Source organism: Epinephelus fuscoguttatus, linkage group LG15, assembly GCF_011397635.1.
Source record: "Epinephelus fuscoguttatus linkage group LG15, E.fuscoguttatus.final_Chr_v1".
Lineage (NCBI taxonomy): Eukaryota > Metazoa > Chordata > Actinopteri > Perciformes > Serranidae > Epinephelus > Epinephelus fuscoguttatus.
The window spans coordinates 41,191,269-41,253,396 of record NC_064766.1 but is presented as its reverse complement, the minus strand read 5'-3'; the positions used below and the strand labels follow the sequence as shown (position 1 = coordinate 41,253,396).

The window sequence follows — 62,128 nt, the reverse complement described above, 5'->3', positions numbered from 1 at the left end:
CTGAGGAGTCTCTGGAGACAAGATCCACCCCATCCCAGTAAAACGCCCAAGCCGTGACAAGGATGCAAGGGCCCATTCCTTGTCCTCCTGGGTGACGGGTCTTTTGATGCCAGCTGAGATAGGAGGAAAGGGTGACAGCATTATTTATGGGGACTGAGACTCTTTTACATGATTAGTAGTGAATATGGCCAAGCTGGCTGTACTACTTCTGCAAGTGCATGTTAACATGATTTGATTCCCATAATTGATATTCACATGATACAATGGCATAGCTTTAAGACAATTATCTAAACCATGCAATCAAATAATGATCATTTACTTATTAAATACTCACCCCGTGTTGTGGAAGGCGTCACCTCAGACACTCTCTTGGCAACGATGTCTATTGTGGGTGTCTTCGCCCTCTTCCAGAAGCACTCAACATCGGTGCGGGATACATTTTTCTCCACCCAGATCAGCAAGGCAGCCATATGATGGCCCTTGTCTTTACCGATGGGGCATTCACAGGAGCTGAACCTAACTGCCTGATTCTCAACATGAACCTGCACGTACACAATTTCATCCCTATGATTCATCCTCACCCTACAGAGGAGGATTAGTGGCCACATGAGAAATTTTGCAGAATTAACATTTATTTTCTCATGTGGCCACTAATCCTCCTCTTTACAAGGACACAGAGTGAGTTTATGAACCTAACAACACTTCTGTAGCATATCATTCTCTCAGCTAACCTAACTCCACTAAGGGCTCATTTATGCTCAACGTTAAATACGGATCTGGATACGAACGGAGCCTTCAATCCGTGCTCTGCGTTCATGTCATCCGTATCAATGCTACACTTACACTAGCAACATCACTGGACTATGTGTTTTTGATTGGTTTTTAATTCGACTGTGAAATGGCACAACGTCAAAACAACAATTAGGATATTATCGTGAACGACATCACACTCCTACTTGCTAGCAAACTTACTACTAACCGCTAACTCACCTCAACCTTGTAAACTTTCCGTAACACTTCATAAGACAGCCCGCGTTTTAGAGCGTACCTCTCGCCCACTTCCCAGGGAGTTAGGGTATAACTCCCTGGGAAGTATGTGGTAAGTGACCGCAAGTTATACGCTAACTCTCGGGAAAGTGGGCGAGAGGTACGCTCTAAAACGCGGGCTGTCTTATGAAGTGTTACCAAACTTTCTTTTTCATAGATGCACTGACACACAAGGCACTCTATTTGAGTTAAAAGAATTTAATCCTTTCTTAACTCTGAGAGAAGTCTCACTAAAGAAAGACGTGATGGTGAAAAGATTTACAAGTTCCGCCATTGTTTACCGATCATAACTGAGCAACGAACGCCCGCACCAGCTTGGACCCGGAATTCATGCGTGACGTCAGACTTAACGCCCGGATAGAGCTGATCTCAAACAAGCGCCCAGTTTCCATAAACAAATGCTTCTTTCCTGGTCCTTAATTTACAAGCACAATTTCTCACCCCACAGATACTACATTTGGAATAATAGAGACATTTTATACCAACATAAATCTTTATTTTTGGAAAACTGGTTTGTCCATGGAATTTACTTAGTTAAGCAGCTTTTTAATTCTAAAGGTGTTTTAATGTCTTACTCTGAACTTCTAGACAAATACAGTATTCCCATACCACCAAAGGAATATGCTCAGGTTTTTGATGCAATCCCATCTGGTGTCATAACGCTTCTTAAAAACTCTGTAGCTTCTGAACTGACCTTATTGAGTTTAGATCCTGCTGATACTAGTGTGGGTCAAATCTGTTTTTCCACTAAGAAAAGAAACAACAACTGTGATATACGTGCTCTATTTCAAAAAAACATGGTCTCTGTCCCAAATGTGGTCTCTTACTGGAATAGCTTCACTCCAGACCTGAACTGGAAGAAAATATGGTGTCTTCCATCCAAATATCTGATCTTAAACAAGGTCAAAGAAGTGTCTCTTAAAATGATTCATCGGTTTTACCCCTGCAAGTTGTTTTTACGAAGATACAAAAAAGACATTGACGTGGACTGCTCATTCTGCCAACAAACCGAAGCAGATCTGTGTCACTTGTTCTGGTCCTGCTCTTTCTCTGATGTTTTCTGGCAAGACGTCTGTACATTCATTTCCCAAAACGTTGACTCTGATTTTTCTCTTACATGTGTAAATGTATTGTTTGGATTTTTTTCATACAGTGCTAAAAAAACAAATCAATATTATATCATCAATCTAATCCTGTTACTTGCAAAATACCATATCCACAAATCTAAATTCTCTAACCACAAACCATCTTTTTTAATATTTGAGAAGGAATTGAAACAATACATTACCACAATCCATCGATCTAAAAACAACAAAGCCATCAAAACTACTGATCTATGTACCCTGTATAATATCTGTGTGAATTACTTTGTCTTTTTTGTCTACAATCTGTACCCCTGGCATCGTTGTGTGTTTTATGTTCATGTCCTGTGTGCACTATTGTAATGACTAACTTTTGAATAAAGTTTTCCAAAAAAAAAAAAAAAAATCTCAAACAAGCAGGTGGCCCGATGGCTTGTGGGTCTTGTAGTCTGACACTCCTGATCTCCACTGGAGTTTTGAATTCGTTCTTGGCACCATAGATTATCATAAATGTACATACATGATAAACAAATGGCTCCTCTGATGTCTTAAAGGAAAATAGCAGTCTTCCTATCACTTTGGGGTTTTCTAGAAGTGTTTAATACAGTGAGACCCTGAATAGAAATTTCTGTCTGTGATGATTAGTTTTTTTCTCATATTCACACATTTAGTTCATTGTTTTGTTTTTAAAAATACGTGGACAACACCTCAGAAAAACACGTGTAAAATGTTTATTTTCTTTGATATTGTTATCAACTTTAAATTTGGATTAAGTGATGCTTCGTGCTATGATCCCATGGTGTTTTACCTGTGTATTACCTTCCAGTTCTGGTCGTCTAAAGAATCTCTCGTCAAGAAAATATTCAGGTGAGGACATGGGCGCCACCAGGGATTTTGGGCCCCATGAAAAGAATTTTTACTGGGCCTCTGATACAACCGGCCGAGAGCCTAGCAAAAATTGTTGATGCTATTTAACATAAAACGATGCATTTTGATGGTATTTTTGACTATCATTCCCATATTTGTGAAAAAAGAAGGTCTAATTTATCTCCAGAACTGTAGACTCACAGGTGGTGGCCTTGGATTTGGGGTGAAAAAATACATATATGAGGCTATATGGTCGTTAATCTATTTAATCTTCTGATTTCCAGAATATGTAAACATTTCTCTGATTGGTTTGAGAGCAGTCACCCAGTCTGCTGCACACACCACAAATTTTCTCCTCTGTTCCTACTGCAATTCTTCTATTTCAGTGATAGCTGAATTTTAACAAACAAAAAAATTATTGTTACCAGTACATTGTAAGTAAAATATATTTGTGATAATTATTTTTTGTCAGTATTATAATTTTATTAGGGGCCCCTCTTAATCATGGGCCCCTAGAATCCTTCTCCTTTCTCCCCACTTTTCGGCGCCCCAGGGCGAGGGTCAAAAAACAAAACAAAATAAAACAAAACTTCTATTTCAGTGTGTTGAAACTTGTATGACTCAATGACAGAAGCACTTACAGTGAAAAAACTGAGTGTTACCTTTCAAATGAGAAAACACATGTACATGCACCAAAAACAGAACAGGAAGAGCTGTCAGTTTACTTTGGACTTGGAAAGACAGTTTCAGTGAGTTTTCCAAGAACGGTAATTAACAGTCAAATTTAACCTCCATGTTCTTGGATATATGATATTTGTCTTTCAGATTTTGTTCATATGGTTCATGTATGTCCTTGATATTTTCACTACTTTTAAATATTTTTTGCAGTTTTTGAACTAATTTACTGTTTGGTCTAAATTCTAGCTCAAAATATGTTTGACCATAAAAGATCACGTTTGATGATTTGAAAGGTCCTAAAAGAGAAGTTAGCTGCAGAGGGCTAAAGTGCTTAACAACACATCAAAGGTAACAGACAGGACGTGAGTCTGTCTTTATCAGATATGTTTTATTGTTAGCATTTAATCATTTCTCCAACATTCTGTATGAGTCATCACTACAGAACAGTCACATGCAGTTCTGTGCACAACAATATAAAAGGCCACAGGATCCAATAGTAGTCAATAAAATCACAAGCAGAAAAACAACAACAAGCTGATATCCCCATTTAAAAGTCTGCATTGAAAATGTACACTTATACTATAGTTATAGTCAATATTCTAAGACTTTTATGGACAACAGAATATCCTTAAACAAATACATGTTCACTGTTCAGGTTTGCTGAGTTCATAGAGCTGCAGATATTAAACTCTGACTCACTGGTTTCAGGAGGTTAATGGCTCCAGCACTGAATGTAATCACACTTAAACACTTTCCACCACACATGGTAAATCTGTATTTTTGGTGAACAGCACATGGAAACAAGTTCTGCAGAAATACATTTGTACAAAAGAAAACTGTAAGAAGTCGCCTCTTTGTCTCAGGCACATTTATGCTTGAGCTTTTCTTGGTCATTTACATCTTCAGGAGTTTCCCTCCTCTTTCTACTTTAGCCATGATGTCTGCTTTTTCTCTGACTCCCCCCTGGGCCTTGATCAGAATCACTCACAATCCCGTCTTGTTCTTTATTTATACATGTCAGAATGGTCTGAGGAGTTCCTCTCCTCTTTCTACTTTAGCCATGAGCTGTGCTTTTTCTCTCATGTCCATCAGGGACTGAACTCGTTGCTTCCAGCCTGGCTTGGCCTCAGATTTCTCTCCCTCAATAAGCATGTCAATGTACTCTGAAGTGGAGAGAAGGTTTGGCTTCAGTGCTATCTCTTTAAGTCTGTTTAGACACCAAGCAGACGTCTCCATACATTTCCCCACCTGTTTGTGCACATTATCATATGCAGCCCTCAGTTTTCCAATCAGTACCTCAACAGGTGCCTTTGCCTTGTTGGCCTGTAGGTACTTTTCTTTCAGCTCTGTCACTGTTAGTTTTTCTTTAACCTCCTCATACTCCCATTTGTACTTCTGATTAAAATGTACATTCCAGTTACATTTGCCTGGACACTGAGTACATTTTCCATCTGGTCCCATTGCAGGACACCTTCTAATACCCGCATCACTGGGTATTGTACAGGGATAGTGACAGGTGAAATGACACTGCTGACAGTTGGTGATGTAATTTCCAGAACCAGAAATGTCTTCTTGAACAGGCTTTGTGACAGTGACTTCAAACTCAAAGTTCTCATTTCTTCTGATCTCTGCCTCGTGCTCTTTCAGTTTGTCAGTTGTCTCTTTTAACTCTTCGAGCTTAGCTAACCCAACTCTAATAATTTCAACTCCCTGCTCTAGCCTCTGTCTTTCTCTGAGGACCTCTTTTGTCATGGTCAAGCTTTTGGTGTCCATGACATTTAAAGCAGCAAAGAACCTCTTCATGCTTTTTGTCCCCATGTCCCAAAACATCTTATCGAAGCTTCCATCTTCGTCATCCTCACTCATGCTGTCTGCTGCAGATGATTTGTTGTCTGCAAACAACGCTGAATTATTGAATTTGAAGTGAAGTGGCTGCCCCTCTTTTGTTTGAGGACACGGGACACCTGAGGCTTTGACTGCCTCAAGAACTGGTGGTTTCTGGACCTCTGCAAACGTCACCAGAACTCTGATGTTTTCTGCAATATCTTTGCCAAAGATTGAGAGCACAGAATCAAACACATATCTCAGTGATGGTGTGAGTCGGGCCAAAGCAGCCCGAGCTACTAAACACACAGCATCAATGTGACTGACCCCAAGCTTAGCAGAGAAGAGATTACGGAGCTGTTCTGTGATCTCTCTGTCTCTTTCTATGCTTCTTCCATCTCCAAACCCTGGAGTGTCAACAATGGTCAGTGAGTGCTCTATTTTAAACCCCTCCTGGTGGTTGAGTTTGTACACAGTGACGTCAGATGTCTGGCTGTGAGCTTGTGATGTTGACTCACCCTCATCAACTAACTTAAACCGATATGAATCCTCCCATTCAACACCCAGAATGTAATTGATCATCCCACTGATGAGAGTTGACTTTCCAACTCCAGTGGCTCCCAGAACCATAATGGTGCGATTGGGTTTACTGGACCATTTCCCGAAACTGAAACACTTGCACCCAGCGACATTGATTTGTTCTTCTTTCAGGGGAACTTTATAAACAGGCAGAGACTCTGTCTGGGGTTTTAGGAGTTTGCTTTTTTCTTTAACAGCATCAGCAAGACGTTTAATCTCCCTTAACTTTGGTTCAACTTGAGGTTTTCCATAAGAGCTGCAGGGCCTTTTGCTTGTACTTTTGAGGAAGTCTGTGAGGGGTGTAGCTTTTGTTGTGCAGACAGTAACAGTGATGCTTTCTTTGCTTCCTCCAGCTCCACCACAATCACATCTGACCCTGACAACATATTCTGTCTCTGGATGAAGACCTGAAATGATCACCCTCTCAGCTCCTGCCATCTTTTGGCTCCATTGGAGATCTTCCTCTTTCAGACTGTTGTCTTTGTTGGCGTACTCCACGATGTAGCTCAAAATGTGGACATTCTGTCCAACCTCAGCAGGTTTCTCCCAGCTGACTGATATCTCACTTGAGTATTGTTCAACTTGAGGTTTCCCAGGAGGGCTGCAGGGTAAGGTTTTAATGGAACCACTGACTTCATTGGCTGGTCCAACACCTGCTGAGGTCACTGCTCTGCACCTGAACATGTACTCTGTGTTAGGACTCAGATCGCTCACTGTGACTTCTTCAGCTTCTGATGCTGTCTTCTGTTTCCATCCATCGTCTCCACTGACACAGTACTCAACAGAGTAGGAGGTGATGTTCTCTGCTCCAAACTTTGGTGGAGAAATCTTCAGTGTCACACTCTTGTGGTTTGTTTCAGTGACTGTCACTGTTTCAGGCTTTGAAGGCGGCTCAAAGTTCTCACTGACTGAAAAGCCGTCTTCATAAAGGTAGATGCTTGAACCTTTCTGTGTCTCATTTGTTGAACCAACTGTCAAGAACTTAATGTTCTTGTTCTCCTTGTTGGCCTCTGCAAAGTCACTGAAGAGCTTTGTTTTATGCCTCATTGCATCGAAAACTTCTTTTGAGGTGTACCATTGTTCCCTCTCTACATCACGAGTATGTGGATCTCGAGGTTCGTCTGGTTTGGGTGTCTCTGTTAAGTAGTTTGATAAAGCTGAGAGGAAGGGTTCGGCACTTCCCAGTGAGGTGAAAACAAAACACACTGCATGCTCTGCACTGAGAATTTGTTTGTACAGGTCTGTTTGAGATGGAACGATCTTGGTGTTTTTCATCATGTTGGTGAAAGACTTTAATGTGTAGATTTCTCTCTCTTTACAGTCCATCCACTCGTTCAGGTCTTTGCTGCTGAAAGGAGAAGAATGTCTCTTCTTCAGGATCTCTGCGAGCTCAGCTTCCTCTTCTCCTCCTCCTCGGATTGCTGGAAGTTTCTTTGCCAAGGTTCGTTGGAATTCCAGCTTGAACTCTGAGCACATTTCTTTAAAGGTTTTAATCTTCTTGCTGATCTGTGGGAACTGCTGTGCAGTGGTGGTTCTCAGTGCATCATTGCACCTCATTTCCAGCTCACTGAAGTCCTCCAGGACACTCTGTGATTCATGAACTAATCTTATACTTATCTGACGCACGAGTTTTGCAGCAGAAGAATCTAAACTCGTCAGTGGCAACAGCCAGACCTTCACTGGTACGGCATTTTCTCCGTTGGCTCCCAACAATTTTGGCAGACTTTGGTAGACCTCTACCGCATCCTGAAAGGATGTAGGAGGCTTCTGAAGGGAAAAGTCTCCAAAGAATCTGCAGGAGAATTTCTCAACATTTTCTCTGTCCTTGTCTTCCACTTTCAGTGAACCTTCACCCTCTATTGCAAGGCAAGGAATCTTCTTGATCATCACCTTCAAGTTGCCCTCAATGTCTTGATGATCTTCCTTTTCGGACACTTCACGGTCAAAGACAAAGAAGGCTTGTGCCCCATAAAGAATAGCTGTGACTACATGTGTTGCTAATCCTTTATCAAAGACATATGGATGCTTCACATTGTCACTTCCAAGATGATTCATGGACAGTTCCTGAACCTTTGTGGTAGCTTTGTACTTCAGTGTTACTCTGGCCTGATTTTTGGAGGTCTTACTATTGTTCAGGTATTTGGCCGATCCTCCAACCTCCACCAGTCCACTTAAGAAACTCGCCTTCAGGGATGCTTCAACATTTAGTGCTGATGATTTATCTGCAATTGATTCAGATGCAACTATCTCAAAATCATTATAGCTCTGTGGTCTTTCTCCAATATGATTTCTCAGGTCATCACGGTCCCACAGTGTCATTCCTAAAAAGGAAGAAGCAAAAATCAAGTTCAGCTTCCAGAACCAGCCTGACAGGAGAATTTGTTACTACATCCTACAACACAGATAATGCCAGCCTTACACCAAACAATTTTTCCAGGACTTTACTCTGTCAGACCAATTTCCAGTGATGGAATAAAACCATGAGTTTTTCCTCAGTTGGCGTGCGTGTTCGTGATCTTGATCATTTGGTGTAAGGTGGTGATAAAACTCAGTACGAGCTGTCTGAAGTCAAATCTTTTTCTGGCCTTGACATTCCATCAAAATTAAACATGTTTAATATTATTGTAAGTTTTTAATCTTGGCTCATGGAAATAGTGAAGTTCAATGACACGAACACTGTCAACAACCCAGTGTTAATTTCACTGACGACAACTTTTCATCAACAAACTTTTTTCCATCACGAAAAAGGAGACAATGACAAGGAAAAAATACGTCATGATAATAAAAACTAAGATGAAGTCTATGTTTCATTTTGTTGATGAGATGAGACATGACGAAAATGTTAGTGTAACAACCAATTACTGCGCTCTCTGCTGCACCAAACAGGAAGCAGCAAACTGGGTACACCATAAAAATGGAGGGGACTCCAGGGAGGTGATGGAACATAAACAAGTCTGGGTTCTCTTGGACTGTGGAAAAGGAGAACAAACTGGTGGAGTTGTGGAGTGAACTTGAGTGTTACGTCCCCCGGCCGCCTGTGTATTTATTATGTGTATGTGGGCATTATGATCTTTGTGTTTATTATGTGTATGTGTTTATGTCTATGTAGGCTATGGATTTAATCATAATGTTTAGTGGAGAGTTAGAGCTCTCCTTTTTCCAGAGATCGTGTGTTTTATGTTAACAGGTGTGCAGGTGATTCGCTAAACCATCGTGACGTTGCTCCGGCTGGATTGGCTGAGCAAGGGGCTCGGCCTTCAGTGTCAACGGTCGCCTATTGGATAACGTGCGTGACGTCACCGCTGCCGGATTGGCTGAGCAAGGGCCGGGAGACCACTCTCTGACATGGCAGCAGCGCATCGTTTCTTTGATCGTGTTATAAGTATTTTCTTGTGTGTGACCACAGTGTGTATGTACATATTTAGCTTGCCTTGCTAAATATTGTATTTTCGTGTTAAGACCAGCGCCTTAGGGCCAACTGAGTCATTTGTATATATTGTAAATAGCCACGATCTCATATTATTGTTTGCACGGAGCGTAGGGTTGAACTGCTATCTCTGTTGGATCTGTTTTCTCCTGTTTTTCTTTAGCCTAGGGAGTTAGGCCTAGTATTGTATTTTTGTTTCTTTTGTTGTCGTTAGGAATTAGTTATATCGCCGGTCGGTAGACAGGTTGCTTTTTGTTTGTTGTTTTGGCCTGGGTTCACCCTGACGCAATTGCTCCATTTGTGTGCCATATTATACCGTGTGTTTTTGAAGTGTTTAGCAATAAATTGCTCACCTGTACATTTATACTCGTGTTCCTGTGTGTCCTTATGTTAGCACCCACACCCCTAGACCGGGGCGTAATAATGAGTCAGTGTTAAATTCAGCGTGTATCCGGTCCACCAACCAGCACTAAGTTTAATGAGAAATCTTCCTCTAATTTCCACGGTCTCCTCCCACTAAACTAACCCAGCAACGGGGCTGCAACTAACCATTATTTTCATTGTCGACTAACCTGTCGATTATTTCTTCGATTAGTCGACTAATCATTTTATCGAAAAATGTGTTAAAATGTTGAAAAATGTCGGTCTGTCTCTGGCCCTGTAGTTTGATCCAGCCAGCAAAAGAGGATCATCTCATCAGTTTGTTTGAGGAACAGCTGTGTTTGTATGACACAAACTGTAAATGACTTCAAAAGGTAAATTAAGTCCTGTCAATCAGTTTGAAGCTGAGGTTAAAATGACTTCCTGTTAGACTTTATTTTGGTGGTCCCCTTTTCCTTTTGATCTTATGGGACTTTTATTTTGACGCCTTCTGCTGCCAGAAACAGGATATTGAAGCAGAAACGTTTAAGAACAAAGCAGGGAAGACGTGTAACTTTGCTCTGCAATTATCAAGCTCTTGTTCCCTGTATAGTTAGGCGCCCGGCTGGAATGGGAACAAGTTACTGTGTCATTTAACGCTTCATGATTTTTGTGTGGTGACGTGTTTTAATTGACTCGACAGTAAGCGAATGTTTAAATTTAAATGTATCGCTGTTGCAGCAGTCATTTTAAAAATAGCTGTGGGCTAATCAAATATTGGTAACATTGCTGTGATACTGGCTTTCTTGTTTCATGTGTGTTTAAAGGTTGATATTGTAATTTATACTCATATATGTATTTGATACAGTATCTATGGATTATGGTTATGTTTGCACATGGGTAGGAGCTCATGTAATTTATTTGTGGGTGCTTTGTAGCTCTTACGATGTTTTCTGGAGAAAAGGTGTTTTGAAGAAAAGATTTAAAGAGGCAACAGACAGCATCTTTTCCTGAATATATCATGATGAAAATAATGTGGGTTGCACAGGGTAGTGTCCACAGTAAAATCAGACTATCAGTGTTTACATAGGTTACTTAGTGGCTCTGCAATCTTTGCAATAAGCTTCTGCTGCCGGTGCCGAAATTTTGCATAAAAAATCTGCTTTACGGCAGGAAACGCGTCATGTATTGTGAAACTGGTCGGTCAGCCAATCAGGGACTGGAGCTGGTCCTTATGAGGAGTTGGGCATGAGATAGTTGAGTCACGAGCACAATGGCAGACGGACAAAGTTTGGAGACAAGTGAAAAACAGCCTAGCAAAAGAAAAGGAGCTCCTCTGTGTGAGGAGGCAAAGAAGAGCAAAAAGGAGAGTAAACAAGAGTAAACCTCAGTCAGGCGTTCAAGAGATGGAGGGAGCTCCGTGACCAAAGAGGCTTCAAAACCCATGTCCAGCTAGCTTTCTTTCTAATGGATCAGTAAGTAACACGGCTAAATGTTAGCTAGACCAGAGAGGACTGGACTGTACTGGCTGCTAGTTCATTCCTAGCTGGCCAGCATCGCAAATCGCCGCAACCAGGGAGCGGGTAGCGAGTGTTGGTCGGCTGACATCCTGGTTGCCATTCTACGGCAGCCCTCGGACAGTGATACCCCCCTCCCTTCCTTCTGTTCTCTTCTCACGGAGGCAGCTATCCACGGACATCGCCCAGCTAAGTTACGCCCAGCTAAGTGAACACTGGACTTTGTTTCCCATTCAATTTGAGCTCCAACCGCCGCATGGTTTCCATACGGTAGCGTTTATTCTAGAATGGGGACTGTTTACATGTGCATATTGGTATAATTCCACTGTGTCTGCTGTTGTTTGTACTGGTACTGTACATATTGGTATCATTTACTGTGAGCTGTTTGTACTGGTACTGTACATATTGGTGTCATTTACTGTGAGCTGTTTGTACTGGTACTGTACATATTGGTATCATTTACTGTGAGCTGTTTGTACTGGTACTGTACATATTGGTGTCATTTACTGTGAGCTGTTTGTACTGGTACTGTACATATTGGTATCATTTACTGTGAGCTGTTTGTACTGGTACTGTACATATTGGTGTCATTCACTGTGAGCTGTTTGTACTGGTACTGTACATATTGGTGTCATTTACTGTGAGCTGTTTGTACTGGTACTGTACATATTGGTGTCATTCACTGTGAGCTGTTTGTACTGGTACTGTACATATTGGTATCATTTACTGTGAGCTGTTTGTACTGGTACTGTACATATTGGTGTCATTTACTGTGAGCTGTTTGTACTGGTACTGTACATATTGGTGTCATTCACTGTGAGCTGTTTGTACTGGTACTGTACATATTGGTGTCATTTACTGTGAGCTGTTTGTACTGGTACTGTACATATTGGTGTCATTTACTGTGAGCTGTTTGTACTGGTACTGTACATATTGGTATCATTTACTGTGAGCTGTTTGTACTGGTACTGTACATTCTGCTATAATTATTTGCATTACTATTTGTTTGTTCTTCAGATAAATCTGATAATTGTTGCTTGGTCTCTTTACTCATTTATTTAGTAGAGTGTCCACCAGGGGTCGCGTTAACCGGATATTCTCGGTCATTGACCGGTTTTTTACAACAATGACCGGAAAATCTGAAGGCCGTCGGTCATTTGACCGGTTGCAATTACCACCCCTGGCCACTTGGCGGCGGAGTGTACAGTCAGTGGTTTAAGTGGCTGCCGTTTTCACACTGCAGAGAAAAAGTCATTCATCTGCTTCATGTAGCGTTGTTGACATAACGGCCTGGACACACCAGATGTGTTAGTGCCGCAGAAGTCCTGCGAGTATACTCGCTGTTCTAGAGAGAATCTGCCTCAACTATGTGGCATGATATATATCAGGGTTATCAAGACGCAGGTAGTGTTTCTGTCAGTAGTAGTCACTTAAACTTTATGCACTACTACAAAGGTTACAGTACGCGTCATCTAACGTTGTTATTTGGCTCTTCTGTATTTTCTGTTTCATAACTGAATATTTAAATATTTATGAGACAAGGTTTTGTTATTTATTTTTGGGTTATTTAAGTGGTACACTGATCAAGTAATAAAAAGAAGAGTCCGTAAAATAATCAATAAATTAGTCGTTAGATTAGTCGACTAACTGAAAAAATAATCGTCAGATTAATTGATAAATAAAATATCATTTGGTGCAGTCATTTGTTTAATTTGCACTCCCCCATGTTGTCCAGGGTACAGTGACAGCTAGCTAGCAGACAATGGATCCTCTGCCCTGAGTGTCCCGGCCAGAAACTAAATATGAGTGTTGCTGGTTCCTGATCTGTGTGATGTTAATGCAGGAAACATTTGGTTAATTATTTAAAAAAATAAAAAAGATGTTCCCAGTTATTTAGCATTTTTAAGACTGTTGGCTTGGCTGATCTAAAGATCTGAGATGATGAATACTGAATTTTGGTTGTGTTGCATTAAGCATCTTTACATGTGAATCCTCACCAGGGACGAGTGAGTCTTTGCGGCAGTCGTACAACATCCCGAGGCTGAAAGGCCGACCGAGCGCCGCCACCTCCATCGTCCCGCTGGCCTCAGAGTCCATCGCTCAGTCTGAACTGGACACTTCTCTGACTCCTCCTCTGTTTGTCTGCCAGATGTTTAAAGAACATTTGGTAATACGTCCAACCACCCTCACATTTTCACTTTAATTTGACCTTTGTCACTCACTGACGCTCACATCATTTTACAGACTTCCATTTAAAATGACCATATACTTATACACATATGACCATACAGACATACATCCATAGAACACACTGGCCCTGACAATAATCCCCTGACAAATAAAACAAAGGTATTAAGATTATTTCTTTAAATATTTTTGGCATTTGGTGTTTTTCAATGACATTCTTCTCAATTTCTCTTTATGGCACTTTTTTTTCAGCATCAGTTTTTTAATGATACTACCTTTTTTTTCATTTTCTGTCACACTTTGTCGTGAAGAAAAAAGACAGAAAAGAGAAATAAAGAGCAAAAGTGAAGACTGTCAATGAAAACATTTGAATGCAAAACAGAAATCAAAATAAAATAAAATCATTTAAATGCTTGTGTTTGAATTTTCAGTTATGTTTTTTTCAGTGACAGTGTTTCCTTGTTCAGTGCCAAATTTTATTTTTCAATGTCAAATTTTACTTTTTAAAATGTCAAATTTTATTTTTCAATGTCAGTTTTTTCTTTTCCATGTCAAATTTTAATTTTCCAATGTAAAACTTAACTTAAATTTTCCTTTTTTAAAATCAAATTTTGTTTTTCAATTTCAATTTTTAATTGCTCAAAGTCAAACTTTACTTTTTCAACATCAAATTTTATTTTTCAATGTCAGGTTTTACTTTTTCAATGTCAGAATCTACTTTTTCTGTCCATGCTTCTTTAATTTGTCCGTGCCCAGTTTCATTTTTGTATGTCAAATTTTGCTTTTTAAAAGCCAAATTTTACTTTTGAATGTCAAATTTTAATTTCTCATAGTCAAATGTTATTATTAAATGTCAAGTTTTACTTTTTCAGTGCCAAAATGTACTGTCAAATCTGTTACTTGGTTGATTTCACTTGTGTTTTTAACACTGCTGTTTCTTGTGTCTTGATTTGTTTTGCTGTGTCTACATGGGCGTCATTCTGCCTCTGAAAGGTCATGTTGACTGCTGAATTTTTATTTAACCTTTGACCTTTAAACCTCTGATAAATCACCACAGTAACACTTCATGTGATTGGCTGCAGTCAGGATCTAAACCTGTGATATGCTTCCCTCTGGCGGCTGATACAACACACTGCTTCAGCTGGTCCAACAGTTTCATATCACACACAGGAGGGTGTTTCCTCTCAGAGTCATTTCACTGTCAGGTGACACAGAACAAACTCAAAGTCCTTTGGTCCAAAGCTCTTTTGTATGTTGTTGTCAGCTTAATGTCAGAGAGGTGATTTTTCTGTTAGATTTCAGTTGATCAGTTACTTAGTTTAAGTTTCTGTTACTGGTTTGTTTTTTACTGTGTCAACAACTACATTCATTCATTCATTCATTCATCTTCTAACCGCTTCATCCTCTTGAGGGTCGCGGAGGGGCTGGAGCCTATCCCAGCTACATCGAGCGAGAGGCAGGGTACACCCTGGACAGGTCGCCAGACTATCACAGGGCTGACACATAGAGACAGACAACCATTCACACTCACGGACAATTTAGAGTCACCAATTAACCTGCATGTCTTTGGACTGTGGGAGGAAGCCGGAGCGCCTGGAGGAAACCCTCGCTGACACAGGGAGAACATGCAAACTCCACACAGAAGGGCTCCCACGCCCGGGATCGAACCGGCGACCCTCTTGCTGTGAGGCGAGAGTGCTAACCACCACACCACCGTGCCGCCCGCTCAACAACTACATATGTGGGATAAAAAAGTCAAGCAGTAAACCAGAACAACAGGAAGCAGGTTGGAACAAGTGGGTCAGTGAGCTAAAGCTGAGGCTGTTATTTGCTACAGAAGCATTGTGTGTTCACACATGCATTTTCTACTTCCTTTGATTGACTCTGAACTTTAGGAACTGAGACTGTTAATCCAAAGGAACAGAAACAGAAAGAAAGTGGGTCAGTTAGCTCAAGCTAATGCTAGCTGGGACTGATGTCACTGTCCAGGGGCGTAGGTTTGATTTGAGCTTAGGTAGGGACCATGCGAGCGCCCGCAGGGCACTAGCAGAAAAGATTTTCAGCACTAATTTGCGTGCGCACTGTTTTGAGCTACAGATCATGATCTTGATGACTGTTTCTTCAATCAGCTTCCTGAACTGATGCATTTGGCCTACAGATGATATATAACAGTATAACAGCTGTAGGCGGCTCTATGCTTTATAATATTATCCACACATTACAACACCATTATTCCACAGTCATATCTATTAATTCTCCGATTTTTGTAGTTTACAGATTAGTTTCAGAATTTTCATAAAACAATAAAACAGATGCATAGAGTAGCCTAACAAGCAGCCCACTATTCTCTGGTCCCTCAGACCCTCCACTCATCAAAAAAGGGAAATGATTGACAAAATCAAACTACTTGCAGACAGAAACACTCCTTTCTGTGTAGCCTATGTAATATGAACATAATTACGTTGGACTAGTTATTCTGCAGTCACAGACATCAAATGCATAAACAAACCAGACGTCTACCAGACGCAATTCAGTGGGCGAGTGAACCTAGTCATTTGCTTAAACCTTACTTAGAAGTGTGCAACAGTTATTTCTAACGTTACAAACCAAAACTGATTTATTACTAGCTAAAGGCAACTGTTATGACAACATGCAGGAATTAAGTAGTTAGAAACAAAAACTGTGCTGTCAATATTTCAGTTCTAACATCTATAAATTGCATCAAAATAATTTACTCTCATAGGATTAGTGTCTTAGCGAGCTAACTTTAGCTAACCAGAGTTAATCTGATTGTTTTAGTCTCACAGAGACAAATTGACTTCACACTGAGTTCAGGTGCAACGGCTGTGAGCGCTGTAGACCAAACCTGCAAAGGAGCAGGCTTTGTTCACATAATCACCAGCAGCAACAAATGTTTGTAATTAATCTTGATTAATGAGATTATTTCCCTTTAAACCAGAAAGCTCACCTGTCTGACACGTTTGGCTTCAGTACATTTGCAGGATGAAGTTGTGTCTGGAGGCCCAAGTCCCAACAATGAAGACTGACTCACACCAGTTGAGTTATAACAGCAGCAGGACGGAGACTCTACTGACTGACAAAGACACAAAGAGAACAGGCTGTTAGCATGTGGGCCAACCGATGTGTTTGGCACATAATGTTACGTTTGTCCAGGTAGCGTTGGCTGGGGATGCTGGAGTGTAAACTTCCATAAATACAATAAACCCTTTTATGTTAGTAAACAGTAAGATCTTTATTTTTTGGGCTGCAAAGTTGTGTTGTCTTGTTATCGACAGTAAAGGAAGATGATGTGAGTGGTGCGTTCAGAAACACTCATTGTGAGTGTGGGAGCGCACTCTGACACAAACTGGAGCGTTGATAAATTGGGAGCGCTGTCTGAATGTAGCGTTGGGTTATCCAGAGCAGCGCACTCTCAGAGTGGCAGAGCGCACTCTGGACACTCTGTCTGTGGAGACGGAGCAGCAGAGCGCCGAGCGCAGTGAATGTGTGATTAACTTAACTGTTTGTTAACTGTTCCACTCTACCCTCTGAGCCACAGACGGTATGTTACGTGGGACTGTCGGCGTCAAGCTGATTATATTTGTGGAACTATTTTTGCAACAAATAAAGACTTCTATATTAAATACAACGCAGCTTCTGAGGTGTGTTTACCTTTATGGTGACTGAACCTGTTGCATGTGGCAGAGGTGTGCCACGCTATGACTGGGCCATTTGTCATGCATGACGGTATCGTTGCACAAGATGAGGAGCTACTTGTCAGAATGTTCTTCCTTCATCCTGTGCTCTTGGGCCAAGTAGTGTAATTACCTTTAATAAGTAACTAGATAAAGAACACTGTCTGTAGGAACAAAGATAAGAGGGTTGGAAGGTCATACTTCTGATACAGGCACTGATATCTTCTGTCTGATATTCAGGCTTCCTCTTGGTCACATCATTAGCAGAAATGGGTAGAATTTTGCTTTATTTTATGCAGATTATACACAGTTATATCTCCCTGTCAACTACAGTGAGTGGATTCGTAGTAAGTTGGTGATATTAAGTATTGTCTTTCTAACTTTTTCCAGATTAACATGGAAAAGACAAATTTTTTTTTTTTACTCTGTTGGTATTTGCTTTGATTTGTTGAACGTCTGCTGCACACTACTGAAGAGCTGCTCAACTGATTTCGGAGAAAGTTGTTCATGCCTTCATTTCATCCCTGCTGTATTACTAACTCTCAGTGTCCTGTATGAACTGTAAATTCTGTTTTTTCATCCATCTCTCAGTTCGAGCAGTCACCAACGGCTGGCCGCACCCAAAATATGAGCGCAGCTCGGATCAAAGTTCAACACTTTTAAGCTTTGGTGTGACCTCACTTTGCTCTGCCACCTCACAGCACACACACAATCATGAAGAGCCTTAATGGAACCAGTAAACATGGTAATTAACTGACACAGTGATGTGGATTTGTCATTTACACACTGAAACACACACATCCAATCATATGTGCTCATCATGGTTTTAACTGTCTATCCCTTCAAAATAAGAGCGCAGTGTGATTGAAGGGAACTTGAGCAAAGAGAAACAAATCCTCAGTGTGTTCACAGAAAGTTAGCTGGATCACATGAACAGGATCATTTAGCTGACTGAGGTCATGTCTGAAGAACAGAGCTCTGTAGCCTACTGATCAGGAGAAATAAAACCACGACAGGTGTACTTACAGTAGAAAGGTGTGCGATCCTCTGAGGCTGTTCTGTGGTCTCTGCCTTTATATCATCTGTGAGGGACAAACTCCACCTGCTCTCTGCTCACTGACAGGAGGAGGTGCAGAAGAGAAGCAGGCTGATTTCTCAGAAACGGTGTGACCTGCAGACTGACGTTTGAAATGTGCAGGAGGGAAAAACAAGACAGAAAGTCTGCAGCCATGCTAACAGCTCTGTGAGGCTGCACTCTCTGAGCTAATGTTAGCATGCCAACATGCTCACATTGACAGTGCTAACATGCTAATGGATAGCTGGTATAACGTTTACCATGTTCACAATATTACTTTAGCATGTTACAATGCTAACTTTCTCACAGTAACTCTAACATACTAATGGTTAGCAGGTGTGATGTTTAGTCTTACTTTAGCCTGCTAAACATTGAGAATGCTAACATTCTCACAATGAAAATGCTAACATGCTAATGGCTAGCTGGTGTAATGTTTACCATGTTTACAGTCTTACTTTAGCATTTAAGCATGCTAACATGGTAATGTTTACCATGTTCCCTTTAACTTTTGCATGTTAGCATGTTAGCAGGTCTTTCCATAGAAACTGTTCAGAAGATTTTCGGTCATAACCAAATGTAGAATTTTGTCTTTCACAGAATGAAGGATGTGTTTTCAGTGAAAAGGCTGAATCTCTCTCTGTGGTCAAAGCTAACACCACACTGAACATTAATAAAAAGAGGTCACGTTTAATACAAACACATTTTTAAAATTTCATTTAAAAATGTTTTGCTCATGTTTTGGCGTCAGAGTGTTGATATGTTATGTTTGACAGAAAAGGCTTGGAAATAAAAATGTAGCAAAAATGTTCTTTAAGAAAATCCAAAACTCATCAGCGTTTTCAATTTGTCTCCTTCAAACTCTTACAAGGTGTCATTTCCTGTTAGTGATGTCACTTAAAGGAGCAGTACAGTATTTTGGTGCAGAAATATTTTGGTGTGAGGTGAAACATGAAACTTAAGGACACACATAAAGTATACTATTTCAACCTAAAATGAAAAAGGAAGCACTGATGCTAAAAACAAAGAGTTGAGAGAGTTAATAACAATTAAAAATCTAAAAATTTAAGTTATTTAATTTAATATTTTACTTCAGGCTCATGAGTGCACTTACATTAGTGTCTTCAGCCATTAAAAACAATATTAACAGAATTATACTGCCTCATTTCCCCCTGTAAATATTTGGGACCTAAAGTCAACAGTTTTCATGGACTGTGCACACAGTAAAATGTTGACCTGATGATGGCGCTACATGAAACCGAGGTCACAGAGACAACTGACCACATGGTGGCAGCATAACCAACACTTTTATTCTCTCCATATATGTCTTATATTTGGGTCACTTTTATATTTGTGATCTGTCCTGGACCACAGTGGTGATGAATTCAAACACAGGTCAAATTTGACCCACAAACACTGCAGGTGTAAACGCTTTTCTAACAGGAAGGTGGAGGATGAAGGAGTACCAATACAACAATGTAAAAATACTCCACTACAAGTAAAACTACTCCGCCCACAGAAATCTGTCTGTGATATATATTGATATATATTAGATTATTACCACTGCAGCATCAGTGTCAGAGCAGCATGTTACTGTTGTAGCTGCTGCAGGTGGAGCCAGTCTGAGCTACTTTATATGTACAGTTAGCAGGTGTAGTCCAGTGGCCCCCAACCTCGAGGTCGGGCCCCTCCAAAGGGTCACCAAAAAAAAGGGGGGGGGTCATCACATGATTAATGTGACAGAAGAGAAGAGGAAACTTAATTCTGATGCACAAATTTATATTTGACACTTCTCCAATCTTTGCTTTTAAAAACAAAATATTGGCAAATTTTTGGTGTTTGAGCCTCAAACAAATTCAAATAGTGACCTGAAAGGTCCTGGAGAAAACGGAGCTGCAGAAGGTAAAGAAGGCCACACTGACACATCAGAGGACAACAGACAACACTTGAGTCAGAATAACATTTATTTATTGTTCATCATTTAATGACTGAATGATTTCTCCATCGTATCACCCAACAGGACAGTAACATGTGAGTCAGTACACATCAGTATCAGGAGGAATTACAATGATTCAGATTGTCTTCATGCTTTTAAATCTTCAAGAAAAGAAACGTAACAGTAGATTCAAATGTTAAAATCAGCAGTAAGCGAATGTACAGTGAGACATATATGTCACATTGGCTGCAGGAAAACTGTCTGTGCAGTGAAAGAAATTACAGCAGTAGCACATGTGCGATAGAACTTTGCACTGTGTGTTTGTGTGTGTGAGTCAGAGCCTCTTGTTTGTGTGTGAGGTGAATCAACGACACATCGATAACGTACTTGGTAGTTGAAGTCTATCGCCCGACGCTGAGACAGCGTCTGGATGCGAGCAACAGATGTGTTTATAAAGATGCAGCAGGGCTGTGACGACACAGACATTTCATACACCAGATGTACTGACCACATATATTTATATGAAGAATACAAACATAAAACAAGTTATACTGAGGTGAATGAAGCTTCCAAAGATGTTTCTCAATCAGTCAACAGGTGTCTCTGAGGGTTTCAAGTGCTGATGTTTCAACTAGTGCTCGTTTTTCTTTAACCATCTTACACTCTCGTTTTCTGATTAAAATCCACTGTTCAGTAACTTTTTAAGTTCGTCATCACTCTCGAGTTTATCACCTATCTCTAGCAAAGCTTAGTCAAATGCATGACTTGCCGTGTGTCCAACCTTTTGGTTTCTATGACATTCAAAGCAACAAAGAACCTCCTCATGCTTTTTGTCCCAATGTTCCAGAACATCTGATTTATGCCTACATCTTCATCATCTCCTCTCATGCTGTCTGCTACAGATGATTTGTTACGAGTAAACAACGCTGAATTATTGAACTTGAAGTGAACTGGCAAACCGTCTGTTGTTTTAGGACATGGGATGCCTGAAGCATTGATTGCCTCTAGGACAGGTGGTTGCTGGCTGTCTGCGGATGTCACCAGAACTCTGATGTTTCCTGCAATATCTTTGCCAGAGATTGAGAGCACAGAATCAAACACATATCTCAGTGATGGTGTGAGTCGTGTGAGAGCAGCCTGAGCTACTAAACACACAGCATCAACTTCACTGACACCAAGCTTGACAAAGAAGAGATGACGCAGATGTTTCATCTCCCTCTCTCTTTCTATGCCTCTTGTATCTCCAAACCCTGGAGTGTCAACAATGGTCAGTGAGTGCTCTATTTCAAACCCCTCCTGGTGGTTGATTTTGTACACAGTGACTTCAGAGGTCTGGCTTTCAGCTTGTGATCGTGACTGATCCTCATCAATCAGTTTGAATCTGAAATTGTCCTCCCAGTCTACACCAACAATGTAGTTGATCATTGCATTGATCAGAGTGGACTTTCCTGATCCGGTCTCTCCAAAAAGTAAAACAGTGCGATTTTTCCTTGTGCTTTCTTTGCCAAAAGTGAATCTTCTGCATCCATCTATGCCCATTTCTTCTTCATCCAGAGGCAGTTTGTAAACTGAGGGAGATTCAGAACTTATCTTTACACTTGTACTTTTGAGGAAGTCTGTGAGGGGTGTAGATTTTGTTGTGCAGACAGTAACAGTGAGGCTTTCTTTGCTTCTGCCAGCTTCACCACAATCACATCTGACCCTGACAACATATTCTGTCTCTGGATGAAGACCTGAAATGATCACCCTCTCAGCTCCTGCCATCTTTTGGCTCCACTGGAGATCTTCCTCTTTCAGACTGTTGTCTTTTTTGGCGTACTCCATGATGTAGCTCAAAATGTGGACATTCTGTCCAACCTCAGCAGGTTTCTCCCAGCTGACTGATATCTCACTTGAGTATTGTTCAACTTGAGGTTTCCCAGGAGGGCTGCAGGGTAAGGTTTTAATGGAACCACTGACTTCATTGGCTGGTCCAACACCTGCTGAGGTCACTGCTCTGCACCTGAACATGTACTCTGTGTTAGGACTCAGATCACTCACTGTGACTTCTTCAGCTTCTGATGCTGTCTTCTGTTTCCATCCATCGTCTCCACTGACACAGTACTCAACAGAGTAGGAGGTGATGTTCTCTGCTCCAAACTTTGGTGGAGAAATCTTCAGTGTCACACTCTTGTGGTTTGTTTCAGTGACTGTCACTGTTTCAGGCTTTGAAGGTGGCTCAAAGTTCTCACTGACTGAAAAGCCGTCTTTATAAAGGTAGATGCTTGAACCTTTCTGTGTCTCATTTGTTGAACCAACTGTCAAGAACTTAATGTTCTTGTTCTCCTTGTTGGCCTCTGCAAAGTCACTGAAGAGCTTTGCTTTATGCCTCATTGCATCTGGTACTTTGTTTGAAAGGTACCATTGTTCTCTCTTTACATCAGTATGTGGATCTCGAGGTTCGTCTGGTTTGGGTGTCTCTGTTAAGTAGTTTGATAAAGCTGAGAGGAAGGGTTCGGCACTTCCCAGTGAGGTGAAAACAAAACACACTGCATGCTCTGCACTGTGAATTTCGTTGTAGAGGTGATTTTGAGATGGAACGATCTTGGTGTTTTTCATCATGTTGGTGAAAGACTTTAAGATGCAGATTTCTCTCTCTTTACAGTCCATCCACTCGTTCAGGTCTTTGCTGTTGAAAGGAGAAGAATGTCTCTTCTTCAGGATCTCTGTGAGCTCAGCCTCCTCTTCTCCTCCTCCTCGGATTGCTGGAAGTTTCTTTGCCAAGGTTCGTTGGAATTCCAGCTTGAACTCTGAGCACATTTCTTTAAAAGTTTTAATCTTCTTGCCGATCTGTGGGAACTGCTGTGCAGTGGTGGTTCTCAGTGCATCATTGCACCTCATTTCCAGCTCACTGAAGTCCTCCAGGACACTCTGTGATTCATGAACTAATCTTATACTTATCTGACGCACGAGTTTTGCAGCAGAAGAATCTAAACTCGTCAGTGGCAACAGCCAGACCTTCACTGGTACGGCATTTTCTCCGTTGGCTCCCAACAATTTTGGCAGACTTTGGTAGACCTCTACCGCATCCTGAAAGGATGTAGGAGGCTTCTGAAGGGAAAAGTCTCCAAAGAATCTGCAGGAGAATTTCTCAACATTTTCTCTGTCCTTGTCTTCCACTTTCAGTGAACCTTCACCCTCTATTGCAATTTTGGGAATCTTCTTGATCATCACCTTCAAGTTGCCCTCAATGTCTTGATGATCTTCCTTTTCGGACACTTCACGGTCAAAGACAAAGAAGGCTTGTGCCCCATAAAGAATAGCTGTGACTACATGTGTTGCTAATCCTTTATCAAAGACATACGGATGCTTCACATTGTCTCTTCCAAGATGATTCATGGACAGTTCCTGAACCTTTGTGGTAGCTTTGTACTTCAGTGTTACTCTGGCCTGATTTTTGGAGGTCTTACTATCGTTCAGGTATTTGGCCGATCCTCCAACCTCCACCAGTCCACTTAAGAAACTCGCCTTCAGGGATGCTTCAACATTTAGTGCTGATGATTTATCTGCAATTGATTCAGATGCAACTATGTCAAAATCATTATAGCTCTGTGGTCTTTCTCCAATATGATTTCTCAGGTCATCACGGTCCCACAGTGTCATTCCTAAAAAGAAAGAAGCAAAAATCAAGTTCAGCTTCCAGAACCAGCCTGACAGGAGAATTTGTTACTACATCCTACAACACAGATAATGCCAGCCTTACACCAAACAATTTTTCCAGGACTTTACTCTGTCAGACCAATTTCCAGTGATGAAATAAAACCATGAGTTTTTCCTCAGTTGGCGTGCGTGTTCGTGATCTTGATCGTTTGGTGTAAGGTGGTGATAAAACTCAACGAGCTGTCTGAAGTCAAATCTTTTCTGGCCTTGACATTCCATCAAAATTAAACATGTTTAATATTATTGTAAGTTTTTAATCTTGGCTCATGGAAATAGTGAAGTTCAATGACACGAACACTGTCAACAACCCAGTGTTAATTTCACTGACGACAACTTTTCATCAACCTTTTTTCCGTCACGAAAACAAGACAATGACAAGGAAAAAGTACGTCATGATAATAAAAACTAAGATGAAGTCTATGTTTCATTTTGTTGATGAGATGAGACATGACGAAAATGTTAGTGTAACAACCAATTACTGCGCTCTCTGCTGCACCAAACAGGAAGCAGCAAACTGGGTACATCATAAAAATGGAGGGGGCTCCAGGGAGGTGATGGAACATAAACAAGTCTGGGTTCTCTTGGACTGTGGAAAAGGAGAACAAACTGGTGGAGTTGTGGAGTGAACATGAGTCAGTGTTAAATTCAGCGTGTATCTGGTCCACCAACCAGCACTAAGTTTAATGAGAAATCTTCCTCTAATTTCCACGGTCTCCTCCCACTAAACTAACCCAGCAACGGGGCTGCAACTAACGATTATTTTCATTGTCGACTAATCTGTCGATTATTTCTTTGATTAGTCGACTCATCGTTGCAGCCCTACCCAGCAATGGAGGCTGCTGAGGAGTTTTGAGTTAAGGCCACAAAATCAACAAGACTAGGTCAAAACCTAGTATGTAGCTGGACTGGGTATGAAAAACTAGAGGGCTTTTAATTTGAAACAGGAAGCAGAGTCGGTCATGGACTTTTGCCATGAGTTTTGTGTCCAGAACTGGCCCTGTAGTTTGATCCAGCCCAGTCCAGGTTGAAACGGCACTTTTGGACAGAGTAAAGAGAGGATCACCTCATCAGTTTGTTTGAGGAACAGCTGTGTTTGTATGACACAAACTATAAATGACTTCAAAAGGTAAATTAAGTCCTGTCAATCAGTTTGAAGCTGAGGTTAAAATGACTTCCTGTTAGACTTTATTTTGGTGGTCCCCTTTTCCTTTTGATCTTATGGGACTTTTATTTTGACGCCTTCTGCTGCCAGAAACAGGATATTGAAGCAGAAACATTTGAGAACAAAGAAGGGAAGACGTGTAACTTTGCTCTGCATATTATCAAGCTCTTGTTTCCTGTACAGTTAGGCGCCCAGCTGCATTAAGCATCTTTACATGTGAATCCTCACCAGGGACGAGTGAGTCTTTGCGTGCAGTACAACATCCCGAGGCTGAAAGGCCGACCGAGCGCCGCCACCTCCATCGTCCCGCTGGCCTCAGAGTCCATCGCTCAGTCTGAACTGGACACTTCTCTGACTCCTCCTCTGTTTGTCTGCCAGATGTTTAAAGAACATTTGGTAATACGTCCAACCACCCTCACATTTTCACTTTAATTTGACCTTTGTCACTCACTGACGCTCACATCATTTTACAGACTTCCATTTAAAATGACCATATACTGATACACATATGACCATACAGACATACATCCATAGAACACACTGGCCCTGACAATAATCCCCTGACAAATAAAACAAAGGTATTAAAATTATTTCTTTAAATATTTTTGGCATTTGGTGTTTTTCAATGACATTCTTCTCAATTTCTCTTCATGTCACTTTGTTTCAGCATCAGTTTTTTAATGATGCTACCTTATTTTTGTTTTCATTTTCTGTCACACTTTGTCGTGAAAAAAAGACAGAAAAAGAGAAATAAAGAGCAAAAGTGAAAACATTTGAATGCAAAACAAAAATCAAAATAAAATAAAGTCATTTAAATGCTTGTGTTTGAATTTTCAGTTATGTTTTTTCCAGTGCTAGTGTTTCCTTGTTCCTTGTTGTGCCAAATTTTATATTTTAAATGTCAAATTTTCTCTTCAAATGTCAAATGTTAATTTTTCGAAGACGACTTTTGTTTTTCAATGTCAAATTTTACATTTTCAATGTTAACTTTTGTTTTTTAATGTCAAATTTTACTTTTTCAATGTCAAGTTTTACTTTTTCCAAAGTGACGTTGCACTTTTCAATGTTAAATTTTATTTCTTCAATGTCATATTATTCTTTTCCATGTCAAATTTTAATTTTCCAATATCAGGTTTTACTTTTTCAATGTCAGAATCTACTTTTCAATGCCAGATTTTGTTTTTTAATGACGATCTTTAATTTGTCCATGCCCAAGTTTAATTTTTGTATGTCAAATTTTACTTTTTAAAAGCCAGATTTGATTTTTTCAGTGTCAGTTATTAATTTCTCATAGACAAATGTTATTATTAAATGTCAAGTTTTACTTTTTCAGTGCCAAAATTTACTGTCAAATCTGTCAGTTGGTTGATTTCACTTGTGTTTTTAACACTGCTGTTTCTTGTGTCTTGATTTGTTTTGCTGTGTCTACATGGGCGTCATTCTGCCTCTGAAAGGTCATGTTGACTGCTGAATTTTTATTTAACCTTTGACCTTTAAACCTCTGATAAATCACCAAAGTAACACTTCATGTGATTGGCTGCAGTCAGGATCTAAACCTGTGATATGCTTCCCTCTGGTGGCTGATACAACACACTGCTTCAGCTGGTCCAACAGTTTCATATCACACACAGGAGGGTGTCTCCTCTCAGAGTCATTTCACTGTCAGGTGACACAGAACAAACTCAAAGTCCTTTGGTCCAAAGCTCTTTTGTATGTTGTTGTCAGCTTAATGTCAGAGAGGTGATTTTTCTGTTAGATTTCAGTTGATCAGTTACTTAGTTTAAGTTTCTGTGACCGGTTTGTTTTTTACTGTGTCAACAACTACATATGTGGGATAAAAAAGTCAAGCAGTAAACCAGAACAACAGGAAGCAGGTTGGAACAAGTGGGTCAGTGAGCTAAAGCTGAGGCTGTTATTTGCTACAGAAGCATTGTGTGTTCACACATGCATTTTCTACTTCCTTTGATTGACTCTGAACTTTAGGAACTGAGACTGTTAATCCAAAGGAACAGAAACAGAAAGAAAGTGGGTCAGTTAGCTCAAGCTAATGCTAGCTGGGACTGAAGTCACTGTCTCAACAAGTCTGATAGTGGCTTTAACTCAGGTTGACCAAGTCTTCAGTCAGTGTACTGTAGCTTTGGAGAACAGTGTACTCACCAGAGTTTCGTTGACAAAGACCTGATGGAATCAGCTGATTTTGTCCTCACAGAGAAACAGATATACTCGTCTCCACTGCAGCACTGCTGTCTCTGAGATCAACTCCCACATGAGGAAATGAGAAACTAACAGTTCCCCTAGTGATGCTCCGCCTCACACTGTACAGGAAGTCATGAAAGGCTGCAAGGGGAGGCGTCACTGAGCTTCAACACTCGCCCATCATCAACCTTCAACCTCCAAAAACTGATTTTTAAATGGAAGAAAACGATGAGACTGATGAACCATTGCTGCATTCAGTGTGTTACAGTTTTATACAGTGTTGAGGAGGATGAGCTTTACTGAGTTTCACAGCACACACACAATCATGAAGAGCCTTAATGGAACCAGTAAACATGGTAATTAACTGACACAGTGATGTGGATTTGTCATTTACACACACACACACACACACACACACACACACAATGGTTTTAACTGTCTATCCCTTCAAAATAAGAGCGCAGTGTGATTGAAGGGAACTTGAGCAAAGAGAAACAACTCCTCAGTGTGTTTACAGAAAGTTAGCTGGATCACATGAACAGGATCATTTAGCTGACTGAGGTCATGTCTGAAGAACAGAGCTCTGTAGCCTACTGATCAGGAGAAATGGGAACGCTTTAGATTACAGCCCGCAATATACACCGTACCTATCGGGTAGTTAGGGTGTAATCTGTTGTACTAACGGTGTACTAGTGTAGTATGTACATATATGTAGGTACAGGGGAACAAGATGTTAAGTTATGGAGTAAGGGGCGAACAGTTCGTGAATTTACAGAGAACTTATACAGTAGGTATTTTTAACTACTGTACCTATTCTGTTATTACAGGGTACAGCATGACGATAAAACTGAAAAATCGGAGGGAAGATGAAGGGAAGACTTCTGCAGCAAGTAATAAATCAGATGTGATTTTATTTCAAAATGACCTAATTACAAACAAACAGTCAATCTACATTGTTCCTTTATATTTTCAGCGGGTAGCCTGACCGTTAACAGCTTTTTACAGCTGTGTTCCAGCACAATCTGTTCACAGAGGACCACGCTCAGGACTCATAACACCTGCAGTTAACTATTTGTCATTGCTTTTTCTGGCCCATACTGTAGCTGCTAGTGCACCCCCACTAATTTTAGATGCAGTTTGTTCTGGAACCAGGCCTGTGTTATCGTCATCAATGCTAGTTAGCTAGCTAGCATTACTAGAAGCCAACACATTGGCTAGTCTGAGGTGGGCGTGGGCCTGGTTTTATTTGTTGTGGCAATTTTTAGCTGATTTGCTTGGGAGTAAGCAAACAAGACTGAATAGCTTCATGCATGAGAGTTTATTCTCTGTAGAGAAGGCACAACGTTAGGCTCAGAGCTCAGAGTTTGTGCCCAGAACAGTGAATACAGGGCATCTTTATACTTACATTCAGACGACAAGATGATGAGAAATCAATTGTAGCTTTCTTGGGCTTTCCTGATTTAATTATGTTCTCTTGATTATGTCAGAGGAACATACCTGTTGCAACATGTTAGGTAATCAGCTGTATCTGTTAGACAGTCAATGGACTGTCTTTGAAGATGAGATTACAGTGAATGTAAATCTCTTGATAATGTCAAGTAATGACAGATGGGGAATGCAAAGGTCACACACTTACAAACACATAGGAAGAATGAAACAATGTAAGTGTTACACATGTACAATGATGACGACAGGTGTTCAGATTTTGTTGACTTTATTTGCACAGGGCAACTGCAAATATAACAAGAAAGACAGTCTCGGATGAGTATAGGCTCTCTGTGCTGCTATCTTGACTGTTTTCGCTGTACAACTGAGTTTACTTCCCCATACGCCAGGATTACAGCCAAAAATAATAAAGTGATACATACGCATCTGTTACTGACCTAACATCAACTGAATACTGAAGAAACAACATAACATGTTCAGCCTTCTCACTAATAAACTCAATATTGTGGCCGCTTTTATCATTGACTTATATTGTACATTGAGCACCTTATCTTATATGAAACACATCTTGTAAACTGCTTATAGTGGCTGCTTACATACACAGCTTCATGTTATAAACCTCTGAACACAATGTTAATATGCATTAAGACAATAAAACGAAATGGTAAGGTCACTATCATTACAGCGCGACGCCATGACGTCTTACACCCACACAACGTGCGGGACACGGCTATGTTAGCAGCTAAGGCTAGCAGTAGTTATTTCTGTTGTATTTCTGACATAAATGACCTTATAAACATACACAAATGGCACGAGAAATGAGGGATAAGCTTAACCGAAATTTATTGGGCGCTTGTGCACTTCTCTCACCTGCAAATATAACAAGAAAGACAGTCTCGGATGAGTATAGGCTCTCTGGGCTGCTATCTTGACTGTTTACGCTGTACAACTGAGTTTACTTCCCCATACGCCAGGATTACAGCGGCAGTCACTCAAATTACAGTGCCTATACTGCGACCTACTGGTGAAAATGGGTATTACCCTGCAATTACATAAAGTGAAGCAGGTGAGATTTTATAAGTGACACAAGTCGTTTTAAATTATATTAATAAGAAAAATAATGGTAGGGGGAGTCAGTTAATTACAAGAACTAATAAAATAATACTACTGGATATAATCTGAAATCTCCAGGGTGCCACATAAGCGTATGCATGAAGAAGACAAAATTTCCACCACACATCGTCGTTTAACTAACGTTGCATCTTCGAAAAAAATTAAAATATGTTTTGCTGCCTTTTCATCTTTACTAGTTAACAGTTAGTGAGTTTCAGACTGAGGAAAACGTTTAAGGTGGAATGTTAACACACCTTAAAGGGAAATTTCGGTTTATTTCAACCTGTCTCCTATTGTCCTAAATTTGTTTCAAGTGACTAGTGACATAAAAATAATAGTTAGCATGTTAGCTGTTAGCCTAGATACAGCCGGGGCGCATAGTAGCATCAGACCTGTTAAAACGTAAGTGAACGGGCAACCTTCAAGTGCAAAGTTAGTCCACTAAACAAGCTTTTTTTCCACAAAGACCGCCTCATATCGTTAGGATAAATGTCAGAGAACATATAGAAAACCACATGTAAACGTGTTGTCTTACCTTACCGGTGTGCTGCCATGTTTGTTTACCATCTAGCTCTGCTTTCCAAAGCGCGGCCGAAATATCACGAGAACAAGCAGCGATCTCATACTGTGCCTGAAATTTCGTGAGAACAAGCAGCAACAGCTGGAAGGCAGAACCGGACAGTAGCCTGAAAAGTTCATTCATTTATTTTATGAAAGATTTATAGAATAATGGCTGACTTTTTGCCAGACGTCGACTTTATGGAGGAGGAATTTGATTTTGCAGAGTTTGATGGCCGCCCTTATTTATTTAAGCCAGAACACACTGACGAAGAGCTTCATGAAATTGAAGAACGGAGGAGGAGAGAGAGAGAGGCACAACAGGTAGAGGACGAGAGAGGAGGAATGGCTGCTGCAAGGCTGCGTAGCTCTGGAGATTGGTGGTGTACCTGTGAATGCTGTGCCCCAGTGCCCACAGAAGAGGAATGCCTCTGTTGCAAGGAATGGGACCGGTTGCAGCCTTATTTTCAAGGTCTGGATGTGACCGAGGACGAGACACCTCCACCTGGAGTAGTATCCAGCTGGGCTTTATCTAGAGCTCACCAGATATATTTCGGCCGCACTTTGGAAAGCAGAGCTAGATGGTAAACAAACATGGCAGCACACCGGTAAGGTAAGACAACACGTTTACATGTGGTTTTCTATATGTTCTCTGACATTTATCCTAACGATATGAGGCGGTCTTTGTGGAGAAAAAGCTTGTTTAGTGGACTAACTTTGCACTTGAAGGTTGCCCGTTCACTTACGTTTTAACAGGTCTGACACTACGGCTGTATCTAGGCTAACGGCTAACATGCTACCTATTATTTTTATGTCACTAGTCACTTGAAACAAATTTAGGACGATAGGAGACAGGTTGAAATAAACCGAAATTTCCCTTTAAATGTCAATATGACAACTTTCAGCATTCATTCGTTTTTATCATGTCCCTTGCACGACAAACACTTTACGGATGATTAGATTTTTAAGCGCTTAAGTAAAAACATTTCAACTGGACTATGCAAACTGCAAATATTCTATTTCCTCATTTGAGGAAATAAAGCGGTGGAGCGCTGTTCTGGTGCGCTCTGAAACTGTTACTCTAATTACATTTATCATTTTTACAATAAACTATTATTGTTTTTCTTGCCGTCACTGCAGCCATTATTCTCAGGCCTAAGTTATCACCCTTGAGCAGAAGCATGAACCCATGTTTGTGAGAAAGCGTTGACTTAATCAGGAGGCAACTTTTTCAGGAGGTGCACATAGAGAGTCAATGTAAAGATGCAAGAGGGGGCAAACCAACCAAGAGTTCACACACACACACACACACACACACACACACACACACACACACACGTTTTGCTTAAGTTACCAGATTTCTAACTGGCGGACACTTGTTTGCATCATTTCACGTGTGTGTTTACTCTGCGCTGTATCAGTGAGAAACAACAACACAGTCAGCATGTTGACACAAGGAGAGCAGAGTTTAAGCACAGATAGCAGCCACTTTATTTTCCTTCACCTTGCAGGTAAGATTCATACAAATACCAGAAACAACATGAATTATCGTTTCATTGACAGACATTTTTCCACAACTAGTAAAGACAAAACTTAATGACCCATCAGTAAATATCCAAGGAGCTTCCAAAAATTGACTTGGGCCCTGTATCACGAAGCGAGATCAACCTTTCCTGGGTTACCCAGATCTATCCTGGGTTGACTAACCCTAACAATGGCAATCAGGATAATCGGTATCACGACGCTGGATATCAACTCAGTAACTCAACCAGGGTTGCTTTATCAAGAGCTGTGAACGCGCACACAGCGGACCAATCACAATCATGAGAGAAGCGCAGCGTCACTGAGCGTCCTCACAGAGCGCCGTATGTGAGGAAAAAAAGTATTTCTCATGTGAGGATCAGAGATTAATTCTACTAAAATATGAGGAGGAGAAAGCAACATTAGAGAAAAGGCCAACACCGTGGCAGCTGCAGGAGGAGGAAACATGCGTGGCAACGCATAACGGGATGAATAATGTTTAGTTTTAGTTTAGATTAGTTTATTTGCACATAATGTTAAAAACAGACAGTATAACATTTACAAGATTAAAAAAGAAAAGTGCCGGAGAGGTTAGAAGCCACTAAAAGCTTATCAAAGAAATTCCCCTGTCAAAACATCAATGAAATCACATAATAGAGAAGAAAAGAAACGGGTGAGGAAAGAAGAAATAGAGGAGGAGAGAGGGAAAAATCAAGACAACACAAGGCAGCAAATAAAATGATGTGTAGGTTAAATGACTCATCACTGGTTCAAGTAGCTACAGTACCTGTACCTGTACATCTGACACTGATCACACCCTTGAATCCCATGAAATCAATGCTGCGCAGATGAACTGCGTGTATTACAATTATCGTCTAACATCATTGTGTCTGACGCCACAATTAAATCATATCAACACCAAACTGATAGTCTGAATAAAATCATCCTTATATTGAGCTGTGTTAGAAATTAACAGCTGTGCAGAAATATACCTAGTGTCCCTCTTTAAGAAACACAAAGGAAAATCCCTCAAACACCATGAAGTGTAGACATGATAGGCTACTTTCCACATTTCCAGCAGCAAAGCTGTCAGTTAGGCCCATTATCTTTAACAGGGATCATTTCCTCCAACAAAACAAAATGTTGGCACTAATTAATGGTGCTATTAAGTGTCCGCTAATGATCAGTTTCTTTCTTATGAAGGGCTTTCAAATCAAAATCAATCAAATGAATTAAACTTCCCGTCATGACTGGGCTGCATTTCTGTCAGCCATCAACAGCTGATTGGCCAGTGGGTGGTGCTTTTTATAGGATCAGATTCAACCCTGAACTTACCCTGCTCCGGAGCAGGATAGCCGTTCAGAGTAAGTTACCATGGTGATCTACCCCAATAAGAACTGAACCGGCTTCGTGAGACCGAAAACCCAGGGTTAACCCTGAAGTTACCTCGCTAAGACATTAATCCTGCTTCGTGATACAGGCCCCTGAATTAACAAAAAAACAACAACCAAAAAACAGTGCCCTCCATTTTTGTTCATGTGAATAATATAATTTTGTTTATCGTTATCAGCAGACACAGTTTCAGTCCACACAAGAAATAAATCCAGCGTTAGTATTATGCTCTCTTTTTAAATATGTTTTAGTCTTAACCTTCTCCTAATATCAAGCTCTTAAGCTGCTCAATGCTCCACTGTGTTCACCACTTAGTTGTGTGTAGGAGAACAACAGCGGCCAACGCAAACACACAATGGTCCTGACGAGAGCCTCTGTTTGGTTTCTCTGTTCTGGGCGAACTGGCGAACAACATGGACGACTGTGTGGAAGAGGACCTACTCTGTATGTAGATATAAATGGCTCCTTCAGGCAATGAAAACACAACCATTCTTAGTTTCAGGTGATTATACTCTATGAATTAGATTCCACTTCTGCCAATATACCCCCCTAAATCCTACACACTGTACCCTTAGTACAAAAATAGTGATCAGTGCAGCGCTGATCAAGCTCTAAAGAGTTGATTTAACATATTAACAACTCAACCACTGATCATGTCTGTCACCTGATATGACTTTTAGTGCATAATGCATTTTCATTTCTTTCTATCAGCAGCAGGGTTGAGTTTGCGTTTCTCTCCTTCAGTCTTTGCACCAAAATACATATCAATCATCATGCCATCAGATAATTGTTCAAAATAATATTTCACTGTGCACTAAACTGAAATATGAATAAGATCAAAGCCTCCCTCGCTCATGAACGTTGGCCAGCCCTGCTGAGACAGACCTTACCTGACTAAACAGGTAGGCCAGAGGGCAGCCCCAGCTCAGCACAAAGCATAGGGTCTCTGCTTTGAAGGTGAGTTAACAACTTCCTGCTGGCTTCGCGTCCTTTCTTCCGTATCATGTCGATGAGGCGGCGTGCCCTGTTTGCACTGGTACTGTTCTCCTGAAGTATCGAGTCTTTCTCCCCGTCATTCAAGACACCACCCTCTAACAGATCATCCAGCAGCTGATTGATAAGCTCTCTGCACACCCTGCCCACAAGTTTAGGCCTCAGTCTGGCAAGCTCCTTGTCTGCAGGAAAAAACATAGATAGATAGAGAAATACTTTATTGATCCCGAAGGGGAGTCACTTTGCAGCTGCTCCATAACACACACATTCCAATAAGAATAATACTTAAAATATAAAATCAAGGAAAGATAAAATACAAGAATAATAAAAATGCAGGCATAAAAAATATATACATTATGTGTTGTAAAGTGGCAGAAGTGGCTTAAAAAAGTGGGGAAATAAATAAATAAATATTGGATTGTTCAGATTTTCATTTATCTGGCGGGTGTTCAGTTTCCAATTTTGGGATTTTTTTTTCTCTTTTTTTCTGAGGAACGACAAAAAGAAAATTATGAATAAAAATAAATCACATTGTTTCCCATACATTGATTTATTTGTGACGGTCCACTACTGTATCAATATTGACCGCCATTATTCATTTTCTATTTTCTGTTTGTTTACTATTTCAAATGGCTAAGTTGTTATTTCATTGTAGAGCTACACACAGCATATTAATTCACCCAGCTCCTCCTTGCCCTGCTCCCTCTCTGTCTTCATCACAAGAGCTCTGCACCGGGGACAGTTGGGCTAACTGTTAGCATCACATGGCTAAGGCCTTGGGTACATGCATTATCTTAGAGTGCAGCTGTTACGCCCTGAAAAACAGACGCTTGAGAATGCCTGTGTGCTGCGACAGCATCACTCTCCCTCTTGAGTGCACCTTCCACGTGTCTCCATTGACATTATATTCAAGGAGGCAAAGAAACACAGGATGTGTGCGGGCCCTAGAATTAACGATTATTAACAGCTTTAACGACAGAGATGAGCCATTTCAGTGTCGGTGTGAGTCATTTTCATAGAGAAGTACGATAAAGTACCCAAAATACTCTTGTTGCAGCTTCTTACGTTCAGATATTGGCAGCTTTACACACTCTCCCATGACGGTGAACTAAATCCTTTGGCGTGAGTACGAAACAAGACATTAGATGACATCATTTTGGGGTTTGGGAGAGACAGACCGACATTTTTCAACATTTTAACACTTTTTCGATAAAATGATTAGTCGACTAATCGAAGAAATAATCGACAGATTAGTCGACAATGAAAATAATCGTTAGTGGCAGCCCTAATTTGGGACGCCAATTTTTTTTCCTAGAATGGCAAAGGCATGACCCACCTACTCTTTTTCTGATTGGCTAGTGCTCGTTGCCTTCCTTATATTTCATACATGTGTATTTCTACTGAGTACTCATTACTATTGTTATCCTGCATCTTCTTCTTCTTCTTCTTCTTCTTCTTCCTCCGAGGAAATCATACTTCCCATGGGTGAAAAATCTCCAAACTTTGCACAAAGGTCCAGTCTCATGCCGGATTGCCTCAGCTGCAAAAACAGGCCAGTAGTCCTGATGGTGGCGCTACAGCAAGCCTCTAAAGTTCAAAATTTTAAAAATTCACAACAAATCAACCATACGTGCTACAGATTTGCAACTTTCATCAAACTGTAGCCCCAATACTGAAGAAATTTTTGTACATTTAAAGCTATTGCAAATTATGAAGTTCATCACTCTGTTTTTTTCAAAAACTGTGAAACTTCTTAAACCTCAATTGACACCAAACTTGCTACAGAGCATCTTCAGACTGTCCTTCACAAACGATGCACACAGATTTTTGATTTATCAAAAATTGAGCCTACAGTGCATCAAAATGTTTGACTGCAAACGGTACTGTAAACATATACATACAAATTCTTGCTACATACATTTTCAATGTTCATTTAAAAAAAATGACAAAATTTTGGAGTCATGGTAGATGATGTTTAGAAAATATCAGAATTTTATCTCAAAAACTGAATTTTTGACAGCATTTTGAATTTTGCTCTAATGTGAACAATTGGAGTCAATGCAAAAATGGCACTTTTAAACATCAGTTTTTCACTTGTGGAGCCAATAAATCATTGTTAAAAACAAATTACCAACATCTCCATGCTGTCTAGATGTAATCTGTGTATTTTCAGATTTTTGTCTTAATAACTGAATTTTTGACAGCCGTTTGAAATCTGCCTTTACACACTAACAGCTGCTGTCTTGCACACAGGTGACTGGCTTAGTCAGTCTGTGAAGCTACATGTGATGTTTCTGTTTGCCAGTTAGCTCAGTGAGACAGAGGATGGTTCTTGGTGTCGAAGATTGTGAGTTCAAGCCTCAACTCGTGCAACATTTCCATATGAGAAATCTACCCAAACTTTTCATAAAGGTCCAGTCCCATGCCAGATGTCCTCAACTGGAAACACAAGACAATAGTCCTGATGGTGGCGCTACAGCAAGCCTCTAGATTTCAAAACTTTGAAAATTCATAACAAATCAACCCTACGTGCTACAGCTTTGGAACTTTCACGTTCCCTAAAATTGCCCGGCCCCGACCATTGCTGCGCAGCAGCTACAATTATATATTATGTCTTACCATACATCACCTGAACATCACCAGTGTTTTGATAGTCATCTGAAATAAAATCCAGATAAACAACATGTAAATTCTATGTTGTGCATTCACAATACAAGACACTTAATTTAAGCCATTTTAGCTAAACAAGAATGATATACAGGTGCCGTAAATACACACATCACAGAATATCATTTCATCACCACTGACTTTTTCGAATTGCACAGGTCCACACTTGTTCACTTGTTGTGTGTCTGAGTCCGAGCTGGAAATTACTGTCAGGATCGTCAATGAACACTTCGAAGAAGTTTGGGTCACACCACTCATATATGAGCTTTAATTTCTGTGACAGAAATATATAAAGGGGAAAGGAACAGAGTTAGACTTTGTGCTGAGGTCAATTTTTAAAATGTGATAAGTTACACGCCTGAAGAAAAATGTGCTGATGTCTTCAGGTGGCAAGCCACAGGGGCTGTATTTGACCAAAACAATGCAATGACAGGACATGATGACGCCTCTGCTCTACTCAGTGTGTCTGATTTCCTGGTTGTTATTCTGTTTCAGGGTGCGGGTCAACCTCATGAGCCACATCGGGGCCTGGCCATGACACAGAAGCTCACCATCTACCAACAGAGCCTCCCTGCTCGTTTTCACAGATATGACTGATTACTGACTTTCACGTTTGTTCGGTTATTTATTGTTATTTTGTAAATAAATGAGCTCTGAAGTATTTGTTCACTCGTCTCATTTCCCATCACTGTTCCAGCCTAAGAGCCGGGATGTCACAATATCTTTAAGAAAATGTTAATTAAGTTAATTTTGGAAAACCTGCTTGTCTGTCTGGTAAATCAGAACACAGTTAGCTTAGCTTAAACACTGTAAGCAAGGGGAAGCAGCTAGCATGATCGTGTTAATCCTTATGTTTGTCCATGAGTTTCATCCTTAAATAAAACGCAGTGTATTTAACAAGTTGCCATTTTACGAGAGAAAATACAGACTGTTCGTTAGCTTTACAAGGTGCTGCTCAGCAGATGTTGTGATCTTTGGACAGAGCCAGGCTAGCTGTTTCCTCCTGTTTTCAGTCTTTATGCTACGCTAAGCTAACCATCTCCTGGCCTTAGCTTCATATTCATCCATTTTATTTATTTCTGGACAACAATTAAATCAATAAGTAAATACAGTCCAAACTTTACCTCGGGGTTAATTTCTGCAGCGTCCATATCGGCTGTGAGGATGAAATAGTCGCGCATTTTCAGGTATTTTGCTGGGTATGGCTTTTGGATCATTGTGTATCCACTGGATAATTCCTTGTTCTGTATTTTCTGTGGGAGGAAAAAAGACATCGTCAGCACAAAGATGCTTCAAGGTTACAGCAGCCGACATTGCTGCCAGTGTTTTGAAGTGTGAATCAACATGGTGCCAGTAAGATATGTAATCACCTCTTCTAGAGCTGGATCACAAGGGATCACATAGACGTGCAGTGTGAGGAATGTTTTGGTGGTCTTGTATATCAACACTTTACAGTTAATTCTCACGGGGAAGCCGGCTCTCATCAGGACTCCTCTTGGAGAGAAAGCTGGCTGAGACAACTTGACATGGGATGATGTGACCTCAGACACTTGTTCCACAATGTCTCCACATGTATCTATGTGGAGGACGGCAAACTTGTCTAAAACTGTAGGGTTGTCTTCTGCACAAAAGACACGTGTATAAAGGTTTTGAAAGACATTCATCAAACATTACTGAGGTTGTTACATCTTGTTTTGATCGTATGATGGTGCTTACCTGTGCAGATCCAGTGTGGCAAATGTGCTTCATCGAACTTTCCAGCAATGACTGTAATGTCCAGTAGGGGACCTCCAGGGATGTACTGTATGGTTTCCAGTCTGTCCGCGTGCTCCTTCCAAGAGCCAAACTGGTACTTGAAGCTGACCTTTTCCTTACAAACCCAGCGCAAGCCAGAGACACTGCATTCGAAGGCACCTGCTTCAGACTGCAGGCTAATTCATGAAAGGGAAACAACTATTGTAAGTTTGGGTCTCCTGTGTGCTAGAATATTGTAAGATCAGAGATGTCGTTAATGTAAACAGAAAACAAAATCTGCCTTGTTTTAATTTGCTGTGAAATGTAACAATACCACAATAATTGTAATTATGTATTGGCATTAAATGTTAAAACACCGAAAAAGGTCGTAGTTTTCCTTCTGTGAAAATGTGTTTGCTGTGCCAAAGTATTTGAAGACATTTTTTCACCTGTAAGCTGGAGCATCGTCTGCATCCACACAGTTCACTTCAGGCTCAAGTTTAGTCCAGTCGTGCTCAGGGAACAGATCACTTCCGGTTGCCCCCATACTCAAAAGAGGATCATTGTGTGACATTATCTGAAACAGGTTAAATTATAACTTACTGTAGATTCACAGTGTATTCGAAACAGTAGTACAGCTGATACTTTTGTTGTGGTGAGATAAAAAGAGTCTTGAAAGGTTCTGTATGTGACATTCAGAGCATTGATGTAGCTGCAATCGACTATTTGCTGTGTAAAGATTTTAAAGAGTGATGACGTCCTGAGCAGAGAATGAAGTCAATGAAGTCAGACACTGTAGTGAGACAGGTCAAACTGATATGATGCTGATTTACAGGAGAGTTCATGTCAAATGGAGGATAAACCATGAACATGAACTAGAGATCTCCTGTAAAGCATTTTAATAAATTAATCTATCATAATTAAAACAACTGGAGGCTGAAAACAAACTGATATATGGGTCTGATCACTTTTTTAATCAATTGACATCCTTCCAGACAGGATGTGTCTGTGTCTGTGACTTCCTGTACGGACTGAAGGCTGCTGGAAACTGTTGGGAAACTGTCCCGACTTCACTGTGGCTTTTTGTCACCGCCCCCCCGCTGCAGCCGCCTGCTCTCGTCTACTTTCCAGGCGAGGCGCAGTTCATCTCCAATGAGCCTATTTACAAAGTAGCAGAGTGAGAGAGTGGTACATCCTGTCAGCCGAGGGGTTTCCTATCTGTGCTCCGGTTGGATCCAAACGGAGAGCCGGGGCTAGCTCAGAGACTAGCAGAGGCTAACTGACTGTGCTTCCCTCCGGTCATGCTGCGGCTAACGCTCCGCTAGCCGCTCCCAGCTAGCTCTGGTTTGTTATTCAGGTTAAAGTGGGAAGAAGCAGCGGGTCTGTGGGGCAGCTGAGTGAAGTGGAGCCTGAGGAGGAAGCACCGGTTAGCCCCGGTTTCACTACAGGCAGATTCACTCGCTACAGGGGCGAGGAAATAAAACCTGAACAGCCAATCAGAGTGATCTCTCTCACCGACAAGTTCCGCTGCTGATTCAACATGCTCAATCGGCCGAAAATTTGGAATGAATGAGGAACTATTACCTAATCATTACCTACCCTGTTTGTGTACCCTAAAGTAAAGTGAGACATCAAGATGAGTAGGTAATGAGTACTGAATCATTACCTACTCATCTTGATGTCTCACTTTACTTTAGGGTACACAAAAAGGGTAGGTAATGATTAGGTAATAGTTAGTTCTTCATTAGTTCCTCAGTAACTACTGAAATTTGATCAGGAGTTATTGAAGAACTGACCATTAACTAATAGTTAGTTCCTCATTCATTCCAAATTTGTTTCATAGTAACTACTTTAAATTTTGTGCACCTCAAACAACTGTACTGTGAACAACGGTGTGATCAGTATACAGTACTTTACACGCAGCCCCCATGATAAATTCTTTAAGCTGAGCCTACCTAAAATGTGACACACTATCATATTTATTTCTAAGGCATCATCGTACAGAATAACATGGATGGTCACATTAATGTGTATGTGGTCTGAAAATAATTAATTAAACTCTTCTCAAGAATCCTGCTGTCTGTGATTTTATTTGTTAAGGAACTAATTGTAAAGATGATGATGAAGTAATGAAAGACTACTCATTATGTGTCACTTTACTTTAGGACATAAAAAGGTTAACTAATGGACGGTTTATTGAGTAATGATTCTGCACTGATGAAGTAACTAGTTCACTAATTATTAAGTCGTGATTAACCCCTCTGTGAAATTTGATCATGAGTTAATACACCTCTGAAATTTGATCAGGAGTTAGTGAAGAACTGACCATTAACTAATAGTAAGTTCCTCATTCGTTCCTCGTTAAATCGTCAGTAACTACTCATTAGTTACTCATTTGCTCCTCATTAGTTTCTCATTCGTTCCTCATTCGTTCCTTATTTGTTCCTCATTTGGTCCTCGTTAGTTCCTCATTTGTTCCTCGTTAGTTCCTCAGTAACTACTCATTAGTTCCTCAGTAACTACTCATTAGTTCCTCATTCATTCCTCATTAGTTCCTCATTTGTTCCTCAGACCTCACTGTGACTTGTTCCTCTTTAGTTCCTCAGTAACTACTCATTATTTCCTCATTAGTTCCTCATTCGTTCCTCAGTAACTACGCCTCTGAAATTTGATCAGGAGTTAGTGTAGAACTGACCATTAACTAATAGTTAGTTCCTCATTCGTTCAAATTTGTTCCTCATTCGTTCCTCATTAGTTACTCATTCTGTCTCTGGCTGAAGACCTGAAATGATCACTCTCTCAGCTCCTGCTGTCTTTTGGCTCCATTGGAGATCTTCCTCTTTCAGGCTGTTGTCTTTTTTGGCGTACTCCACGATGTAGCTCAAAATGTGGACATTCTGTCCAACCTCAGCAGGTTTCTCCCAGCTGACTGATATCTCACTTGAGTATTGTTCAACTTGAGGTTTCCCAGGAGGGCTGCAGGGTAAGGTTTTAATGGAGCCACTTACTTCATTGGCTGGTCCAACACCTGCTGAGGTCACTGCTCTGCACCTGAACATGTACTCTGTGTTAGGACTCAGATCGCTCACTGTGACTTCTTCAGCTTCTGATGCTGTCTTCTGTTTCCATCCATTGTCTCCACTGACACAGTACTCAACAGAGTAGGAGGTGATGTTCTCTGCTCCAAACTTTGGTGGAGAAATCTTCAGTGTCACACTCTTGTGGTTTGTTTCAGTGACTGTCACTGTTTCAGGCTTTGAAGGTGGCTCAAAGTTCTCACTGACTGAAAAGCCGTCTTTATAAAGGTAGATGCTTGAACCTTTCTGTGTCTCATTTGTTGAACCAACTGTCAAGAACTTTATGTTCTTGTTCTCCTTGTTGGCCTCTGCAAAGTCACTGAAGAGCTTTGCTTTATGCCTCATTGCATACAGTACTTCCTTTGAGGCATACCATTGTTCCTTTTCTACATCACGAGTATGTGGATCTCGAGGTTCGTCTGGTTTGGGTGTCTCTGTTAAGTAGTTTGATAAAGCTGAGAGGAAGGGTTCGGCACTTCCCAGTGAGGTGAAAACAAAACACACTGCATGCTCTGCACTGTGAATTTCTTTGTACAGGTGATTTTGAGATGGAACGATCTTGGTGTTTTTCATCATGTTGGTGAAAGACTTTAAGATGCAGATTTCTCTCTCTTTACAGTCCATCCACTCGTTCAGGTCTTTGTTGTTGAAAGGAGAAGAATGTCTCTTCTTCAGGATCTCTGCGAGCTCAGCCTCCTCTTCTCCTCCTCCTCGGATTGATGGAAGTTTCTTTGCCAAGGTTCGTTGGAATTCCAGCTTGAACTCTGAGCACATTTCTTTAAAAGTTTTAATCTTCTTGCTGATCTGTGAGAACTGCTGTGCAGTGGTGGTTCTCAGTGCATCATTGCACCTCATTTCCAGCTCACTGAAGTCCTCCAGGACACTCTGTGATTCATGAACTAATCTTATACTTATCTGACGCACGAATTTTGCAGCAGAAGAATCTAAACTCGTCAGTGGCAACAGCCAGACCTTCACTGGTACGGCATTTTCTCCGTTGGCTCCCAACAATTTTGGCAGACTTTGGTAGACCTCTACCGCATCCTGAAAGGATGTAGGAGGCTTCTGAAGGAAAAGTCTCCAAAGAATCTGCAGGAGAATTTCTCAACATTTTCTCTGTCCTTGTCTTCCATTTTCAGTGAACCTTCACCCTCTATTGCAATTTTGGGAATCTTCTTGATCATCACCTTCAAGTTGCCCTCAATGTCTTGATGATCTTCCTTTTCGGACACTTCACGGTCAAAGACAAAGAAGGCTTGTGCCCCATAAAGAATAGCTGTGACTACATGTGTTGCTAATCCTTTATCAAAGACATATGGATGCTTCACATTGTCTCTTCCAAGATGATTCATGGACAGTTCCTGAACCTTTGTGGTAGCTTTGTACTTCAGTGTTACTCTGGCCTGATTTTTGGAGGTCTTACTATCGTTCAGGTATTTGGCCGATCCTCCAACTTCAACCAGTCCACTTAAGAAACTCGCCTTCAGGGATGCTTCAACATTTAGTGCTGATGATTTATCTGCAATTGATTCAGATGCAACTATGTCAAAATCATTATAGCTCTGTGGTCTTTCTCCAATATGATTTCTCAGGTCATCACGGTCCCACAGTGTCATTCCTAAAAAGCAAGAAGCAAAAATCAAGTTCAGCTTCCAGAACCAGCCTGACAGGAGAATTTGTTACTACATCCTACAACACAGATAATGCAAGTTTTTCCTCAGTTGGTGTGCGTGAAACAGGAAGCAGAGTCAGTCATGGACTTTTGCCATGAGTTTTGTGTCCAGAACTGGCCCTGTAGTTTGATCCAGCCCAGTCCAGGTTGAAATGGCACTTTTGGACAGAGTAAAGAGAGGATCACCTCATCAGTTTGTTTGAGGAACAGCTGTGTTTGTATGACACAAACTGTAAATGACTTCAAAAGGTAAATTAAGGCCTGTCAATCAGTTTGAAGCTGAGGTTAAAATGACTTCCTGTTAGACTTTATTTTGGCGGTCCCCTTTTCCTTTTGATCTTATGGGACTTTTATTTTGACGCCTTCTGCTGCCAGAAACAGGATATTGAAGCAGAAACATTTGAGAACAAAGAAGGGAAGACGTGTAACTTTGCTCTGCAATTATCAAGCTCTTGTTCCCTGTACAGTTAGGCGCCCGGCTGCATTAAGCATCTTTACATGTGAATCCTCACCAGGGACGAGTGAATCTTTGCGGCAGTCGTACAACATCCCGAGGCTGAAAGGCCGACCGAGCGCCGCCACCTCCATCGTCCCGCTGGCCTCAGAGTCCATCGCTCAGTCTGAACTGGACAAAATAGACAACAGTTTGTTAGGTCACTTCTCTGACTCCTCCTCTGTTTGTCTGCCAGATGTTTAAAGAACATTTGGTAATACGTCCAACCACCCTCACATTTTCACTTTAATTTGACCTTCTTCACTCACTGACGCTCACATCATTTTACAGACTTCCATTTAAAACAACCAACACAGTCTGAGCTTGTATTTACAACCTTCAACAAAGGATCAGTTGGTTGAGTTTCAGTTCAGTGGACCTCACGCACCAACAGTCTCTTCAATTTCTCTCATATTTTCCCTTAATTTTACGGTTAAGAGAAAAAACAAGAGAAGTCAACTTCAGATGCACCAAACGTGCGTAATCATCCAAATGTGCTGTGACCCAGCTGTGCTGAATGATCAGTCCCACTTAGTCATAGGTAACGTCCTCTAAACACTATATAAGGGTAGGTGTTGTGCTGTGTGCAAAGACTGTGAAACATGAACAAGAACCGGAGAGATGGCACCAAAGAGAGGGCTGGAAGAAGAACAACTTTTGCAGTACGGAAATCAATGTACTGTTAAATAAACTTGATCAAAGTAAATGTGATTTATGTAAATGTGTTTGTACTGGTCTTGCAGAAAAACCGAAAACCCAGCACTGACAACACATTTGTGATAAATGTGTGTCAGCAGCAGTGATGGAGGAAGTATTCAGATTCTCGACTCAAGTAAAAGTACTATAACACACTGTAAAAATACTCTGTTATTGTAAAAGCCCTGCATTGAAATTGTTGTTTAGGAAAATATATTTAAGTATTAGAAGTTATTTTAGGAATCATACAGAAAAAAATAAAATTAATTTAATAAACACTGAAATCAGCCCACGAGCTCTAATGTCAAATGGGTTCTTCTATCATACCTCATACCATGCAATAACAACATTTCTCTTTAGTTTATTTCAGACCTTTACAGTTTTTATGTTGATCTGACAAACACTTGTTTGAAAGGATACTGAGACCTTACATCTGCACACTAAATATTTGATTGTACCTCAAAGATCATTCTACTTGATTTTAACTTGCATTTTTTTTTTGGTATTTCTGTCCATCTTTTGTATCAGTTGTAATCAGTTTGCACTCACCTAGCTAGTGTCTGATATCTGGGAACAAGGTGACATCACTAAAAAGAGGCAGCACAAGCAGCCAGATGATCAGACAGATCAGAAACAAACATGTTAAATTACAACATCCTAGTTTTGTGTTGGTATGTTTCCATGTTTTTATATCTCATCTTGTCTGCCTCCCTCTCTGTGTGTCACTTAGATAAAGTTTACTTGCTCACCTGCTGTCACTGCTGTTCTACGATCTGTAGCCCTGTGTTTTCCTGATTTTCTTTGTTGTCTTTGTGTCCATTTTTTAAACAGCGCTGTTTCTTGTATCCTGATTTATTTAAATGTTACCCTGCCTCTAAAAAGCTCAGATTGACTGTTGAAGTTTTATTTAACCTTTGACCTTTAAGCCTCTGATAAAACACTTTGGTAACACTTCAGCTGATCAGCTGCTGTCAGGATTAAACCTGTACAATGTCTCCCTCTAGTGGCTGATACAACACACTGCTTCAGACTCCACCTTCTGCTAAATCTGTTGCTCAAGTCAACATTACACACACCAGGCCTAATGCAGCAACACTCTCTAAAATTTCTCAATATTTATATAAATACAGTGGTTGAATTGTTAATTTTTAACAAGGGGGATGCAATGTAGCTTTGATTTTTTTGCGTGCACACATCATCAAATATGACAGCACAGATGTGCAAAATTAATCAAGACAAAGAAAAATGGCATGACCTATACCTGCTGCCCTTAAAAACACAAATAATGCAGTAGTATTGCTATTGCAATACAGACAAAAAACATTTTAGAATATAAATAAGAGTAGTTCTAAAATAGCTGTGAAAATTAATCTTAGAGTCACTCTTATCCTATAGACATTTCCTTAGCCAGTTATAATTTCTCCTTACCTGTGAAGCCTTGGGCTGATAATTGGTGCTGCTGTCAGGACCCTGCCCTGATACCTGCCTGGTTTCTCCCTGTCCCTCTTCTATCTGTTGCAATAATATAGATAATAAATGTGCAATATAAATAGAATAAATAAATAGAATTAAGAATAGTAGTGGTGACATAGCTGTGGAAATTAACCTCAAAGTCACTTTTATGCGATAGATATTTTCTCTCAGCCAGTTATAATCTCTCCTCACCTGTGAGGACCCTGCATTATCGTCCTTGCTGGCCTCTGGTCCACTGTCTCCTCCCTGACCCTGCTCTTTATATTGTGGCAATAAAGATTAAACTAATATGTGCAAAGCAATAGTGAGGACAAGTTCTTATTAAGGAGGAGTGGGTCTATTCCTAGCATGAAACTAGTTAGCAAGGTATTTAACATAGGTAACAATAACATTAGTACTCTTGTTAACCAGCTTAACTTGATATATTGGCATCTATTAATTAGTCATCATTTAGCTAACATTATCTACATGCAACAGCATTACTCAACTTACACACTTTGTTTGGAGGAAACTGTGCAAGGTTTTTGCTTGCTGAACATAGTTAACACACACAACACTGCCCAGCAGCACATGTGTCATCTGTGGCTGTGTATTGATCACAACACGACGGCATGTATGCCGCTTACTCATGGTGCGTTTAAAGACGGTTCGGAAAAATATGTTGCCACATGTTAAAAACGAACTGAACGGTTGTAAGGGCTGTAAAGGGCCGTCCGTGCATTCTAGATTAACAAGGGGGATGCTTTTTGGTCAATTTTCTAACAAAGGGGATGGCATCCCCCCTAATCCCCCCTCAATTCGACCACTCTATCTATCTCTCTCTCTCTCTCTCTCTCTCTCTCTCTCTATATATATATATATATATTTACACGTACAGAAACACACATGTCATCAGTACATGACATCAGTGTCAGTCTGACTCTGAAGTCATCACAGAGGGCGTGTTGCCGAGTCATTTCATATAAATGAAATATCTACACATACACATTTTTCCAGTTACAGGCAACAGATTGGAAAAAGTAAGGACATCACACATTGCTATGTCATCATTTCATTTATATGTAAAAAAAAAGTCAGATTCTGGTTTTAATAAATGTGAGCAGGTATTAAGTTAGTGTGTAGTAGTGCTGTCGGACAGTGTACTCACCAGTGTTCGGCTGAGATTCTGCTGGTTACTTGAGGATTCAGTTGTAATTTTCTTCAGAGAGAATACTTGACCAGTCTCCACTGCAGCACTGCTGTCTCACTGCAGTCTGTCCGACTAACTCTCACTTTCATTATTGGAAGTGTGACGTAGGAGCAGTGGCGCCGTTGGAGGGGGGGTGGGGGGGCGCCTGGCCCCTGGTGTAATGAACAGTTGGTTCAACGGTTGAAACTCTAGTGTCCACGTGTTTGCAAACGCATCTGCATTTTCCATTGTCAATGAATGCAGCATCAAACAATGCATCACAGTCAGGTACCGCTCCCTGACAGTGCCTACACAACTACAGGAGGAGGGAGAGACACAGTGATGTGGATTTGTCATTTACACACTGAAACACACACACATCCAATCATATGTGCTCATCATGGTTTTAACTGTCTATCCCTTCAAAATAAGAGCGCAGTGTGATTGAAGGGAACTTGAGCAAAGAGAAACAAAACCTCAGTGTGTTCACAGAAAGTTAGCTGGATCACATGAACAGGATCATTTAGCTGACTGAGGTCATGTCTGAAGAACAGAGCTCTGTAGCCTACTGATCAGGAGAAATAAAACCACGACAGGTGTACTTACAGTAGAAAAGTGTGCGATCCTCTGAGGATGTTCTGTGGTCTCTGCCTTTATATCATCTGTGAGGGACAAACTCCACCTGCTCTCTGCTCACTGACAGGAGGAGGTGCAGAAGAGAAGCAGGCTGATTTCTCAGAAACGGTGTGACCTGCAGACTGACCTTTGAAATGTGCAGGAGGGAAAAACAAGACAGAGAAAACAAGGGTTTAATCATCTCCTTCCATACCCCCTTACCTTTGACCCCGATGGACAATATCATGAGGTCAAGGAGAATTCATGAGGACGTAGGAAAAGACAGCCACAGTGCTAAGAGACTCCGACTGCACTTACCTTCAGCTCCACAATTGTGCGACGACGGATGTTATTGAGGGAGGTCTGCTGTGGGAAACACAGTGTTCACAAGATCGACTTATAAAAGCGCTTCCTCATTAAAGTATTAATACACTTGATTGTTTTTTTTTATTTTATTTTTTTTTAAAATGTGCTTTTTAAATAGACACAACTTGATTTTTGACTTCTGTTTTACATGTACTTTGCTGCCTTCTTGAAGCACTTTGTAAAATAAAGAATATTATTATTGTTAACGACTTTGCTACATCATAAATATGAGAACAACCTGGTGAAAAACATTACATTATTACCACCCAGCGAACATTTTCCCATTGAAAAGCCATTTACAAAATGACTCTGGTCAGCAGTGAAAAGACGTTCACAAGTGAAAGTTTTGTCACCAACTGTTTAAAGACGTTGACTGAACGTTTACATTCAGACCATGTTTCACCAGGATTTGCAAAAGTGAGATTTTTCATCCTCTACAGTTTGCAAATAGTAGTCTGTCATCATTTTGGAGCCTAACTAAGAAATCACATCCAGATTTCTCAGCTAGTGCTGATATGGTCTGAATGTGAACGTTCGATTGATGTCTTCAAACAGTCGATGACCAAACTTTCACTTTTGAACCTTTTCTGAACTTCTTTTCACCTTCACAGATTTAAACACCGTTGAAACCTCATAATGCTCAAACTGTAATATAAAACTGTAGAAGAGGTTTTAGGATGACAACAACAGCAGCATAAACAGGTTACAAACTGAGTCAGACTAACACACGTACAGCTTTAACTTAAAAGACAAAGAAGACCATGTGACACATGCTACAATAAATTCATATTTATTAAGCAGCAATTAAAATAGCACTTGAAAATGCTCTTTAAATACAATTACAATGAAACAGAAAAACACATAATTGATGCAGGGTCCCTCTGATTGTAGGAGGAAGTCTGATATGATGGAAACCTGTAAATAAAACAAGGATTAAATAGAAATATATTTACACTGAGCAGAGGCTGAATGTCCATCAAGGCTTTGATATATATCTTTGAGTATAACTGTAGTTTCTGTAACGTCAGCATGAAATGCACGACCAAGGATACAATTCAATTACACAGTATGTTGCTGTATGACAAATGTTTTGTTCCTCTTGTTTCCACATCACACCTCAGTATTTTTATGGCTGAACGGCCTCAAATTCAGTTTTACAGGATACAGGAACAGTCCATAAAGACAATCACATGAGGAAGCCAACATTACACACACACATAGACACACACACACATAGACACACACACACACACACACACACACACACACACACGCTGTAAAAAACAGTCAGATGGCATGTTTACCGTTGGTCCACACCACAGCTACAAGCCACAAGCTAGCATGCTAACACCAAGCTAGCTTGGCCGAACAGCAGCCCGAGCTGCATCATGTGCAGCGTAAAATAAAACTAACGGTGCTAATTTCTGGTTTGTTTCATTGAAATACAGCAGCAGTTATTTATAAGTGTAAAGACTCGTGTTTATTCCATCAGCTCCTTCTCCTGGGTCTGCAGGTCCAGGTGGGCCTAAAGACGTCTGTACATTTGAACCAGTCGAAACTATAACAGCTAACTACTTGTGAATGTGCATTACAGCAGTAAGCACACATTTTACATCTACATGAATGATGATTAAATCTGTAATTCTGACACGTTGATGCTGTGACCACATTTTAGCTGGTTGAAAAGGCGTCTTAGACGTTCAGACTGAACATCAACCAGTTTTCAACTAGAAATCAAAGTTGAACTCTCAGTTGGTGTTGGCTGGGAATAGTGAGTCACTGTAGTGTCAAGTCCAACATTAAGAAGTAGAGCCACAGCCCTGTTAGTAACACAGTGAACAGTCCTGTTAGTAACACAGTAAACAGTCCTGTTAGTAACACAGTATCAGTTCTGTTAGTAACACATTGAACAGTTCTGTTAGTAACACAGTGAACAGTCCTGTTAGTAACACAGTAAACAGTCCTGTTAGTAACACAGTAAACAGTCCTGTTAGTAACACAGTATCAGTTCTGTTAGTAACACATTGAACAGTTCTGTTAGTAACACAGTAAACAGCCCTGTTAGTAACACAGTGAACAGTTCTGTTAGTAACACATTGAACAGTTCTGTTAGTAACACAGTAAACAGTTCTGTTAGTAACACAGTGAACAGTCCTGTTAGTAACACAGTAAACAGTTCTGTTAGTAACACAGTGAACAGTTCTGTTTGTAACACAGTAAACAGTTCTGTTAGTAACACAGTAAACAGTTCTATTAGTAACACAGTAAACAGTTCTGTTAGTAACACAGTAAACAGTTCTATTAGTAACACAGTAAACAGTTCTGTTAGTAACACAGTGAACAGTTCTGTTTGTAACACAGTAAACAGTTCTATTAGTAACACAGTGAACAGTCCTGTTAGTAACACAGTAAACAGTTCTATTAGTAACACAGTGAACAGTTCTGTTAGTAACACAGTGAACAACATTCGGTAGATAAGAAAAGATGTGATGTATGCTGGAAAGAAGCAAGCCAATAGGAGCTTCCATGTTCTACCCACTGCCAACGAGACCCTATAGAGCTGATCTCAAACAAGCAGGTGGCCCGATGGCTTGTGGGTCTTGTAGTCAGACACTCCTGATTTCCACTGAAGTTTTGAATTCGTTCTTGGCACCATAGATTATCATAAACGTACATACATGATAAACAAATGGCTCCTCTGATGTCTTAAAGGAAAATAGCAGTCTTCCTATCACTTTGGGGTTTTCTAGAAGTGTTTAATACAGTGAGACCCTGAATAGAAATTTCTGTCTGTGATGATTAGTTTTTTTCTCATATTCACACATTTAGTTCATTGTTTTGTTTTTAAAAATACGTGGACAACACCTCAGAAAAACACGTGTAAAATGTTTATTTTCTTTGATATTGTTATCAACTTTAAATTTGGATTAAGTGATGCTTCGTGCTATGGTCCCATGGTGTTTTACCTGTTTATTACCTTCCAGTTCTGGTCGTCTAAAGAATCTCTTGTCAAGAAAATATTCAGGCGAGGACATGGGCGCCACCAGGGATTTTGGGCCCCATGAAAAGAATTTTTACTGGGCCTCTGATACAACCGGCCGAGAGCCTAGCAAAAATTGTTGATGCTATTTAACATAAAACGATGCATTTTGATGGTATTTTTGACTATCATTCCCATATTTGTGAAAAAAGAAGGTCTAATTTATCTCCAGAACTGTAGACTCACAGGTGGTGGCCTTGGATTTGGGGTGAAAAAATACATATATGAGGCTATATGGTCGTTAATCTATTTAATCTTCTGATTTCCAGAATATGTAAACATTTCTCTGATTGGTTTGAGAGCAGTCACCCAGTCTGCTGCACACACCACAAATTTTCTCCTCTGTTCCTACTGCAATTCTTCTATTTCAGTGATAGCTGAATTTTAACAAAACAAAAAAATTATTGTTACCAGTACATTGTAAGTAAAATATATTTGTGATTATTATTTTTTGTCAGTATTATAATTTTATTAGGGGCCCCTCTTAATCATGGGCCCCTAGAATCCTTCTCCTTTTCCCCACTTTTCGGCGCTCCAGGGCGAGGGTCAAAAAACAAAACAAAATAAAACAAAACTTCTATTTCAGTGTGTTGAAACTTGTATGACTCAATGACAGAAGCACTTACAGTGAAAAAACTGAGTGTTACCTTTCAAATGAGAAAACACATGTACATGCACCAAAAACAGAACAGGAAGAGCTGTCAGTTTACTTTGGACTTGGAAAGACAGTTTCAGTGAGTTTTCCAAGAACGGTAATTAACAGTCAAATTTAACCTCCATGTTCTTGGATATATGATTTTTGTATCTCAGATTTTGTTCATATGGTTCATATATGTCCTTGATATTTTCACTACTTTTAAATATTGTTTGCAGTTTTCGAACTAATTTACTGTTTGGTCTAAATTCTAGCTCAAAATATGTTTGACCATAAAAGATCACGTTTGATGATTTGAAAGGTCCTAAAAGAGAAGTTAGCTGCAGAGGGCTAAAGTGCTTAACAACACATCAAAGGTAACAGACAGGACGTGAGTCTGTCTTTATCAGATATGTTTTATTGTTAGCATTTAATCATTTCTCCAACATTCTGTATGAGTCATCACTACAGAACAGTCACATGCAGTTCTGTGCACAACAATATAAAAGGCCACAGGATCCAATAGTAGTCAATAAAATCACAAGCAGAAAAACAACAACAAGCTGATATCCCCATTTAAAAGTCTGCATTGAAAACTATAGTTATAGTCAATATTCTAAGACTTTTATGGACAACAGAATATCCTTAAACAAATACATGTTCACTGTTCAGGTTTGCTGAGTTCATAGAGCTGCAGATATTAAACTCTGACTCACTGGTTTCAGGAGGTTAATGGCTCCAGCACTGAATGTAATCACACTTAAACACTTTCCACCACACATGGTAAATCTGTATTTTTGGTGAACAGCACATGGAAACAAGTTCTGCAGAAATACATTTGTACAAAAGAAAACTGTAAGAAGTCGCCCTCTTTGTCTCAGGTACATTTATGCTTGAGCTTTTCTTGGTCATTTACATCTTCAGGAGTTTCCCTCCTCTTTCTACTTTAGCCATGATGTCTGCTTTTTCTCTGACTCCCCCCTGGGCCTTGATCAGAATCACTCACAATCCCGTCTTGTTCTTTATTTATACATGTCAGAATGGTCAGGGGAGTTCCTCTCCTCTTCCTACTTTAGCCATGAACTCAGCTTTTTCTCTCATGGCCATCAGGGACTGAACTCGTTGCTTCCAGCCTGGCTTGGCCTCAGATTTCTCTCCCTCAATAAGCATGTCAATGAACTCTGAAGTGGAGAGAGGGTTTGGCTTCAGTGCTATCTCTTTAAGTCTGTTTAGACACTGAGCAGACCTCTCCATAAATTTCACCACCTGTTTGTGCACATTATCATATGCAGCCCTCAGTTTTTCAATCAGTACCTCAACAGGTGCCTTTGCCTCTTTGGCGTGTAGGTACTTTTCTTTCAGCTCTGTCACTGTTAGTTTTTCTGTAACCTTCTTATACTCCCATTTGTACTTCTGATTAAAATGTACATTCCAGTTACATTGGCCTGGACACTCTTTACATTTTCCATCTGGTCCCATTGCATCACAGCGAGCCTTATCTGCATCACTGGGTATTTTACAGGGATAGTGACAGGTGAAATGACACTGCTGACAGTTGGTGATGTAATTTCCAGAACCAGAAATGTCTTTTTGAACAGGCTTCATGACAGTGACTTCAAACTCAAAGTTCTCATTTCTGCTGATCTCTGCCTCGTGCTCTTTCAGTTTGTCAGTTGTCTCTTTTAACTCTTCGAGCTTAGCTAACCCAACTCTAACCTGTGTCTGCAAATTTTCAACTGAATTCTCGAGCTGCTGTCTTTCTCTGAGGACCTCTTTTGTCATGGTCAAGCTTTTGGTGTCCATGACATTTAAAGCAGCAAAGAACCTCTTCATGCTTTTTGTCCCCATGTCCCAAAACATCTTATCGAAGCTTCCATCTTCGTCATCCTCACTCATGCCACCTTCTGCAGATGATTTGTTGTCTGCAAACAACGTAGAATTATTGAATTTGAAGTGAAGTGGCTGCCCCTCTTTTGTTTGAGGACACGGGACACCTGAGGCTTTGACTGCCTCAAGAACTGGTGGTTTCTGGACCTCTGCAAACGTCACCAGAACTCTGATGTTTTCTGCAATATCTTTGCCAAAGATTGAGAGCACAGAATCAAACACATATTTCTGTGTTGGTGTGAGTCGGGCCAAAGCAGCCTGAGCTACAAAACACACAGCATCAGTGTGACTGACCCCAAGCTCAGCATTGAAGAGATTATGGAGCTGTTCTGTGATCTCTCTGTCTCTTTCTATGCCTCTTGTATTTCCAAACCCTGGAGTGTCGACAATGGTCAGTGAGTGCTCTATTTTAAACCCCTCCTGGTGGTTGATTTTGTACACAGTGACGTCAGAGGTCTGGCTTTCAGCTTGTGATCGTGGCTGATCCTCATCAATCAGTGTGAATCTGAAATTGTCCTCCCAGTCTACACCAACAATGTAGTTGATCATTGCATTGATCAGAGTGGACTTTCCTGATCCGGTCTCTCCAAAAAGTAAAACAGTGCGATTTTTCCTCGTGCTTTCTTTGCCAAAAGTGAATCTTCTGCATCCATCTATGTCCATATCTCCTTCATCCAGAGGCAGTTTGTAAACTGAGGGAGATTCAGAACTTATCTTTACACTTGTACTTCTGAGGAAGTCTGTGAGGGGTGTAGATTTTGTTGTACAGACAGTAACAGTGATGCTTTCTTTGCTTCTGCCAGCTTCACCACAATCACATCTGACCCTGACAACATATTCTGTCTCTGGCTGAAGACCTGAAATGATCACCCTCTCAGCTCCTGACATCTTTTGGCTCCATTGGAGATCTTCCTCTTTCAGGCTGTTGTCTTTTTTGGCGTACTCCACGATGTAGCTCAAAATGTGGACATTCTGTCCAACCTCAGCAAGTTTCTCACAGCTGACTGATATCTCACTTGAGTATTGTTCAACTTGAGGTTTCCCAGGAGGGCTGCAGGGTAAGGTTTTAATGGAACCACTGACTTCATTGGCTGGTCCAACACCTGCTGAGGTCACTGCTCTGCACCTGAACATGTACTCTGTGTTAGGACTCAGATCACTCACTGTGACTTCTTCAGCTTCTGATGCTGTCTTCTGTTTCCATCCATCATTTCCACTGACACAGTACTCAACAGAGTAGGAGGTGATGTTCTCTGCTCCAAACTTTGGTGGAGAAATCTTCAGTGTCACACTCTTGTGGTTTGTTTCAGTGACTGTCACTGTTTCAGGCTTTGAAGGCGGCTCAAAGTTCTCACTGACTGAAAAGCCGTCTTTATAAAGGTAGATGCTTGAACCTTTCTGTGTCTCATTTGTTGAACCAACTGTCAAGAACTTAATGTTCTTGTTCTCCTTGTTGGCCTCTGCAAAGTCACTGAAGAGTTTTGCTTTATGCCTCATTGCATCTGGTACTTTGTTTGAAAGGTACCATTGTTCTCTCTCTACATCACGAGTATGTGGATCTCGAGGTTCGTCTGGTTTGGGTGTCTCTGTTAAGTAGTTTGATAAAGCTGAGAGGAAGGGTTCGGCACTTCCCAGTGAGGTGAAAACAAAACACACTGCATGCTCTGCACTGTGAATTTCGTTGTAGAGGTGATTCTGAGATGGAACGATCTTGGTGTTTTTCATCATGTTGGTGAAAGACTTTAAGATGCAGATTTCTCTCTCTTTACAGTCCATCCACTCGTTCAGGTCTTTGCTGTTGAAAGGAGAAGAATGTCTCTTCTTCAGGATCTCTGTGAGCTCAGCTTCCTCTCCTCCTCCTCCTCGGATTGATGGAAGTTTCTTTGCCAAGGTTCGTTGGAATTCCAGCTTGAACTCTGAGCACATTTCTTTAAAAGTTTTAATCTTCTTGCTGATCTGTGAGAACTGCTGTGCAGTGGTGGTTCTCAGTGCATCATTGCACCTCATTTCCAGCTCACTGAAGTCCTCCAGGACACTCTGTGATTCATGAACTAATCTTATACTTATCTGACGCACGAGTTTTGCAGCAGAAGAACCTAAACTCGTCAGTGGCAACAGCCAGACCTTCACTGGTACGACATTTTCTCCGTTGGCTCCCAACAATTTTGGCAGACTTTGGTAGACCTCTACCGCATCCTGAAAGGATGTAGGAGGCTTCTGAAGGGAAAAGTCTCCAAAGAATCTGCAGGAGAATTTCTCAACATTTTCTCTGTCCTTGTCTTCCATTTTCAGTGAACCTTCACCCTCTATTGCAATTTTGGGAATCTTCTTGATCATCACCTTCAAGTTGCCCTCAATGTCTTGATGATCTTCCTTTTCGGACACTTCACGGTCAAAGACAAAGAAGGCTTGTGCCCCATAAAGAATAGCTGTGACTACATGTGTTGCTAATCCTTTATCAAAGACATATGGATGCTTCACATTGTCTCTTCCAAGATGATTCATGGACAGTTCCTGAACCTTTGCGGTAGCTTTGTACTTCAGTGTTACTCTGGCCTGATTTTTGGAGGTCTTACTATCGTTCAGGTATTTGGCCGATCCTCCAACCTCCACCAGTCCACTTAAGAAACTCGCCTTCAGGGATGCTTCAACATTTAGTGCTGATGATTTATCTGCAATTGATTCAGATGCAACTATCTCAAAATCATTATAGCTCTGTGGTCTTTCTCCAATATGATTTCTCAGGTCATCACGGTCCCACAGTGTCATTCCTAAAAAGGAAGAAGCAAAAATCAAGTTCAGCTTCCAGAACCAGCCTGACAGGAGAATTTGTTACTACATCCTACAACACAGATAATGCCAGCCTTACACCAAACAATTTTTCCAGGACTTTACTCTGTCAGACCAATTTCCAGTGATGGAATAAAACCATGAGTTTTTCCTCAGTTGGCGTGCGTGTTCGTGATCTTGATCATTTGGTGTAAGGTGGTGATAAAACTCAGTACGAGCTGTCTGAAGTCAAATCTTTTTCTGGCCTTGACATTCCATCAAAATTAAACATGTTTAATATTATTGTAAGTTTTTAATCTTGGCTCATGGAAATAGTGAAGTTCAATGACACGAACATTGTCAACAACCCAGTGTTAATTTCACTGACGACAATTTTCATCAACAAACTTTTTTCCATCACGAAAAACGAGACAATGACAAGGAAAAAATACGTCATGATAATAAAAAATAAGATGAAGTCTATGTTTCATTTTGTTGATGAGATGAGACATGACGAAAATGTTAGTGTAACAACCAATTACTGCGCTCTCTGCTGCACCAAACAGGAAGCAGCAAACTGGGTACACCATAAAAATGGAGGGGACTCCAGGGAGGTGATGGAACATAAACAAGTCTGGGTTCTCTTGGACTGTGGAAAAGGAGAACAAACTGGTGGAGTTGTGGAGTGAACATGAGTCAGTGTTAAATTCAGCGTGTATCTGGTCCACCAACCAGCACTAAGTTTAATGAGAAATCTTCCTCTAATTTCCACGGTCTCCTCCCACTAAACTAACCCTGCAACGGGGCTGCAACTAACGATTATTTTCATTGTCGACTAATCTGTCGATTATTTCTTCGATTAGTCGACTCATCGTTGCAGCCCTACCCAGCAATGGAGGCTACTGAGGAGTTTTGAGTTAAGGCCACAAAATCAACAAGACTAGGTCAAAACCTATTATGTAGCTGGACTGGGTATGAAAAACTAGAGGGCTTTTAATTTGAAACAGGAAGCAGAGTCGGTCATGGACTTTTGCCATGAGTTTTGTGTCCAGAACTGGCCCTGTAGTTTGATCCAGCCCAGTCCAGGTTGAAATGGCACTTTTGGACAGAGTAAAGAGAGGATCACCTCATCAGTTTGTTTGAGGAACAGCTGTGTTTGTATGACACAAACTGTAAATGACTTCAAAAGGTAAATTAAGGCCTGTCAATCAGTTTGAAGCTGAGGTTAAAATGACTTCCTGTTAGACTTTATTTTGGTGGTCCCCTTTTCCTTCTGATCTTATGGGACTTTTATTTTGACGCCTTCTGCTGCCAGAAACAGGAATATTGAAGCAGAAACGTTTAAGAACAAAGAAGGGAAGACGTGTAACTTCGCTCTGCGATTATCAAGCTCTTGTTTCCTGTACAGTTAGGCGCCCGGCTGCATTAAGCATCTTTACATGTGAATCCTCACCAGGGACGAGTGAGTCTTTGCGGCAGTCGTACAACATCCCGAGGCTGAAAGGCCGACCGAGCGCCGCCACCTCCATCGTCCCACTGGCCTCAGAGTCCATCGCTCAGTCTGAACTGGACACTTCTCTGACTCCTCCTCTGTTTGTCTGCCAGATGTTTAAAGAACATTTGGCATCATGTCCAACCACCCTCACATTTTCACTTTAATTCGACCTTTGTCACTCACTGACGCTCACATCATTTTACAGACTTCCATTTAAAACAACCAACACAGTCTGAGCTTGTATTTACAGCCTTCAAAAAAGGATCAGTTGGTTGAGTTTCAGCTCAGTGGACCTCACGCACCAACAGTCTCTTCAATTTCTCTCATATTTTCCCTTAATTTTACGGTTAAGAGAAAAAACAAGAGAAGTCAACTTCAGATGCACCAAACGTGCGTAATCATCCAAATGTGCTCTGACCCAGCTGTGCTGAATGATCAGTCCCACTTAGTCATAGGTAACGTCCTCTAAACACTATATAAGGGTAGGTGTTGTGCTGTGTTCAAAGACTGTGAAACATGAACAAGAACCGGAGAGATGGCACCAAAGAGAGGGCTGGAAGAAGAAGAACTTTTGCAGTACGGAAATCAATGTACTGTTAAATAAACTTGATCAAAGTAAATGTGATTTATGTAAATGTGTTTGTACTGGTCTTGCAGGAAAATCGAAAACCCAGCACTGACAAAACATTTATGATAAATGTGTGTCAGCAGCAGTGATGGAGGAAGTATTCAGATTCTCGACTCAAGTAAAAGTACTATAACACACTGTAAAAATACTCTGTTATTGTAAAAGCCCTGCATTGAAATTGTTGCTTCAGTAAAAGTTTGTAAGTGTAATTAGGAAAATATATTTAAGTATTAAAAGTTATCTTAGTACTCATAAACACTAAATATTTGATTGTCCCTCAAAGATCATTCTACTTCATTTTAACTTGCATTTTTTTTTTTGGTATTTCTGTCCATCTTTTGTATCAGTTGTAATCAGTTTGCACTCACCTAGCTAGTGTCTGATATCTGGGAACAAGGTGACATCACTAAAAAGAGGCAACACAAGCAGCCAGATGATCAGACAGATCAGAAACAAACATGTTAAATTACAACATCCTAGTTTTGTGTTGGTATGTTTCCATGTTTTTATATCTCATCTTGTCTGCCTCCCTCTCTGTGTGTCACTTAGATAAAGTTTACTTGCTCACCTGCTGTCACTGCTGTTCTACGATCTGTAGCTCTGTGTTTTCCTGATTTTCTTTGTTGTCTTTGTGTCCATTTTTTAAACAGCGCTGTTTCTTGTATCCTGATTTATTTAAATGTTACTCTGCCTCTAAAAAGCTCAGATTGACTGTTGAAGCTTTATTTAACCTTTAACCTTTAGGCCTCTGATAAAACACCTTGGTGACACTTCAGCTGATCAGCTGCTGTCAGGATTAAACCTGTACAATGCCTCCCTCTAGTGGCTGATACAACACACTGCTTCATATAATTTTCTGGGAAGAGAAAAAAGAGTGGTCAGCTCCATATATAATATATATATATATATATATATATATATATATATATATATCATCTAAGACAGAACACTTTAAGGGACACATTTGCTCTATTAGCTGGTGATAGTTCTTAAAAAATAAACACATGTAATTTTAGATATATATTTTGGCAAAATGGGTTTCAGATCAACTTCAAGAAGCCCATACTGTACATATAAATATATATAAATATAAATATATCTCGTCATCACAGAGGGCGTGTTGCTGAGTCATGTCATACACATGAAATATCTACACATACCAGTTTTTCCAGTTACAGGCAACAGATTGGAAAAAGTCAGGACATCACACGTTGCTATGTCATCATTTCATTTATATGTAAAAAAGTCAGATTCTGGTTTTAATAAATGTGAGCAGGTATTAAGTTAGTGTGTAGTAGTGTTGTCGGACAGTGTACTCACCAGAGATTCTGCTGGTTACTTGAGGATTCAGTTGCAATTTTCTTCAGAGAGAATACTTGACCAGTCTCCACTGCAGCACTGCTGTCTCACTGCAGTCTGTCCGACTAACTTTCACTTTCATTATTGGAAAAGTGACGTAGGAGCAGTGGCGCCGTGGGGATAAGTGTAGTTGGCTTAGTGTTTCTTCCAAAGCTAAATTGAATGGACGCGGTCCTTCGGCAGCTGCCATCTTGGCTGTTTACTTTTAGACTCATCACGTTACACCCGCCCAGAGCCCGCCTCTGTCAGATAAACTGATCTGACTGACTTAGAGTCACTCTTATCCTATAGACATTTCCTTAGCCAGTTATAATTTCTCCTTACCTGTGAAGCCTTGGGCTGATAATTGGTGCTGCTGTCAGGACCCTGTCCTGATACCTGCCTGGTTTCTCCCTGTCCCTCTTCTATCTATTGCAATAATATAGATAATAAATGTGCAAAGCAAAATTTAGAAATAGAATTAAGAATAGTAGTGGTGACATAGCTGTGGAAATTAACCTCAAAGTCACTTTTATGCTCTAGATATTTTCTCTCAGTCAGTTATAATCTCTCCTCACCTGTGAGGACCCTGCATGATCATCCTTGCTGGCCTCTGGTCCACTGTCTCCTCCCTGACCCTGCTCTTTATATTGTGGCAATAAAGATCAAAAAAATATGTGCAAAGCAATAGTGAGCACAAGTTCTTATTAAGGAGGAGTGGGTCTATTCCTAGCATGAAACTAGCTAGTAAGGTATTTAACATCGGTAACATTAATATTAGTGTTCTTGTTAACTAGCTTAACTTGATATATTGGCCTCTATTAATTAGTCATCATTTATCTAAGAAACTGTGAAGAAACTGTGCAAGGTTTTTTGATTCTTGCTGGCTGGTTTGCTGAACATAGTTAACACACAGCAGCACACGTCTTGTCTGTGTGATTGATTCAGATCACAACAACGCTTAAAGACAGCTCGGAAAAACACATTACCACATGTTAAAAACGAATTGAATGGTTGTAACAGCTGTAAAACGTGCAGGGGACAGAGGGCACAGATACGGGAAGTGCGGGGGACATGTCCCTTGTGTCCCCCCTCAAATTATGTCCGTGCCTGCACACACAGATTCTAGATTTTCAATTTTGACTTTTTGACTAGATTAACAAGGGGGATGGTTTTTGGTCAATTGGTAACGTTAGACCACAACATCAACTCAACGTGAATAAGATTAACAATGATGTCTACATCTGTTCTAAGGTAAGTCAACATTGTGTTTGAGGCAACATATTGTCACTTTGCTGGAAAGAAATATAAAGTTATCTTTAACATCTCTAGCTAACGTTAGCTAAAGTTAGCCTAACGTTAGCTCCTAGCTGCGTTGTTCATCATGTCACCTTGTTTGCTGGGAGTTCATTAGCCTATTTTGTTCTAGTTTTGTACTTTGGTGATGGTACATCATTGTTAGCTGTTGTCCAAAGGGCTCTAGTTAAGCTAACGTTAACCTCTGGAGCTTAGCTTCATTAACTTATCTGTAATGGCAGAGATAACAAAGGTTGGCAAACGTTATGCTGAATGATTCAGTGTAAATACTGTAGCACCAAACTAACGGAGAGACACTCTTGGTAAAGATGGTAAAAAGGCCGTTATCCTTTTCTCATATTCTGAGCCAAAAACCTTAACTTCAGTGGCACTTTAACTTGTTGTCTTTGATGGTGACGGCAGGGGCATTGTTTCAGCAAAAGCTAAGGTATGGCAATATGACAAGATGTCACAGAGCTACTGATGATGGAGTTTCAAAAATATGAACTTATATAAAACTTCACTTTGGTCTTTGACCTGTCAGAAGTACATACTATGCTACTGAAAATTGTTTCAAAGGACATGAAGCTGTTTCTCACATTCATAATACCTCATGTCTGCATGTAATGCACGACTTGGTGAGAGCAGTGAAAACATCGGACCTATTTCGGTGCATATTTCAGCACCACGGACAGCGAGCGGACGTTTAATTATCATTAGTCATGTGTT

General features: G+C 40.5%; 1 protein-coding gene and 1 pseudogene across 2 annotated transcripts; both read right to left on the bottom strand.

Moving 5' to 3' along the window:
- Positions 1-4,043: 4,043 nt before the first annotated feature.
- LOC125902863 (uncharacterized) lies at positions 4,044-60,734 on the bottom strand (annotated as a pseudogene).
- LOC125902864 (verrucotoxin subunit beta-like) lies at positions 32,956-58,223 on the bottom strand. 2 transcript variants are annotated; one of them, XM_049599513.1, is made up of 10 exons: positions 58,096-58,223; positions 55,268-56,644; positions 41,761-42,071; positions 39,202-39,329; positions 38,735-38,949; positions 38,389-38,639; positions 38,143-38,271; positions 37,160-37,292; positions 36,971-37,009; positions 32,956-34,533 (listed from the first exon to the last, which is right to left on the bottom strand). In XM_049599513.1, the coding sequence occupies exons 1-10, from the start codon at positions 58,193-58,195 to the stop codon at positions 34,253-34,255; spliced, it is 2,964 nt and encodes a 987-aa protein (XP_049455470.1). In that variant the 5' UTR covers positions 58,196-58,223; the 3' UTR covers positions 32,956-34,252. The 2 variants fall into 2 exon arrangements, with proteins under 2 accessions (XP_049455470.1, XP_049455469.1); XM_049599512.1 differs by lacking the exons at positions 32,956-34,533; positions 36,971-37,009; positions 37,160-37,292; ... (3 more) ...; positions 39,202-39,329; positions 41,761-42,071 and having other exon boundaries at positions 52,385-56,644.
- Positions 60,735-62,128: the final 1,394 nt, after the last annotated feature.

What these genes read in the sequence shown, in the direction of transcription:
- LOC125902864 (XM_049599512.1), bottom strand. Translation starts at nt 58,195, where the DNA reads ATGGACTCTGAGGCCAGTGGGACGATGGAGGTGGCGGCGCTCGGTCGG. An exon ending in CAAAGACTCACTCGTCCCTG is followed by an intron (nt 56,645 to 58,095) that starts GTGAGGATTCAC and finishes CTTCCTTTTTAG; the next exon opens with GAATGACACTGTGGGACCGT.